Source organism: Aptenodytes forsteri, unplaced genomic scaffold (genome assembly GCF_000699145.1).
Source record: "Aptenodytes forsteri isolate BGI_AS27 unplaced genomic scaffold, ASM69914v1 Scaffold56, whole genome shotgun sequence".
NCBI lineage: Eukaryota > Metazoa > Chordata > Aves > Sphenisciformes > Spheniscidae > Aptenodytes > Aptenodytes forsteri.
The window spans coordinates 4,635,545-4,706,079 of record NW_008796213.1 but is presented as its reverse complement, the minus strand read 5'-3'; the positions used below and the strand labels follow the sequence as shown (position 1 = coordinate 4,706,079).

General features: G+C 44.3%; 3 protein-coding genes across 4 annotated transcripts in view; 2 read left to right on the top strand and 1 right to left on the bottom strand.

The window, feature by feature from the left end:
- The window catches only part of KIAA1549 (KIAA1549 ortholog), a 79,940-nt gene extending 63,565 nt beyond the window's left edge, over positions 1–16,375 (top strand). Inside the window, exons 14-19 of one of the 2 annotated variants that reach the window (XM_009288363.2) lie at positions 472–616; positions 2,268–2,501; positions 3,525–3,577; positions 7,345–7,490; positions 9,351–9,505; positions 14,701–16,375. In XM_009288363.2, the coding sequence (XP_009286638.1) occupies positions 472–616; positions 2,268–2,501; positions 3,525–3,577; positions 7,345–7,490; positions 9,351–9,505; positions 14,701–14,955 (988 nt within the window). In that variant the 3' untranslated portion in view covers positions 14,956–16,375. Of the gene's footprint in view, positions 1–471; positions 617–2,267; positions 2,598–3,524; positions 3,578–7,344; positions 7,491–9,350; positions 9,506–14,700 lie in introns of both variants that reach the window. The other variant, XM_019474418.1, reaches the window with a different exon arrangement.
- Positions 16,376–28,171: 11,796 nt separating this feature from the next.
- Positions 28,172–32,392, bottom strand: TMEM213 (transmembrane protein 213). Its single transcript, XM_009288362.1, has 3 exons — positions 32,311–32,392; positions 29,971–30,039; positions 28,172–28,341 (listed from the first exon to the last, which is right to left on the bottom strand). The coding sequence occupies exons 1-3, from the start codon at positions 32,390–32,392 to the stop codon at positions 28,172–28,174; spliced, it is 321 nt and encodes a 106-aa protein (XP_009286637.1).
- Positions 32,393–41,282: 8,890 nt separating this feature from the next.
- On the top strand, positions 41,283–66,282 carry ATP6V0A4 (ATPase H+ transporting V0 subunit a4). The gene is made up of 20 exons (XM_019474400.1): positions 41,283–41,483; positions 41,985–42,063; positions 42,908–43,002; positions 44,056–44,181; positions 44,576–44,670; positions 45,746–45,872; positions 46,477–46,559; positions 50,900–50,993; positions 52,426–52,638; positions 53,055–53,205; positions 53,785–53,924; positions 54,234–54,391; positions 54,868–54,961; positions 56,764–56,882; positions 57,848–58,064; positions 59,692–59,799; positions 61,652–61,786; positions 62,740–62,857; positions 64,913–65,084; positions 66,189–66,282. Exons 1-20 carry the CDS (start codon positions 41,367–41,369, stop codon positions 66,280–66,282), a joined length of 2,535 nt encoding a protein of 844 aa, XP_019329945.1. The 5' UTR covers positions 41,283–41,366.
- Positions 66,283–70,535: the final 4,253 nt, after the last annotated feature.

Sequence of the window (70,535 nt, the reverse complement as noted above, 5' to 3'; positions counted from 1 at the left end):
TACATGGGTTCCTTAGCTGGTTTGCCTGGTAGGGTTAAACCCAACATGCCAAGCGCAAAGCCTTGTTGGCAGTGTGGTCTGTTCTGCTGCTGCAAATGTGTCAGACATTGGTCTGGGAGGTCTGGAGAGGCACTGGCAAGGGCTGGAGCATGGACAGCTTTGAAAGATGGATGTAGAAGGGAAGTGACACTGGAGAGAGTTCGAGGGAGGAAGGGGACAGTTTGGAGAGCTGTCAATGAGAGTGTTGTTAGGAGAAGCTTGAGGAGAGAGATTCAAGGCTAACTAATGGGACTGGCATGAAAAACTGGGAAAGGGAAGAGAAACAGGGCTGAGGCAAGGATGACTTGGAGAGAATGGGCAGAGGAGCTCAACCTTGAGTGGGGTGAGAAGAAAAATTGTAAACCGAAATGTGATTACCTTTGTCTTGTTTGTTTTTTCTCTCTCTCTGCTTTTTGTTTTCTTCCTGTTAAGTTCTCGTGCAAAACGTTCTCCCAAGCAGCGTCGGCGACATCAGATGAATGGTAGTCCTATCGATGCAGAAAAGGACAGGTTAATCACAACTGACAGTGATGGGACATACAAAAGGCCTCCAGGAGTCAATAACTCTGCATATATTGTATGTATGTCTCTTGAATGACAGGAGTGCTCTGATAATTGTAATGACAGTTGTGACATGGAGAGGTTTTTGGCCTTCTGACTATGGTCTGTAGAGCTAATTTCAGTTACATGTAGTTAACATGTAAATCAACGTGAAACAAGGATTTCATTGGCAGTCTGTCAGTATTAAGCAGTAAAATTCTGCCAAGTATTCCTTGATAATAAAGAGGCCAAGAACCAAAACCTTGTTTTCATTAATGCCACTGTATTATGCACATGAAAATGTGCCTGGCATGTTCCACAGTATGTTGAACATAGTTTCATTCTAGTCCAATTTGCTGGATGTTATATATTGGTATGTTACAGAAAATTTCATCCTTTGCTCTCACAGAGTGGAAGAGTCGGTTCCTTTCATGAGACATTTTCTCATCTTTAAAATGTGGGAATTAATTATTAATGAAAGAGAAACATGTCTTTGTACTGCAGAAACTTGAAACAATTCCAGTACAATGTCTTGAAAATTAATTTTGTTTCCTCTCTAAAAAAGGCAAAGACACAGGAGAATGCTTCTGTTCAATCATATCCATGTCACAAACTGTATTTAGGCATCTTTAACTTCTAAGCAGACTTTACTAAGCCTAATGCTAATATTGGAAACCCCTGGACAGTTTTCATCTTGAAAGATGGTTTAATAATTTTAAGAATTTCACCATTAGCTGCATATGCAGTCAAGTGACTACAATGTCGATTTCTGCGGTTTCCTTCTGCCTTCAAACAAGAATGTGATGATTTTAATGTCATGCTGCAGCAGAATGAATTATCATCTGAAGCTGTTTAATTAAGATGTGTCACACAGCAAGCTCAGCCCCTTTGGCATCTGTAGCGAGACAGTACTCAGAATGCTAAGTTCCCGATGAAGTAGAGGCTTTTGCATCTTGACGACTGATTTTGCAGTGTGCACACAGTGGTAAGAATGAGCTTTGATAATAAGTCTGCTGCTGCAAAGCTCGTTTAATTTCCTGTTACTGATGAACAATAAGCCCATGTGGTAAGATCCCAGGTAGTAATTGCGATGCATGCCTCAGGAATTGCTGCTATGAAGCACTTATATGAATCCCATTCAGGGGATGATGCACCCAAGTTCTGTGCAGCTAACCACTTAGTTGCTTAACAGCTCCCTTTGTGTGTTTTTCTAGGAGGTAATAATTTTTTAATATTACTGCTGATGTGGTCAGTTGTAAGCTAAAGACAATTAATTTCTTGGAACTGCAAAAGGTGCAGAGAAGTCAAAGATGTAGACAGAGCTGATTGTCTTTTTCTAGGTGGAGCAAATGCTCTCTGCATGACTTCAGTACATGCTTGCAAACCGCAAGATTTCTGTTATAGCTGAGTAACTCTTGCACAAAGCTCCACTGCCTTACCTGAGATCAGAGTGTTTCAGATCACACGCACATTTGAACAGCTGGTGTCATGTATGTGCATGCATACGTGCATGCAGAAGTGGGGAAGATAAGGGGCAGGTTTTGCCCAGCACCGGCACTTGTGCCATTTATCTCATTGTGGTTCTGGCAGAGAAAATGTTGCTCAGACTTAAGGCCTACAGGGGCTTGGAAGCTGGCTGGTTAGATCTTCTCTCTGGCTGCCCTTCACCTTCTTTCTGTTTCCTCCAGTCTGATCCAGACTTGCCTCCTGAACCTCAGACATCATCTTCAGCTGATCTGGGGAAGTTCCCCGGCTTGCCTTCCCACCCAGTCTCCCAGTACGTCCCACCGCAGCCATCCATTGAAGAGGCTCGGCAAACCATGCACTCGCTGCTGGATGATGCTTTTGCGCTGGTGGCTCCCAGCAGCCAAGCAGCCAATTCCACGGCCGTCACACCACCCGGGGTCTCTGCAGGACAGCCGGTAAACAACACTCCTGCTCGAGCAGGGAGGGGAACCACATGCACCCAGTGGGGATCACCTTATGGTCCAACTCAGGCAGTAAACAACCCATTTAATGTGAGTGATGCAATTTAAAAGGCTTTTCTGGGCAGGTAGTTAGCACCAGTTGAGCTGTGGTCAGTGTTATTGTGCCCTTGCTGTCAGGACTTATCACAAATGTGGAACAGTTTCTGGAACCAGGAGAATTCAGAAATGACCGTCGCAAGATGGTAAACTTGCTTTTTAAGCCGTTTGGATTCTTTTCCCTTTTCCTATCCCAACCACAAGAGAAGATAGGAGTTCTCCTCCTTTAGGATAACTTTTCTGTTCTTCTCAGTTACCATCTTTCACAGATCAGTCTTGTTATGTCCAAGAGTAAAGCTTTATTTTTTAAAATATATGTGCTAGTTCATATTTTGACAACGAAAAAAGAATGTGTTGGGCTTAGGTCATATTTTTAAGCAGGGCATCCAAATGCTTCCAGGAGGTGAGGGATAGGGAAGCAGTATTTCTGTGTATGATTTTTTGCATTTTATGGAGCACTGAGACACATGGATAATCTTTTAGGTAATCTCGCGTTCCACAACAATTCAGTAGAAGTTTCATAATGCCATTGGACTCTTGAGTCCAAGCCTCGTGGTCTCTCTGCTGCAGTCTGATGCTGGTTGAGGTATAAAGAGATCTCCAAATGCAAAGCTTCATTTGCTGAAAGTTTTAAGCTAAGTAGGCATTGGAGCAGCCCTTGATCTTGTGCAAGTGAGAGAAAGTATTTTTGAAAGGTTTTTAAGTTAAGACTCTGATCAGACAGAAGAGAGTGCTAGCCCACTGTAGCAGTGATTCCCAGATCTTGTACTGCTGGGTTTGTAAAACTAAGCTCCTATGGTTGCAATCAAGTCACACATACAGGCCTAGTGATCTCTGCCATTCGTCACTTAAAAGGCTGACAGTGGACTCCCCAGGGTATGCATTTTGATTTTAATTTGGTTTTTTTCATTCTTCTGACAGAGATACGTGGAATTTGGAATGACTCCGCCAACAGCACCAGGTCTCCTACCAAGGTAGCTTTTCACTGACAGAATTATCATTTATTATTTTCCTTGCAATTCCTCGAGTTCTTACTGGCACTGGTATATTATTATGCAAAGTACTGTAGAAATGAGAAGTTACAGGAGTCCAGATCCAGCCTGTGTAATTTATTTATGTAGCATGAATGACATATGCATGCTGTATGGAATCCAAGCCTCCATTTAAAAGAAATGTGTTTCTAGCTCTTTGGCTATAGAGGTATGCTTCCAAATACTGAGTAGACCACTGAGTTTCAGCTTTTATAGAGTCTGAAACAGTTACTCAGATGCATGTAATTCTCCCAATATTCTCACTTTCTTCTTGTTTCTGTAGCCTCAGGGCAACACTCACTCGCAAAAGCTTGCAGATGACTAAGAGATTCATTCTGTTTTTAACCAAGTTGAGAACAAATTACAGACCATGGTGACCCTTGCAGAGAAAGCCTGCCTTGCAGGCCTATTATTATAAAATCAGGGGGGAAGAACTAATTTTCCATCTTCTCCTGGCCTTGCTGTGGGAGGATCATGTAAAGAGAAGAAAACAGTTGTCCAGGTGACTGCTAATTCCACGTTTGGTATCTGTTTTAACTACACGTGAAGTTGGACTCTTGAGTCGTGGTACCACTGTGGTTAGACTTGTCTCACCCTCTCCAAGCTGCTGCAGCCAAGGTGGTAAAAAGGTGGCTTCGTGCTGCTCTCTCATTACCTTCTTACAGCTCACCATGTGAGATGAAATCCCATTGGTATCAGTGTCATTCATTAGATTTCACCTAAAGTCTTCACTGCCTTGGAAACTTGATGGTAAAACAGATATGAAGAACTTTCCTTTATCCATTGTTCTGCAACCTGATTTTGAAAGGACCAGCTAGAAAAGGAGGAGTCTCTAAGCACATTTTATTACTTAGGTCTTGGCTGAAGGTGACAGTTTCAGTGTGTGTGGAGCATACATGAAATGCACACAGTATGCAATGCAGTGTATTTTTTGTAATTTCGGTTACCTTGAAGATTGAGCTTTGAGACTGCCAACAGAAAGCATAACCAATTGTTTGTTATTGGGGATTTTCTCTTTGTTAGCCTCTTATGCATTCAGGGAAAATGTGATAAATTAATCATGAAAGTGCTGTAACCCATGTTAATACACCTGAGCAAGATAGTGTCTTTGCAACATATTTTTTGTTCAAAAGTGTATCAACCTTTGGCATAGACACTCTGGATTTCTTCAAGTTGCAAATTAATGGCATCATTATTAATAGTTCAAATGCTGGCTCTGCCAGTGCCGGCAGATTAAGTTAACAATCTGCAAGGTCGTTGGCCTTAACAGGAAGAATTCCTTTAAATTTTCATTAAAATAGAAGGTTTCCTAAAGCTTGGTCAATAGAAAACAAGGAAAGAGTTGTCATGGTTGTGGAGTGGGGCTTATGCTCCAATTCAGAAGATAATTATAAACAAATTGATAGAGACAGTGCACCAATTAAAGGAAGGAAAAATAACCTGAGGTCAGTATGATTAGGTGCCATGTATCAATGTCATAGTCCATGGGCTTAAATATCCAATGCATGGAATAATATTTGGGTGACCGTACTGTTCCCTTCTCTGTACAAATGCAGTCAGAATCTTTAATGGGGTGGAACCAACCTGGGTAAAAAAAAAAAATTAAATGTAAAAGACCTAGGTCACATAACAGCTAGGCAAACATAAAGGCACAATGAACAGCTTTTACCAGAAAATGAATATTGCATCATGCAGCAGAGAGAGAGATGCATAGCCATAGTGGGTTAGTGGTGTAAAATTGATTTCTGGGGCGGTATCTCCCCACTTAATTAAATAACTGGAGATTAATAATTTTTTTTGAATGTGCAAAGATGAATTGAAGGGTGGGTCTCAGTCTGGAAATAGGAAGGAAAACTAGAAAGCTTGTATGATACAGATTCAGAGTTGTATCCTGTTTTTATACTCTTCTGTTGATCTCTGACTTTAAAGAGTAGCTATATCTATCTATTATAAAGAAGATTGAGAAGAGAGGGTGATGGGTTATCGAACGTGCACCTTTCAAGTACAAACCTATCAGCAATAAAGGATATACTTCCGGTCCTCTGAAAAATTGTCTCAAAAATAATACATTTGCAGTAATGTTGAGAAAATATTTTCTTTAGACAACATCAAAAAATGGTAGTAATTTATCAGCTACAAGATTCCAGCTCAGCATTGCAGGCATAAAGGGCCAGGTGATCACATGCTTTACTGGTTACAGTAATTAACATAACAGAAGTGACATTGTTAAACATTACCTACCCATTCAGGCATTTATTTTAACTAGCTTGTAAGTCTGGTTGGAAATGGTTTCCTCTGGATCTGCTGAGTGGACAGGTGGGATTGTATGCAAGGGAGCTGGGGAAATTCTGACACTTCCACAATGGGATTGTTGCAGCTTGAACCCCTTATACCGCCTCCATTTAATACTGTATGCCAAGTAGCTAGTACTTTAATTTACAATTACTTGTTTGTGCTTTATTAGGCTCTTATTTGGCTTTATTAGGCTATTTATTATTATGTCAGCTTTCCTTGCTATCTGGCTGTCATACAAAGGTGGTTAGTTTTCCAAATAAAGCACAAATCAAGAATAGTTTGAATTAGATGCAGTCAAGGGATTTTCCTGTAAAACAAAAGGGTGTAAAACTGAGGTCTTGAGCAATAGGATAGGTTGCAGTCCATAGCCTAGAAGGGCTTAGATGCCGTTCTGGTAAAAGGCATATAAAACTCATCCCTATTCCTCCCTTTGTGTAATTTCATGTGCCTGACTTGGGATGTTTGTCTCTCTTTGCTTCCTTTATACTCACCAGTGAGAGGCTCCTGCAGAAAATTATTTAGTGAACCTAATCTTTTGCTTTGAATGCCTCTTGAGGAGTGTGTCTCTCTTCTTTGATCATACCTGGAGTCTAAGAGAGACTAGCCTAGTAACCTAAGCACCTGAAGTTTGGGCATCCACACCTCCACTATATTGACAGGCATCAATAAGCCTTGAAAACTCAGCTGCCATCAGTCTTTTAAAATATAATCTCTCCACGCCAGGGTTAAGATATATTAATGGGAAGCATAGGAAAAGCAGCATTTCCATCTTCTCTACTCCTGTTCTGTGAATGAATTATAGGGTTTCTTTTACAAGTCCTATTACCTTGGCACAATAATAAAGTTAGTTCATACATGCTAATGACAGCTTTGAGTAGTTTGATGAATCTTAAAGAGCAAAGTTTTGAAAATTTCCTGAAAAATGATCAGAACGCTTGATGAAATAATAATTGTTCATGAAATACACATGTAATGCAGTTTGTATGATTTGATTTAGACCAAAACTCTGTGCCCAGAAACTCAAGTAAGTCAGATTTGTTGCTAAGGTAAGCAGCTATATCACTACTGAAGTCTTATTTTTCTTTTTTTTTCTTTTTTTTTTTTTTCATTGAAGATGCTTTTTTTCCCTAAGGGGAAAACAAGATCTATGGGCTTTTTTTCTCTGCTTTGGGAGACTGCAACATGTCGAAAAACACTTGTGTGAAATTTTGTTAGAGTTTCTAACTCCTATTCCTGTGCAGTGCAGGTCATGAAGCAGGAATATATTCCTCAGATGTAATTATTTTCTTTAACATTTAAGGTCAAAATGTACATTAAAAGGCATCATAAAGGGTTGTTGTATGAGGTACACCTGCATTACTGCTTCTAATTAGGTAATTCACTTATTGTGACCTTGAGTCCTTACTTTTCCACAGGCAGAACTTTGGGCCAGGTTTTCTTCAACCTGCAGAGTTAATGCACCCAGACCAGCAGCCGCCTGAGGTTCAGTATTCCTCCAGAGGGATATACTCAGAGGAAATGCCGCCAGTGGCACGGCCGCGACCAGTTGGAAGCACTGCAGGTACACTTCACTTAAGTTGAATATGCGCTAAAATAACTGATCCTTTTCCGTATCTGCTCTTACACTGAGGTCACCATTAAGACGTCATTCTCCTTCAGCTACTACACTTGAAATGTGGTCCTTGTCTTCACTGCCAAAAAAAAGTGATCACAAAGTGAGGTTGACTTTACATCCATAGGACCTTGCAGAAAAAGTCAGTGCTTTGCCGCCTTTTTAGTATCTTACAAGTATTGGTTATCACAGAGCGTAATTTCAAAAAACCCATTCTCCAAGAATGGAAAACTACTTAATTGTTTTAGAGCATACAGTGTATGCTAACTTTCCACTGCTGACTATTTCTTTTGTGCTAAATGAGCTAACTGGTGCATCCCAAATCAGCCTGCTAAATAACAATTTTTTTAATACTTTTCTGCATCTTTATTTCTCATTTCTCTTCCTAGAAATGTATGCATAGAAGCAGGATCTTTTAGCTTCTGATGATATTATCTATTGCTGCTGTCCCATATGAAATCATCTTCCCTGATTTCATTGTGAGATAATTTCTGTAGCACTCATCAATGCTATCATGAATAAGATTCTAACATCACATGGCAATTAAGCAGCAAACACGGATTCTGAGAATAAAATATTCTATTCTTATGCAAATGCTACAGTTTTTTTTCTCCCAGAGAAATGTTTTCTTCCTGGGGAGTTGAAAAAGACTGGAAATATGATCATATACTCATGTCAGAGTCCTAGTTTTGATAGCTGCTGTCCTCTCCCTGTAGATGTTAAATGAATGAGAATGACAGGGATGTAGTGAGTGTTACAGTTTGATGATGATTATTTTATTGTCTGATTCACACTATTCTCTAAATGTTTATGTATATTCTGCTTTAAAGTTTGGAGGCAATTCAGATTATTAGTTCCTGTCCTTCAGCATAATTATGTGTAAATATCAAACTTCTCAAATATGGGTTTTTTGAGGGGAAAATATGAAAGTGACCTAACTGTCCATCACGTAAATCACACTGTTTTTGTCTTTTCCTCCCTTTTTGTACATACACAAACACACACACAGTTTTCTCTTATGTATCTGTGGGTTTATTAAATGTAACTTGTTTCTAATGAATAATAAAATATAATAATAAAATAAATTTTGTTTCCCTGTGGGAGGAAATTCAGGAAAAAGGAAAGCTGGCATGTTGTTACATGTCTCTTGCAATTAATGGTGGTGGCTATCCTTGCATGTGTTTGAAAGCAGCGGGAGGGAAGGGAAAGGAGAAAGGAGGAGGTTAGCTTTCAGGCTGAAAGGAGATACAGTGTGTTCTGACCTTCTCGTTAGTCAACGACAGCATCGTTTAATATTTAACCACAAAGCAAAGCTGAAAGAACCATACTCTTATATAGTCATGTATTTTGTTCTTCTGAGAGATGGAATAGAAAACAGTCTGGAGAGTTAGGGTCTTGCCAGTGTGATGCAAATAAGGTGTACCACAGGAGCAAATGTCTTCTCTTTGCTGCTAAGTAATTTACATGAAAGCATTGCCAGGGCTTTCAGTAAACGCTGTTTGGAAAGGGCTGGCATATTTTTGGAATGAAGTGTAGCCCATGTCTGAGATGCATGTATCTCAATCTCTTCTTTCAGTGCAGTGGCAATGAAAAGCATCACACTCAAATGAACTCCACAAAATGCACGTAACTTTTCCTTCTTTATTCTACACTGACAGCCTTCTTTCTGCTGATTTTTTTATTAATTGCACAGAAACAGAGCTCCACTTTCTTCTTGTCTCCTGCTTCCAACAAAGTTTAATATTGTCATTTGTCTGCCCTACAAACTTTACTGTGTATAAAGATGAAAAAACAATATTTGCTTTTAAGGTTCTCAGATACAGCACCTCACTCAGGTGGGAATTGCTAGCAGGATCGGAGGTCAACAAGTGGAGATCCCCTCAGGCAGAGCAGGGCATGGCCAGCCGGGGGGGCCAGGGTGGCCGCAGTACCGTGGAGAGGATGAATATGCTAGGCGAGATGCAGTGAGTACTGTGTTACACATTTGCATAGTTTCTGAAGTAGTGATATGTTCGGGTATTTTTTTTCCTGCATTACTGTTTGGAACTTTTTCCTCCTGGAATACTTTCAGTTGCTTCTCTGACATTCTTTGCTTTGCTCTTCGAACCCTTGTTAGCTCTTCTAACTTTTGCTTGCTGTTCTTTCACCTTTGCTTCTCTCTAACTGCTTTCTCTCACTTTACCCTAACCTTTTTTTTTTTCCTCACTTGAGGCCTTCACCCATTAATTGCAGTTCACCCAGTTCTGCTTCTGAGCTCCAGCAGAGGTGGATACTGCTTTCCATTTTCTTCTTTGAAATAATGCCTCTGTATTTTGAGATCATTGTAAGTAGAAAACATTGAATTAAATTGTCCCAGACTACCGTCCTACTTTGTATTGGTATAGTTCTTTTGTCTTCCATATCAGTGCGCAACAGGAGGAGTCAGGGCAACAGAATAAGGTACATATTTGCACGTAACAGTAGAGGTGTTTCTAAACAAGTTATTTTTCTAGCCTTAGTCAAGAGGATGTGGTAAATTAATATGTATTCATTTACCAGTGTTGCCTAGGCAGCCATCGTGATTTCATGTTCTTGGCAGTCGTGCTTCTAGAGGTTGACGTTGCTGATTCAACCAGATATGTGAGGTTGAAGATAGTATATGGCCTTTCCGGGAAAGATACAGTTGCCTGCTACCAGTCCATGTTTGATGTACTTGCATCCTGAAGCAGACTGACCTGTGACAGCTTTATTGTAGTACTCTTGAGGGCAACAACTTCATGCTCCTTCTTTTGCTCAAACTATCATTTTTCTGGTTTCTTCCTTGAGGGAGGAAGGAAGGATCTCCTCCTTTGTATACTTAGGGCAGCGTGTGTTCACACTATTTGAAGCTGCTTTGCAGTATTGCATGATCTCAAAATGGCTTTACATAAAGAAAATGCAACAGGATGGGCCTCATCTTTAGATTTTGAACTCCAAATGAACTTGAGCAGCATAAAGCTTTTGAGAACTGGGCACACTAGAGACAAACTCTACTGATACTATTCAAAAACTTTTAACTGTCAAAGCCAAAAGATGTATTTGCTTAACTTAACTTACTATCTGTGCTTGGAACTGTGGTATTTGAGTACAAGAACATCATAATTTCAGTTTACATCTAGAAGAGCACTTGCATGAGAGATCTTAGTGTCTCCCCTGTTCCATTTTCAGAGGCATCTCTAGGTTACCCTTCATTGGCCCTTCTTATCATTTGTCTGTCTTTTCTGAAAATGACTTTTCTTTTCTAGATCTGTGGGCCTTTCCCTTCTGTCCCCCAAGTGCATGTTCAGCCATTACTTTCTTAATATTTTATTATTTGAGTTGCTAACATATTACTGAAAATTCAGTTACGGACCCATTATCTGAGATGCTATGCAAACAGTTGGTTTTGACATCACTTACCTGCACAACTTTCAAAGATTCATGGCCCAATACAATATGATTTGGTTGCAGTTTGCACCTTCAGTCACCATTTCAGATGGGTACATGTCACCTCAATCCAGGTTGACTTTCTTTTAATTAATCAGAGTTTAAACACTTCCTCAGCTTTGACAGAACTTTTTGCTCACTGGTTGCTGCAGTTCATATGTTACTGCAATGTGATTTTTTTTCAGGTTTGTTTTTTTTTTTTTAAATAAAAAAAGCACAAGGAGGAGATCATGGACTAAAACTATCTGAGTATGGTGTCATTTAGTTGTAGGAGAGCTCACCTAGTCCCTGCACTTTCCTTTTCCTATGAGGTATCCTTTCTTTTTTTGCAAAGGATTATTCCCATTAAAAAAGAAAAGCATTATTAGATGAGCCCTAGTCTTGTAGTTTTCTGTAGTTAAATAATTACCTTCAGGGTTTGGATTCCTTCACTAGTCCAGAGCTCTAAATTTGTCTTTCCTCCTTTTGGAAAGGAGGATTTACTTAATGACAGTCATGTTCCTTATGGTGTAGTATTCCACTGATCCTTTGCAAACAGTCTTACTGTTCCCTCATTCTGAGCAAGTTTCTAAAATTAAACTCTGCATTTAGGAAGATTAGATCTAGAGCGTTCTTCTCACCCGCAAACTCGAGAGGGATCTGCATTTGTGTTCCTGCAATGGCCCTTTACCTCACAGTATCCTCACCTACTATTCCTGCAGTCAACACCTGATTTTTCTGCTGGAATAAGACCTCTCACTTGTATCTCCTGACCCAAAGCCAGTGTGCAGGTTACCATCAATTCACCTTGATGGTCCATCTAGAAGGCCTCGGCAACCCGAATAATTATAGCATTTCCGTAGCTGCCACAAAATACAATACTGAGCAAGTGGTGATTTGGGCAGCAGAACAAATGAAGCCTGGTTTCTTACGGGTGTAGTGTCTTGCATACTCTACCTCCCTACCACGACCTGACATCACCTCCTATCCATCTACAATCCCCTATAGCTCTCCACTGTTCTCCCAAGTCTTCAGGCTTCCAGTGTTTCCCCCAAGCCACCCTTATCCTTTTACTCTGTTGTTATACTCCGGCTGCCCACCATAGCGTCACTAAACCATCTCACCATACTTCAAGTTGTCTCTCATGTCCCCTAGCTATCTATCCCCTGTGACATACATGCTGGCTGACAGGTCCAGCTGAGCACAGCCTAACCTGGCCTTTCTGCCACTCAGAAGCAGATTCAGTGACAGTACAAATCAGGTTATGTCTAATTAGCTACCTATTTTTGTGAATTTTAGAATATATATCTGTTCATACATACACATATATGTGTGTGTGTGTGTATTTATACATCCAATTCAGTTGAAATTGGCCACAGAGTTCAATAGTTATTAAATGGAGATTAACAAATTCACAATGTGATCTCATAAATCTTCATTCCTTAAGAAGGAAGATTCAATACAGATATTTTTGTCAGTTATTTTTTACTGTTGTTGATTATACAGAAGTTTCTATATAAAAATATATAATTTATAGATACTGTATAAAACTACATATTGTTGCATATGTAATATTATATAATATGTTGATGTGTATTTCTGTTAGTAAAAAAATTTAAAAGTTAAAAAAAAACAGCAAAAATTCTTCCAACCTTTTTACTCTCCTTATTTTGCTGTGTAGTTTAATATAGGTTAGGTTTCTGAATCAATCTGGTTTTGAAAGTTCTCCGACCTGTTTAATTCTGATGTTATATATGAGATCACAGAAATACACACTTTTGTTTTTCTGAGATATTTAAGAAAACTTTGATAGCCTTAATGTTAAAAAACCAGCCACTGCAGTCATCAGATGTTCTTCCTAACTTCCCTTAAGAAACCATTCTTATGGTGCTAATTCAGTGCAGTATGAGATAGGAGCTGAATCACGTAATGCATTTTAACGTGAATGTAACCTGAACATGACCTTTAAAGGTCCCTTCCAACCCAAACTATTCTATGATTCTATGATAATTTAGGTTGCTGTTAAGACTCATGTGTCAAGAAATGTTTGCTTTTAATATTTTTTTTATATCATCTCTTCTCTATAAACCCACAGAGTACTTGTCAGGTTTGCTAACTCTAGACTGCACGTATGAATCAGTTTCAGGTTTCACTGCCAAATGAATAATTCTGAACAATCAAGAGAACCATTCATTCCTTTCTGATGCTAAAATCGCCTCCCTTTTATAAGAAGTAAGACAGGATGTTACTTGGAAAACCTTCTTTACCTATCATTCTTCTATTAAAGCCTCTCTTCCTCTTAATCTCTCGCCCCAAATTAACTGCGTAAATGATCAGTGCTGTACATGAGCTGTGCAAGAGAGTCAGAATCTATTATTAGTTCTACTTTATACAAAATGGCTTGGATTTTACTCATTTATATTATGAGAGATGTTAAGGAACATACTCTCGTGCATTTTTGTGTTCCCTGCACACTGCTGCCACAGTCACTCTAGGTCCCCCATGCCCTTCCCAGGCTCTGCTTTGTAATCCCTTCATTCCCCTCCCCCTCACCCCAAATCCTCTTCTAGCTGACCTTGCTGTCCTTTCTTCCCTCATCAGATTGCTCTCTCTGCTACTACTTAAGGCTTATCCACAGAGAAAGATAGTGCTCACTAAATTGTGATAACTGTGATCTGAACTTGGTGCAGCTAGCTGCTCCTCATCCCCAGCGCAGACCCTTTGAAAGGGGATTATGCTGCTTTGCTCCCAGTTGTGCGTTCAGCAGGGTGTGTTCAAGTCCTTCATGTCCAGTGTTTTCTTCTGGCTGTCTCAGCCTTCAGCAATATGAGGCAAGAGGAAATGCTTGCTTTAGGGATGTCAGCTGGAATTTAGATTTTTTTGAAATGTACCTCATTTGTGTCCATACTGGGAGTCAGTGCAGTCGCCTAGTGTACTTAAATTCATGCTTTGTTTTAGTGTAAGCAGATTTTTTCCCAGATAGACAAGCCCAGAAACTCAGGCTTTTGTTTTGTTTCTCTCTTGTTTTGGTAGAAAATACATGCTACTGAACAAATGCAGAATTAACCCCTTTCTACCCTGAAACAATGATTGTCCCTAAACTGGGATAGTGGTTCTCAGATATGTAAAACAACTGTTGAGTATAGAAAAATCTAATCTTTCCAATTTGAATAATTTTCTCCTGCTGCTTCTTCTGTTGACTGTGTTTTCCTGGGCACTGGTCAGTCACAGGGTCCTCACAAGTGTACAGTCTGAACAGGCAAGCCAGGCAGGGAAGGGGAAGGTTAAAGTAGTAGTATCTCTATTTATAGATAGTATGGAGAAGTGACAGCCGGGAATAAAGTGAATTGCCTGCTGTCTTTTAGGAAGTTGATGGAAAGGCAAGGAAAGATAAGCCAATTCTGTTGACTTCCAGTTCTGTGGTTTTTCTTCCCACCTTCTTCCACTTCAGTTTCTAAACATACCATAGATTAGAAAGGGGGTCAGACTTTTTAATGGATGCTCAAAGAGATTTTGAAAATCCCTGAACTTGAGGCAGTCCAGCAATTTTGTGTACACTTGTTGTTTTGTGCTCCATAAGAGGAATCACTCATTCATGCAACAGAAGAACAGTGGCAGCAGATAGAAGCATCTCCATGCTGCTTTCCCTCTGTTCTTTGCCTTTTTGCTTTCCTGTCTTTTCTGGGATTACCATGTTTGTTCAGAAAGTGCAATAATGCTTTCTGCCTTTTTCTAGACGCATATGCATGGACACCAAGAATATTCCTCCTCACCAGTATTCCAGATGCCGAGGACTTCAGCCAGGCAGCCTTCGGCACCCCCTGCTCAGCTTCCACACAACAGCCTTCAGGGCCAGGGCCTTTGCTACACCACCAGTTCCACTGAGGACCTCCAGCCCAGCCACTCTTCAGCCTCTCTTATCAAAGCAATTAGAGAAGAACTTCTACGACTTTCTCAGAAACAGACAACAGTGCAGAACTTCCATAGCTGATTTAGCATTCCCTTGCAAATCTGCCAGGTATCTGCTTCCTATGGAAGCAAAGACTTAGAGGAAATCAGCAATGTTCTCTCAAAAGAATGAACTTTCACAGTTCTGTTGACAACACTCCGGAAAAAATGAAAAAGGCAGCAAAATGAGGATAGTAAGGAGAGATGGGGGACAAACAGGGAAAATCATCAGTGTCATCACAAGTAATATTAATTAATCTGCTAATATTACGGTGCTCCTCTTCTCTCCCTACCCTCATTCAGCCTAACAAATAAATAAAACCTTAGGTCAAGAAGTCAACAATCCAGCAACAAAAAAATCACAGGAACAAACTCGAAGTATGATAGACTCCTTTTTCTAAGGAAGTAGGCGAAGGTTTGAATAAACTAAGATGACATTTTGCAAGAGATTACAAGTATTCTGAACTCTCCAGTGCTTATGGGGAACTGGTTTGTGTTGCTGTTCTGCAAGATTACAAACTGTATCAGCTCAAGGGTGTCGAAGGTGTGATCCCACATAAGAATCGCTTTGGTTGTCAGAACAATGGGACTACTTAGAATAAAAGTCTTTATGAGCTACATGTAACAAACTGGAACAATAATTGTTATAGCTCTGTGCTTCCAAATGGAGCTACCCTCTGCACTCTTCCTTGTTTTCCTTCTGGTGCTGAAGCTTCAAGTGTTCCTTCATCTTCAATGTTTGCAAAGTGAAACATTGGCCTTGTATAACTAAGAAAATATCCGTAGACTTATTCAGGCTGGAAAAACAAAGCAAAGCATCCAAACAGAAAGGGCTCGGTATTTATTTTGTTTAAGAATTATTGAAAACTAGGAGAGGAATACTCAGCCACAGTTGAATGTGAGGAAATGTGTATGTATATCTTTAAAAAATATATTTACATTCTATACGCTCTTGCAAGACCAGCGATAAAATATTGCCACTCTGTAGTTTGCTTTGTGGACAGAAACCAATCCAGCCTGACTGGTACAGGGTCACCAGCATTACGTTATAAGTTGATGTCCTAAATCATTGCTTATGTTTGGATCTGAATAATTTTAGTGAAAGTCAGTGACAGTTTAGAGCATTAACATAGGCTTAGATTTGAGGTTTTGAGACAGTTTCTATATTTATACTTGTTTCCACTGTCCCTTTGGACAAAGAGTAAGCATTATCCCCATGGTAAGAATGGTACGTGCCATGGAACTGTTTGTTGCTGTTTTTTCCAGAGTTTTAATTTAATACTAGCTATGAATTTACTAATATTTGGCCATTGCATAACTGTAACTGACATAATACATACGAAAATTTTACTTAAGTCATGATTTGTTGGAGTGTTTTTATTTTCAGATCAGACTGAACTAAAGCTAACAAACTGGCACGGGGATAGAGGGTAAGCTCAGTGTTTGTGAGGCGGCTTGGGAGCCTTGCCCTAGAAAAATGAAAAGCAAAACTATTTGGTGCTACAGTGTGGGTATTTCAAACACTAGTAGATGGTAGTCGCAAAAGGTCTAAGGAACAGTAGTCTGCCAAAGAGATCACTGGGCAGTTGATCAGGGTAGGGCTGCGTTTGCCTCGCTTACTGGGGTAGAAATGGCATTGGTAAAATACAGGTATGTAACACCGGTATGGTATGGTGGTCTTTGGCTACCAAATCTGTTCCTGGTTCCAGTGCACAGTTCAATAACTGTGACAGGACTAACTCAGACTGAAATGAAAACGGGTAGGAGGACACCATGGAAGAACCCTACGTGCGTTGTTCATGAAGTATGTACATAATATTCATTGCCAAAGCCAAAACTAGGAAGCAACTGGCTGCTCACCAAAGTGGGAAGAAAACGTGGTAGGTTTCCCCTCTTTATTAGGAAGCTCAGTTATTTTCCTGTTTACCCATGATCATCAAAAGGCTGTATGAAATTGTTTTGAGGGACTTACTGTAGTGAAGCAGTCTAAATTAATTACCAGTTCCCTGGCCAATACTTAAAGCCTTCATGGGCACTGGTTGAGGTTTGAATGGAGTCAGAAAACCAACATGGTTGTGAACAGCAGTACCAACAGGTTATTATGTTTTGAATTTTTGTGTGATAATCACTTCTAGGATAAAAATAAAAAAATATTTATTTTTTGCCAAGTTTGTAAACGTGAATGTTGCCAATATTTCTGCAAAATGTCAGGTTTTGCAGAACGAAGGGTGTATCAGGCAATGTTCATTTGGTCTTTTTGACAATGCTGAAGACTGTTCCTAAGTGTTCCCATTAAAACCATCTCTTTCATAGCCCACATCCTTCTCCAGCTTAATTCTGCAGTGAGGCCAGAGGCGCGTGCTTATAATATTAGCATGTTACTGTGACTTCATTTCAAGAAAATGTGGGCTTCTAGAAAGTAAGTTCATTGTCTGGCTGCTGGTTCCAGCTATTTAAAAAGGAATATGAAATGAGAGCTTTGAAAGTTAGAAGTACTTAAGCCATTTCTCATTCATTTTTGCTAGTGATGGTGATGCTATTATGCTATTCTATCTTTTTATGTTTGGAAGAATATCCTTTTTCTTTTCAGTCCGAAATCTTATGAAGAACATGTACGGGACAGATATGTAGTGGTAAATAAAAGAAGCTTTCTGATGCAAAAATCCCTCTTTAAAACCTTACAAGTTCACGGAGAGGGACACTAAAATACAAGAAGTCGGAAAGCTGTGTTTGGAAGTTAAGTTCTCAAACTGGCTGGAGGCCTGATCCACTGTTCACAAAAAATGGTGTGGCATAGTCTGTATCTTCATATAGTAAGAAAAGTAACACATAAGGCACCAGTTCCAAGGATGGTCTTAACAAGGAAGACCCACACTTTACTTTCTGCAGCTACAGGAAAAGCTGAGTTCTTCATGTGCTCCAAAAGGACTCTGTGGAATGCATGTGCCAAAATGTGTGTTTCCATTTGGGAATTCAGGGAAAGAAATCTTTAAGCTTCTGCATCCCCATGTGCTTGAGCTCTTTTGCCAAATTTTTTTATTGCTCTATTAAAAGGGGAGGAGGGGGATCCCAAACCTTTTTTTCTGAAACTTAAAGTATCCTGAATTTAAGTATCTGTTAATGAATCTACCAGTTTCTGAAAACACTGATCAGATGAGAAGTTGGTACAGGCACAGAAAGCTGTTACCAACAGCTACATCCATTTCCATGACTAAACCATCTGGTTCATGGAATCCTCAGGCTCTTCTCTTTCTTCACAATTTTCCTTGACATTTGTGTTTAGTCTGTGTTTAGTTTGGCATATAGAAGAACTTGGCGAGATGAGAGCTACGTAATTTAGCTTGGTTGGTTTGCTTTTCCTTTCCACGGCCAAAATGTTGACCTCTAGCCTGCTTCTTGATTATCTTTGGAGCTAAGTGAAATTTTACAATTATTTTTCATACGCTCAATTTGAAAGGCAGGGCACACTTCAGTACTATAAAATATTCTCTACCAGAACGTAACACGTGGTCCTGTCAGTGACTATGGGCATGTGGCTCAAGAAAGAAAACCTTGCTTTTAGGAGGAGTGAGTGGCATAGGTGCTGGACTCATAATGTCAAATATGCGCACTTTGGAGCAGTAAGTGGAATTTCACTGACCCTTTGCAATGTACTGTACTTGCAATGGTTTGGAACAGGCTTCATATATAGTGGTTGGAGAGCAGCAGCATCACACAAGGTCTGTGTATCACCTCTGCGCCCAAAGGAGCGGTTGGCGAGATGTTGACTACCCCAATAATGTGCACCTTTATGCACACGTGTAAATACGTGAATAGGCTGATCACCCAAAAGTGCATGTTCCTACCAAGTGCTGAAGCCAGGGCCTTTAAATTAGGCCACTGACAGCAGGGTTACAGTGTTATCTTGGAAAGAGGCTGTTTACAGTGTTCATAACTTCCCAAGAACCAAACAGCTGACACTGTTGTGTGGTAACTCACGGCTTGAAAGTACATTAGATGGATTACACAAGGAAGCTAGTATGTATTCGAGCCCAAGTGAAGTCACCAGTTGTGTGATGCGGATGGCAGTAGGCAGTTGAACTCATTTTTTAACTCTTACCGTCACTACATTCTCCCCTTTTCCAGCTTCAATAATTTTTCAGCTCAAGGAAGAAACAGGCATTTCCCATTCCATGCCTTATCTAGCAGTTCTTTGTTAACAGGTGTCAGTCCTTGAAAAAAACATACCTTGGCCAAGAGCTTTGAAGTGGCAGCATGAAGAACATTTGTGACTTTGAGGTGGGAACCTGTTGTGGGCCATACTTTTGCAGAAGTAAATAAATAAATGGATTTAAAAAAAAAACACAACACCTGTTTGGTGTTTTCTGAATATGGAGGTAAAGCTGAAAATGGATTAAAAGAGAAAGGATGACGTGATTGTCAGAAGGCAAAGGACAGCAACCAGGTCTCCAGGACCACCTGTGACAGTGCACTAAAAAGAGAGAGAAAATCCTGGGGACTCCCCCTGCTCCCGCTCAAGCTGATTCCGTAACACAAGCCCTCTTCTGTGCAGTCCTTCGCCACTTGCAATGCTGGTCTGTACGAGTGAGGAACATCTCTCATCAGTGAGACTCCCAAAAGCAGTTCACCAAGGCTGTAGAGTTTCTCCAGGACTGTTTAGATGAGCCTAGAGAAAAGTAGCAGCTTTAAAGTGCTTAAATGTGGAAATAAAAATCCAGTACCCTTTTGTGGTGGGCATCTTTTCCCTCTTCCTGTCATATTTTATTTTAAAATCAGGGGGAAACCCTGAGGATGTATTCCAGTGTCACCAGTCTGCTGTCATTCATGTATTCCAGTCCTAAATACTGAGGAAGCAGAAATTAGGAATGAAAGTTTTTGGCAATGCTGATGAAGATTCACTGTAGTTACACAGTATTTTGGTGCGAGTGCACTTGAGTGCTTGTAAAGTCTGGTATCTCTCTCCTAGCGAGTGTCCCTTGAAATGCAGCTTATGTCAGAAGGAGGACTGTAAAAATTTTCTTCTGTATCTCTGACACTAATTCAATGAGAGCAGAACAAGCTCAGCTTGTGACAGCTGGTACCAGTAGGATTGGTAGTTCAGATCCAAATGTTGGTCTGCATATTGCCCCTGGTCGCATCTGCGTGACTTCCACTGAAGACCATTTAGTTGCATGTATGCTTTGGGAGGAGAATTTATCTTACAAATTCCTTAGTACAGTTTGGGATGCACTTGGCAAGATGTGTCTAGCTTTGACGTACAAGTCCCAGGGTGAGCTTACTCACTCCAAGAGTGAGAAACTTGAGAAGCAAAAATCCTGTGGAGTTGCACTGCCTTTTTAAAGAGAGTTTTCCGGAGTAGAGCTGCAGTCCTGTGAATCCCACTGAAGACTGATAGATGAAAAAAAAGTTAACATTAGTACTAGAAAAATACACATTTTTTTTGCACTTCATAGTTTGTAGAGCTGGAATGTTTTGCCTTGATTTCATGTTACTTTTTCTTGATACTCTTTACATTTAAAGTATGTGTTTTCCTTTGTAATGGCCATTCCTGTTTAGTTTTGAGTAGTTCTTACTCCATGAGTGGAAGTTTATGTTCAGGCTGTTACATCTTGCCTTAATCGGAATAAAACGTTGGCACATTTGAACAAATGCTCTGAAGATTCTTTTGAAATGAATGCTAAACCTCTGTGAATCCCTGACGTGGTGGTTTTCAGGTTCACTTACAGTAATCCTCTTATTGCCACATGGTACAGCAGGCGAAGTGAAATGAGAATTAAGAGAGTAGAAGAGACTGAAAGATGAAAATTATTGTTTTGCATTTCCAATTATATTCTAATGTACGCACTTCTTAAGAGCTCTGTTATGTTCCCATGAAAACTTCTTTAAGATTTCTGTCCCGAGGCTTCTCAGAAGTTGGTTTTCTCATCCAGGCTGTTTGCATGTTTTAGTGGTGCACATGATTTAAAAGCAGCAGCTGGATATTGTTTGTGTTTCAGGAAAAACTTCTTCATATTCAAGGAAAATTAATGCAGTGTTATATTTGGCAATGCGCTGTGCTCTTTTGGTCCTCAAATGCAGATCTGAAAGAAACTTGACTAAAGAAATAGGAATTTCAAAAATACTGCAATAATAAAAAATCAGGAAGCTTTTATCCTTGGACTTAAGGAAACAGGAGGAAGAATTGTGGATTAGCCACCATCAGTAGTACTTCAACATAGTTGCCAAATATGAAATTGTTCAATTTCGATGCAATACAGGGGATCTGGGCATCCACAAACTCGTGAACCAATTACTGGAATTTGTTAGTCCATGCAATCCTGGATAAAATGGTTTCAGGTAAGTCGCCTTGCATTTTGCATGGAACAATGAATCCTGTCAAGCATTTCCGTGGATGAGTTTGATCCTTATGATACTTTCTGTCTTTGGGCTTGATGATGGCAGCTTTAAACAAGAACACTTCAAAAAAATCAAGATTAAAGGTGAGGAATCTCTCATTTAGAGGATTTGTAGATGTGCAGTCAAGTATTTACGTGATTGCTACATCCTCCTATACTTCACTGCCATGTGGAAGAAAATTTGCTAGGATGCTGGAAACCGCATTCTTGCTTTTGCAGAGTAGAACTGCAAAGAAGTTAAGTTGTTTGTCGCTTCCAGCAGACAGCATCGCTGACACGATACTGCCCACAATAATCTCACTTCTGCCTGGGAGCAAAGAGCACCGTTTCCTGCAGCTTTGCACGTAAGCAGCACTCAACACGAGTGCCAATGAGCATTATTTAGTCCTCTTTGAGGATGAACTAATGTCTCTTACCTAACGTTATCACACATCTGTACTAGATGTTATTATAGCTCAGCTAAAGCATGGTGATTTCTTCATATATTTGAGCCCAGAGGGTTGCCACATTAGAATTGAATGTTGTTGGACTGCTCTGTTTTAAATATATGGTATGTTGAAACACCACAAAGGGGGAAACAGACTAGCAGAGATTGCTTTGCAGATACCTCCCTTCTCTTCCCCCATTTAGACAAAGCAGACAGAGCTGTAGAGGACCTGAAGAAGTACTGTAACTTTTGCTCCAGAAAGTCACACTGAAAAACGAATTTGGCTGTATGTTTAATCCTGTGATCTGGAAACTACAGGCTAGGAAAGGTGGTTCTGGTTCTCCCAGTGACTCGCCAACCACAGCTCTGTATATTGGTACCACTTGTTTTGTCTTTATGATTAGATAAATCGAAGAGATTGGAAAAGCCACTAATAGAAAGGGTATTAATAGAAAGAACTTAGTGAAGAGAAGTCATCAGAAAAGAGGCAGAGCTTACAGAAATATCATCGGTTGGGGGTCGATTTGATTTCCAGTTCCCCACTGGAAAGGGAAGAGGAGGAAAGGACAAGGCAGGTCTTTTGGGTTGTTGCAACCAACATTGGGCACAGCTGTGGGCAGGGAATGAGGGGACGAAACCGAGTGTATCGCAAATAATAAACTGAAAGCTGAAATGGGTAAATAGTTTGGAAGATTCAGCCACCAAAGAGCGCAGAGGCAGCAGAACTAGGACTTGGGGGTTAGAGAAATGTCTTCTACGTGCTTGTTTTTAAAAATAAAGCTACTCGTATGAAATAGTTGAAGGGTGACACACTGTGTTTAAGTTGGTGCCCAAACTCTCAGTAGTGAACATGTGAAGTTTACGGAAAATAAGATCAATGGGAGAGAGAAGGGTGAGGGGAAACCAGAGTGTTTGTAATCACAAGGGAAAAGTTGAAAAGAAAAAGTCATAGAAAGGTATTATTGCATGAAACTATCTACACTCCTCAAAGGATTAATTTCCAAATGCTGGGGGGAAGAGCTGCTGCAAGAGAGCTCAATTCTGTATCAGAAGAGTGCTTCTGTATTTCACCTGTGAGCTGGGCAGGGGAGGGGAGGGGAAGGGAAGGGAGGATTGCTGTATGCAGCGTGCTTTTACCTTCTTCCCCAAATACCTGCTGCTGGGAGACAGAACTGGACTAGACAGGCCTTTGATCCCACCTTGCTGTTGCAACCGCATGCGAAAGGTCTGTATGGCCTGTGGCACCTTCATCTAAATTAGGTTATAAATTGCCCCAGGCTCTTTGGGTTCCCTCAAGCGGCAAACCAAATTGGGGGGAACACCTTTGGAGAGACAGGGAAATGGAGGGATTTGGGACTGACATAACTTGAGTGGTGTTTAATTCACGCTGTCCCCAAAATATGCGTCTGGTAGGTTTACAAATAGACGATGTGACTTTACCACTCATAGTAGCAGAGGGAGAAAATGTAAACTTTTACAATTAGTTTAGTTCTTTAGCTCTTAGAGCGAAGGGCACCGTGACAAGCAGGGTGTGGGGTTTGGAACAGAGCTTCATTTGCTGGTCACTGAGGCTGGATGCTTTTCCCCTGTGAATGCGGAGAGGCTTTCTTTTGGGAGGGAGAAGTCAATTCTGGGGGAGTTTTATGTCCGCAAGACGTAGGGGCCCATAAACCATTATTTCTGATGGGCGAGCAAAATGTTTTACTGAATGTGTCTCCAGATTTCATACCATCAAATTGTACAGGAAAAGTCTGCGTGTCTCTCAGAGCTGTATTTTTTCCCAAGCTGTTTGCAGACTTGGGGGACAATACTGCATTGTTTACCCCATGTTTATTTCCAGAAGGTTATTACGAAATAGGATGTTGGAAATAAGCTCTTTGAAAAGTGCATGTTTGATTCTGGGACAGAAACCTGAAGTGAGGTTTGAATTCCACAACTGATACCCTAAAATAAGTGGGATCTGGAGCGTAAGGATGAGAGGGGGTGGTTGCTTCCCAAGAATGCCTGTATTTCATTCTTTGGCTGTAATTAATTACAATCATTTTCTGAAATCCTAGTTTTTGTAATGGCATTATCAAAATTCCTACAAAGTCCCAGTACAGAGCACCTTTTCTTATGAATTTAACCTCTGTCTTTTCTCTGTGTTTTATGCAAGTAGGAAGCTCTGGTGCTTGCCAGTTTTCATCCCTCTAGTGATTTTGCAAAGTGTAATCATTGTAAAGTGCAATTGCTTAATATGTAGCTCATTCACTAAAGCCCCAAGGATAGAGGCAGTGAGTAATGTGAGTCATTACCAGAGCAATGGAATCTAGAAAGATGAAGAGTCATGCATCAAGTACCAATTCATTTAGTCTTGAATTAAGAATTTAAAAAATTGCTAGTCAGATGTGATTGATATTATCTCCAAGCAAATTAAGTAGTTACCCTGGAATGCTGTGCTGCTACTAATGTTTTTTGGTATTAGAAGTGCTGATCAGTTACATGTTCCCTACTGCTCTGTTTGTCTATCGAGACACTTGCAGACCAGCGGCTTTCCCAGGTGCTGTCTGCGCCTCTCCTTTCCAGGCACTGCATACTTTAATGCCTGAAATTCAGAAACTTTGTCCAGAAAATATGACGAAGTGTTCTGGCCTGATCAGCAATGTTAGGGTTCACACTCGTGTGTTTCAGTCACGCTTACTTTTATTCAGCCATCCAAGTTTCAACCATTTTTTGCTTTTCTTTGTACTAAATCGTATGAGTTGGAATAGATTTCTTCTCCATCTTGTTCCAGCAAGGAACTTTTTGGTCCAAAGGCATAGAATTTGACTGGACAATGTACTATAAATGACTGGAGCATTAACATTTCCATCAACGATCTGAGAGGGTAGTTTGCAGCTTAGTAGGTGATACGAGCTATCTAACTTATTTTTTACATGCTTTGAGATGAACGAGAGCCCAAACCAGCTCAGTGCTACAGCATGACATTGTATGTAGCAGTCTGAAGGGGCACCAAGGTTTAACACAGGTGAAATGACTTACGCATGCTGATAAATCAGGAGTTATGTTTTGCTTCCAAGGTTTCCTGTGGGAACAAAAATGACAGGCTTCCTGAATTACAATGAAAGAAAACCCAAACAACAAAATAAGGCATGTGCTTGGATGTATGTGTAGCTCCCTTGAAGTCAACAGGACTTGGGCAGCACTGCACTAGTTGGGCATCTACTATTAGAGGTACTATAATGTCAGTGATATTATTAGGAACGTGAGATAATACACAATAAATGACTACACCAGTCTATGACAGTGCTTGTGGACCACATTTATAAACCATTGTACTATAAAGTCACCTTTAATTTGTGCACCAAAACCAGACCATAGCCTTCTACTGTGACTTGATGGGTCTTAAAATAGGGGTTATAACCCACAAGTTGTGCTACTGTGTGTTCCCTATTGTCTTTATATGAATTTCTCAAGTCTTTTGGATGCAACTTTTTTATTCTGTGCTTTCTGTAACTATTGAGAAGCCCCTGAAGCACTCACAGTGCTGTTAGGGATTTTCTCCTCCTTTTGCACGGTGCATTGCTTTGCATTGTACTTGTGATTGCCCACCATGCCTAGAATCAGTACAACACATAGCGTGTACCTCAGAGAGTCTCTTTAAAATAATATTTTATTGTTTTGTACTCTATTGCATAGGAACAGATAAGATGTTTAAGTTGGTAGCCTTTGAGCTTTCGGGATACTGCCACTTTGTTTAGGGATCCCAGAACACACTGGGAGTAGTAGTATGTTCATGAAATTCATTACAGGACTAAGTGACCTAATCCACTTCATGGGAAGTCAAATGACTTGAAAAGAAGAGGCTATAGATCAAACCTGGCAATGTGAGATGTCAAAGCAGGTGATGCAGTAAGGAAACAAAACTGTTATATTAGGCCAGAGGTTTACAGGTCACTGGTCTAGAAAAAGTATACATTTCACAGCAGAAATGATCTGTAAGATCATATTCCATTTGTATACCTGATTTTGTTGAGACTTGGGTGTCACCCTTGAACACAGGTATACAAAATCCTTGGGGCTATTACGTTATATGAAAAACTATGATATTTTTTTCCGTTTTCCCCCGTTCGGTTGAGCTGGGAATCCCCAACAAAAGCTGCGAGAAGCGAAACTTGAGGTTTAAGGCTACTACATTCCTTGAAGGTAGCTGCACACAGCAGACTAATTTGGAGAGTGTGAAAAACAAACAAGCTGTGCTTTTAAAGGCAGGCTTTAGGAAGCCCCCCAGAACTGCCCGGTTATTATGAAGCTAGTTTGTGGGTGTAGTGCTCGGCTATAGGACATCTAGATCTTGCGTCACATGCTTACAACTCTTTAAACTGGAATAGATTTACTTCCGTGACTGGCTGCATCCATGCACTCGTAGCCTTAGCCAAGGAAATGCGAAAGCTGTGAAACATATCCCCTCAAAGAAGAAAACCAGTGCCATATCCAGCAGGCAATTCTGTGTTCCCAACCAGGAGAACAATCTCCCTAAGACTGGAGAACTGTAGGAAGAGGTCTGCAGAAGGTAGACACTAAGGCAATACATGGAGATTTTTTCACAGTACCTATCACATTGCTTTCAGGCCAATGCACATTTTCCACTATTAAAACTAATAAATCGGGAAAAAAACAATGTATGTAGCTAGAAGATTTGTTGTCCATCAGTGATTGCAGTGGTTATTAACTGTCAACTCACTGTTCTTTCAGTCAACACCAACAATAAGATGTAGTCCTTTGTTTCTGTAAGATTGTACATATATGAGTTTTTTGGTTGGTTTTTTTTTGTGGAACGAAGTAGTTGGTTGGTCCAACACAGAGATTTGTCATGTGAAAATTACTTTTGGTTTAATTGTTGTATGTTGAAATGCTGAGATTTTTTTCCTTAATTGAGCAGTATTTTGTGATTGTTTACTACTAGTAGTATGGCGCATGTAAAAAGAAAAAAAAAAAAAACAAAATAGAACAACCAAACAAAACACACACAGTAAAAAAGCCACAAAAGAATTAAGCCCTTCCCTTTCAAAACTTTCTTTCCTGATGCTAGCGTCTCTGCTCAACATTTCACTCCAGAAGACTTTTTGTGTTAAGTGGTACTAGGGAAGGATGTCTCTTCCTCAGTGTCTAACTTGTATGCGTGCCTGTTGATGGTGGATAGTTGATAAGGGGCGACTGCCCATCACTCTGAAATGGCACAGTGTTGTCCTGATCAAAGTGTCTAGTTGTGCCAGAATCAATCTGAAGAGTCTTAAACTGATTTGTATCTTTTCTAACTGGAAAAGCTATGCATTGATAAGCTGAAGGGAGGCTTTAATGATGTTTAATAGATACAAATCTCTAACAAAGCTTTCTTTGATTTAAGAGTAACTTTTTATGTTTCATTTCAGTTGGTCTCTATGCCGGTTTGGAAATCCTATGTGTGTCTAGATGGGTTTAACAATGATTTATTGTTTTAATAATAGATAGAAATCCAACCGGTGCAACTGTCCCAAATGAGACAGTTTGACTGCAGTGAGGCAAACCCTCCTTTGTGAGTATTTCTTGTCAGAATCATGTTTCTAACAATTTGGGTTGGGTGATTCCTTGCCAATATAAGCTTTATCAATACAAAACAGTCAGTGAGAATCTTTCCATCAATAAGAGTGTTTATTATCATCTTGCATAAACAGGATCAGTTCTGTGTATGAATTGGATATGCTGGTTTAAACCTGCTTGCCACGGTTCAGCTTGGCTTGGTTACTCAGGCAGGTACAAGCTGAATAAATAGAACCAACGTTCAATTCCTGCAAAACAGTTCACATATAAAGTGCTCTGGAAAAATGAGTTTTAATTTCAAACCAGCCCAAACAATCCTTAAGTTTCCATAACAGAGTTTTCACTGGTATCAGTTAATAGACTTTAAAATACCACAGGTTAGTGAGTGAAAAGGACTCAGTACAATCCGTGAGTTGCATCCGCTTACTGATGTAACCTAGCCTATAGCTTAGTAACGGATCTGGTAACATTGATCCTCCAGAAAATAGCTTTATTTGCCCACTTTCTGTTTCAAAGTCAAAGGTGGTGTACTGGGTTGTCTTAAGGCAGTGTGCTATAAACTGGTAACTGGTCCCTCAGCATCTCATTGCTGCTGGTGCACTCACAGCAAGCATGAAAGGGCGCAGGGAAAAGGTTTTCTGTGCACTGTGGGACATACATGGTGGCTTGCAGGGACTTGCCTGCTCCACACCTTGACTGGCAGCTCTGACCTGCTGGGGAGGATGAAGCCCCAGCAGGTGCCCTGCTTAGATCTGCCCTTTGTTGGCTGAAGGCACGTTCCCTTTCTTTTTTGTTTCTTAGGAAATGGTTGAAATGCTTTGTCAGTCTCTCTGCACCTCACTGCTCCCGGGTGCTGCGGCTTGCTGGCTTGCCCTGTTTCAGGCCACCAAATATTTGGGTTCATCAGGCCGGAGTTTCATGACCTTGTCCACGCAGAGCAGGATGAGAGTCAGAAACCAGAGGCTCCAGCCGACGGCCGCTGCAATCCATCCATAATCGTCCACGCTTGTCGGGCAGCACATGGCCGCTTGCGTGCAGAAGTTCATGTCTGGTGGCAAAGAAATGAAGTGAGCTGCCGGGAGGCTAAGTACGTAACAGGTTTCTTTTGCTAGAAGGCAGATGAGACAGTGACTTCACTGTCTGTCCTGTGGCCTGTCAGTCTGCCTTGGCATCTTTCCCCTAAGCCTGCCTCTTAACCTGGGGGATGGCAATATTCAGTTTCATCTGTACGTCTTCAAGGCTCAGTCATCCCTGTCCGGCCAAATATCTGAGCTGCTCCTCTTACCACTGTGCCCACCATTACGGAAATCTTTTAAAACATCAACTTAGCATCTCCTCAGTCAGTTTTAGGAATGGAGTATGATAGAAGTAGCTAGTTAAAATTAAAAATAAACTCGGGGTAGAGAAACCTTCATGTGAGAGAGTATGAGGATCTCTAGCAGAGACACCTTCAGCAGGATCTCCAATAGTTTAGGTACCCAATACATCTGCTGGCAATAGAAGCAGTGGCTGCTCTCTGCTGGGCTGTTAACTGTGACTTGCATGTAACAACTGCAAAACATGCCATCATTGGGGGATCCCTGTTTTACGTGTTTAAAAATGAAATAATTTTTCCAATTCCATGTATTTTTTCTTGCACCTTTTGCATCTTTTTCTGTTTAAATCAGTCCAATTTCCTGAAGTCAGTTAAGTAATATGTCATTAGTTGTTTCATCTATGCTGTTATTTAAAGGCATCTGCCATACTTTTTCCATCACAAGGGCACAGTGAAGATACCCAGCTCTGTGTCTGCATCCTGGGTGGTAACGTGGAAATATCAAAGGGAGCCTAGAGGGCCATGGTATCTCGACCCCTTGGGTTGGAATAGAAGCTGAGCGTGAAACCCCAGCATCCAGGAGAGCTGAGGCAGCCAAAACCACCTTGCAGCTACATGCATAGTGTGTTGATGAGCACGAAACCTGTCAGCTGTGAAAAGTGAATGCCTCCTGAGCTTGGTGCAGGGCAGCCAGCCTCTTGCACCATGCCAGGGAAAAGGCAAGTGCAGGTGCTGCTCAGTTGCTCTCATACACGTCTGTCAGGCAGGACCATGTTCCTGTGCATTGACCTACAGTACAGTTGTCCTGCACAGTAGAGAGCAGCTCTTCCCACAACAAAAGAGACATGTTTTGTATGTACCTAGAGAAGGGGGAGGGATGCCTGCTCCCTATACCCATGTCATGCTTTGAAGCAGCATACCTCTGTTGGTACACGTACTATGTTTCGGGAAGTGCAGGACTGTGGAGATGTTTGACATTTGGGATGGAGGATGACTCTGGGAGGACTGGTGGGATCTCAGGTTGCCTGGGACTGGCTGTTTGGGGCAGACCTGGTGGGGCAGGGGAAAGAGGTGCTCCCGGGAGTCTACATTGTGCCTACAGGCAGTCAGTCTGGCAGGGAGCTTTAGGACACACAAATTGAATTAGCTATGAATTAGTCTGTTCAAAGCTATGAGTCCATCTGAATGTACCTAAGATATACTGGGCATGCCAATGGAGGAGTCTTAGAAATGCATCCTAGAGTTTCACCCACAATGGAAGCCTTGACAACAGATAAATCCTTTTCCAGGACAGCCTCTCAGTCACCTGTGTAGTCTCATCACCTGGCTTTATCATGGTAGTAACGATTTATGAAGACTTACTAAGACATGGTGCTTCGTACTCAGTTGTGAGCATGGAGCTTGTTGAAACATTGGAGATGTCTTCAGCTGCTGCCAGAAGGAAAGCACAGGAGAAAAGGCAAGTTGGATTAGAAAAGCAATACTAGGCATCAAGCATGAAAATCTGAAAGCCATTGGCCTTGTAGAGGTCTGTAGGATGGAAACAACTTGGAGAAAATAAATTCCTGCCCCTAAACACTGCTGCATCAAGGTGTGCTTTCACACCCCACCACTGTCAACACAGGCTTAGAGAGACCTGTTGTAGCACCAGCCATAAGGAGCAGTTGGATCACTGTGCCTCTACCTGAGTATGACCCTGGTGTGAGCCATTCACTCAGAGCTCAAATTAGCCACCATCCTTTCCCAAGCTACAGGGGCGGAACGAGCAAGGACTGAAATGAGAGAAAGCATTCAGTGGTGTGGGGAGATCCATGGCCAGCGAGCAGTACATCTACCTCTTTTTGCCCTTAGAAAAATCCCAGTAACTCTGGGGTATGAAGGAGACTGGCTGAGCCCATCAGCACAGGGCCTCAGCAGATCCACCGTAGCCTTGGCGGGAAGCTTTGGCTTTGCTGCAGTTCAGGCACAGCTGTGGCTGAAATTGTTCTGGCTGGGCTCCAGTTCAGGCCAGTACGAGCTCATTAACCAGCTCAGGTTGGAAAATACAACATACAGAAATAAGTAAGGGAGGAAGGGGCCAGGGGCTTCAATGAAGAAGGTTTTGACTCTTTATCCTGCTTCCTACCCAGAATTGGAGCACACTTGCACTCCGGCACAGTGCTGGTCTCCAGCCCTCCAAATCTGTATATGGTGTCACAGGCCAAAGCCTCCTTAGACCTCCTAATACCCTCCTTGCCCCTCAGCTTCAGCGTACACCTCGCAGTACTGCAGGATCAGATGCAAGGACAGCTGCAGGACGTCTGTGTGGGAAAAGCACAGGCTGCTGTGGTCCCTGTGCATTACCACCAGCCTGTCCCCTGCTGCAGAATGAAGGGAGTCAAAGAAATATCTCCTCCTGTGCCACTACGAGCAGTACAGTTTGAGTTCAGCCAGGTGAAGTATCCCATGCTGATATGGTCCCCTGCAGAGATACATGAAAAACACAGCCTGGAGAGACTACAGGAGTAAGGACTCCTGCTGCACGCAGATGGAGGGGCTCCAACGTGCTACCTCATAGCAGAGGCTATGAGAGAGCTATTTCCAGTCAAACCACCACTCTGAGCTGGCAATTTATTTGGAATGTGATAGAAAGAGGAAATCGGTTCCAGCTTGATTTCACTGAAGACTTCAAAATAATGGCTCAGCTTTGCTTTCAGCTCAGGAAAACAAACCAGAACAAGACCTTTGACCAAACCTTTGCTTTGAGTTTGGTATTTTCCAAGTAACAGCAAATAAACCGAGGTTGTCCTGTGGGAGATGTCCCCCTTGGGGTCACCTGCTGTTGGCCAGCTTTGCATTTTGAGCTGACTGACCGTCAGCAAGACCAGAGCTTTCCTTATGGTCGCTGCCATGCTGGGAGCGGGTCCACGGGCAGCCTGCTTCAGGGAAGGGTCTGAGTACTCCCCATTCCTCTTTCTGACTCTGCTAGGACTTGCTGAATGACCTTGGCCAAGCCCATAATTTGTTTTCTGGGTTAATAAGTACCTCACAGGAGCACTGGAAAGAATCATTAAGACCGTGCATGACCTGTGGAAGAAAGTGCTGCAGAATGCCGAGTGTTCGTTCATGTTTATAGACTTTGCAGCCCAAAGGACAGGCTGTCAAAGCTATCCCATCTTTAAACATCTAGCAGGTCTCAGCTGGTGCTGATATACAAACGCAGGCAGTAGCCTGATGGGAAGGGAGCAGCTCACAGGTCTCATTTACATTTTTTTTTTTTTAGGCAACATCTCCAATTAAGGGGGCACCAAAGGCAAATTTCCTGCAAAAAGCACCTAATAAGAGCTAAACCGGACTACAGTGAGCCTCTTGGGTGGTATTTCAAATGGTCCCCTGCCTCAGCAAGCACACGAAGGCCAAGTAACTGTGGTCCCCTACCTCCTTGCTATTCAGTGGAGCAACCTGCAACCCAGTCCCATTCACAGCGGATCTGTAAATAGCTGGCAAAAGCACATCTCTTCAGAAAGATGCTGTGATCAATCAAGTCAAGTAAGTCTCATTAGCATTAATCAATCCCAGCTCTTTACACTTTTTAGATGAGGCAAGGGAGCCCACCTTGTTTTTAAAGAACAAATTACTGTCAGTGGGCAATACATTTAGATATTGAGAGGAGTGGGGGAAAAGGCAGGATATAGAAACTGGAGCATAAGAGAAGAGAAATACCTGCTGAGCAGGAATACCGGAGCACAGTGGCGAAGAAGAGCACAGCAAAGGCTGCCCAGGGCTCGCTGGAGAAGTGCTTCATGCTGGGGGTCCAGCTCCCACCCGAGTGGCCGCACAGATCAGGTCACCGTCGCCGGCAGCTCTGGTTCAGCAAATCCTCAACAAGCTCAGAGAGCTGGTGTGCAGGGCAGAGGGTGGAGCAAAGGAGCTTCCTGCTGCCAGGACACCTTGAACTTTCCTGCCACAACAGGGTGAGGAAAGAGAAGGGCTCCGACCAAAACAGCTCCAGCAGGAGGTGGATACCAGTGCCGAGGCAGGTGGAGGGCCCCTGAAGGCCAAGCCTGAAGGTTTCTCCCCAGGATCTGCTGCAGCCAGAGGGAGGAAAGGCCTCCAAAGCCAGCCCTTCCCCACAGGGTCCCAGGCAGTTTCTGTCTTCTGAGTCTCCTTTTGGTCCTGCGAAGATGGTCTAATAGATTTGGAAAGGAGCAGAGGATCAGGGTAGAGAATTTGTCTTCCTGTTTGGCTTTGATTTTGCATGGTTGTTGGCTTGACTTCCCCCCCAAAACTGCCCAGCAGTGATGATTTTCTGGAAGGGCTGTGTGGAAGCCTAAAAAAAGACAGTCTTTGGTCACGCTAATACAGTAGCCATTGGGTTAACACAGGCTATGGGATGTTTCGACCGAGAAATGGGATGATACCAGTTGCTTTGTGTAGGCTACCAACAGCTATTACACAGTAACAATGGCCTTTCCTTAAGGACCTGTGTTGGGTTATGGGTTGGGATCAGTTCAAGCTTGGGGCCTCTCTGCACAGGAGAAGCTGTTGCCATTCTTGCCCCGTGAGCACAGCCGCGTCACTGCCTCCATCACCCATGTGCAATGTGGTGCTGAAAGAGCATTTTTTTTCTCTTCTTGTAGCTATGCCACCTCCTCCATGACATAGGCAAAGCCAAGAGCTGCTCCCTCCCACCAGCACAGCTCTATCTGCAGACCAGGAGGGTTGCTGGCAAAATAATATCAGCTGGAGGGCAAGATTTTTTCTGCAATCCTGGCTGGAAGAGCCACACTGTTGAAGTGCTTATGTTGTTGTCCTGGTCTGACGAGCACTGCACATTGCTGCTGTTCCCCAGACTGTTGGCTCTGCTTGCTCCTACCTTTGACCCACCACGATGTCCTTGTTAGAGAAAACTTCAGGCATTAAATCGGGCAGGAAGGCACTGGGAGAGGTGGGCTCAGCAGGGAGCAGGTTGGTGGTGCTGTTCAGCGGTGGTCACTCATGGCTTCAGGTGCTCATGTGAGAACGAAGCTGTCTGGGGCCTGTTCGGGATGTGTAGCCATCCCATGGGAGGTCAGGAGGAAGGTCCCTGAGGCAGCAATCCTAGTAGGATGGGTAGTATCTAAAAATTTTCTTGTTTTTTCCCTCCACACTGCTGAAACCCGCAGAGATGGGCGTAATAGACTTCCCACAGGAACTGCGGTGAGCTACATACAACAGGGTGCTGCTGTGCAAAACTATGATGAGGTTTGTTTAGTTTCCCTTTGTTTAAGAAAAAGTTTGAGGTCAAAACCCATGTAGGCTTAGCCCTGCCTGGCATTTCTGTGGGGTGAACCTGCTTGTCCTCCCCACTGGCCACCCCCCACCACTGAAAACACTATGCTCCCCTCCAGCTGTGAGTATTTCCACAATGCAGCAGGACCAAGCAGCCGGAGGTTTCCCCCAGAGAGAGGGCACACCGAGCCGCAGATGAAGGCAGGCCAGCTGAAGCAGGCATGTTTATACCCATCTTGTCTCCCTGTTTTCATGTCAACACATTGCCGGGGCTGGTGGAGTTAGACCTGTGCTGGCCGGTCTGTGACAGCCACCTCCTGCTGCTGCGAGTGTGCGTGGCCCTGTCCTTCGGCTGGCACCCAAGGGGCGGCCGAAGGTAAGTCATGCTCGGCTGGCAGCTCTGCTGGTGTGTGACTCCAGCCGCCATCACTCTTGGCCTTGGTAAACATGAGTCACGGCAGGAGAGATGCTGTAAGAATGCTCTGACTGCTCAGAGTTGCTTGAGATTAGCCCATAGGTTAATCTTCATCTCTGCCTCATTTCAGTGTCTAAGTCCTTTCATGCTAGTTGTCTTTAATTTGTGTTTTTATCTGAGTGCTTTGTTGCATCAAAACTAAAACTCAACTCTACTGGGGAAAGGCCCTCCACTTCCTTCACGCTTCACCTGTTCCTCCTGAATTTCTCACCCATGATTCCTGCTGAAAGTTGACCTGGCAGTTAATTTTGCAAAAATAATGAGTACAAAAGTGTTCAGTGCAGCACAAAATGTTTGAGTGGAAAAGAAAAGACAAAGCTGCTCTGCTATTGTGTGAATGATTCAATTTGTAATGAAATGTCTTTTGAATTTTAACTATTACCTAAATGCTCTTTGTCAGCTTGCAGGTAAATGTGCCCGTTTCTAAAGGATGCTGAAAATGTTTTGTACAATTAACATAATGTATTTCTTTTCCTTTCCAAAACACATTCCCTCCGTGGTTCAGAAAGGGCCTGCTCCAAAGCCTCCTGAAGCAGTGAACCGGCTGCACTTGGCTTCAGTGATTTTTGGATCGGATTGGAAATGAAGGCTTTGCTTGATAAGTTCAGACACAATGGGACTCCTGTAAAACCATCTCCTGACACAGATTTGGATTTGTTTCATTTCTTCTGTGTAACACATTCATATTTCAGTTCTGTGACTGCCCGAAGAGCGGTAAGACTCTCCAAAGCCTTCCCCTAGCTTGGTTTCTATGCATCGCATGAACGCCTATCTCCACTGGGGTGCCCTGGCAGGCGGGGCACCGCTGCAGCACCAGCAGAGATGGGGGCTTCCTTTCCTCGGGCTCCCGTTTCCATGCAGTTCCCAAGGCAGGACTCCGTTTGCTCTAAAATTAGGTACTTCCCCACCCCTCCCCTTGGAGACTCTCCCACGGTGTGTAGCGCTGCTGGTCAGCTTTTCCTGATGATTATGAAGGAGGCAATACCTACCGTTTGGTATATTTTGTGCCACAGAGAGCACTTCACAGTTAAAGTTCTCTGATGACCAAGGTATTACGCTTGACACATCGCCACCAGGTGTGGCTCTGAGAAAGTTGTTACCTTTATCACACGCGTACGCACAGATTTGGATTTGTTTCATTTCTTCTGTGTAACACATTCATATTTCAGTTCTGTGACTGCCCGAAGAGCGGTAAGACTCTCCAAAGCCTTCCCCTAGCTTGGTTTCTATGCATCGCATGAACGCCTATCTCCACTGGGGTGCCCTGGCAGGCGGGGCACCGCTGCAGCACCAGCAGAGATGGGGGCTTCCTTTCCTTGGGCTCCCGTTTCCATGCAGTTCCCAAGGCAGGACTCCGTTTGCTCTAAAATTAGGTACTTCCCCACCCCTCCCCTTGGAGACTCTCCCACGGTGTGTAGCGTGCTGGTCAGGCTTTTCCTGATGATGGTGTGTAGCGCTGCTGGTCAGCTTTTCCTGATGATTATGAAGGAGGCAATACCTACCGTTTGGTATATTTTGTGCCACAGAGAGCACTTCACAGTTAAAGTTCTCTGATGACCAAGGTATTACGCTTGACACATCGCCACCAGGTGTGGCTCTGAGAAAGTTGTTACCTTTATCACACGCGTACGCACTCACTTTGTGTGTGTGTATATATATATATTTTTTCTGTTTACGTAGGCAACATGTTTATATTTTTAATTCCAAATGAAAGCTGATTGCTGCTGCAATCCTGTTCCGTCCCAGCAGTGACCAGCATGATGATAACTGAGCCGTAGCACGGTATTTAACTCAGGGCAAAACACACAACCCATGAGAGCACAGCAGAGCAGGCACATCATCTCTGGACATATCAGCGGTAAGAGGACAAATCCCTTTGTTCCGTACGACACTCGAGGTCAGTTTAACTACACCCCTACTCTTGTCTCAGCATACCTGAGGTGCTATTCTGCTTAGCTGCTGCAACAGGAGGGAGCTTTGGTGAAAGAGAGCTCACACATTAACATCACGTGTAGCCACACAAAACCTTCTGCGCGGTGGAGCTAAGCATGGAGGGATTATGGCTGAGATACTGATCCCAGAGCCTCCTACAGCTGCATGAAACTTCCCCATGCTGCTGAAAGTGATGACAGCCTAGCTGGAGGGGTTGCGTGTTTGGGACACCCCTGAGCTCTGTGTGTTGGCACACTGAAGTTGATAATAAGTTGACAATTCCCAGTTACTATTGACAAGGGCTCTGTGCAGCCTTTGAGGTCATGGACCTAAATGCCAAGGAGGATGCTGGGTGGTCTGTGCTATCGGTGAGACCGCAGGAGTGGATCTATCATCTCCTGTGTTTGCTTTGTAGGTAGCAAAATCTCCAAGTGCAGCTCTAGAAAAAGTGTCTCTTGAGAGGGCAGGTCTGTCTGTTAGCAGCCCACTGTCTGTATTGCAGGGTGAGCTCCCTCCCAGGTGGCCTTTACAAAGCTCCAAAAAGCTTAAGGGCCTTTATAAAGCCCTCAAAATGACTTTAAAAAGCTCAAAACCTTAAGCCTGATGCCAATAATGTGTCCATCGGAGAGGGGGCCGTTTTGTTTGGTATCTTCATTGATGTGAAAAATAGCCGTCTAAGATAAAGCTACCTATGAACAGGGGATTCGATTTTTAAAACTAGACAAATGGAGGAAAAAAATCAAAACCACAAAGGTTTTACTCTTTAAATGAAAGAAGGGGAGAGGGGATCTGCTTTCTGTTGCACAGAGGAAAGCAGCTCTAGCATTTCTAATAACTCCATAACCGTGCCCTTTGTGTTTTCCAGTCTAAGCTGGGTTTGCTATTAGACAAATGTTGAGCCTGTGGCCCTGCTGTGACCCCATGCTGTCCCTCTGGAGATCCCAGCGAGGGAGCCCGAGACCAGCAGGCTGGGTGGCGCGGGGCTGCCTGAGGAGGGCTGCCTTCAGCTCGCCCAGGCAGAGCTGCTGGCGCCGACAATGAGCCCGCTGATGGGGCTCCTCTGAACGACGCCTCATCATCAGCTGTCATCATCTGATTTTTAATAATAAGATTATTATAAAATAATGTTGTTACTTCTACGTGCCAGAGGCATGAAACAGGATATGCTTTCTGCTTCTCTCCTCTGCCTGGGAAGGGGGGGAGGGAAGGGCAAGAGAGATGGCTTTATCCCCACTCTCCGTGTTCACTCGCTCCTTGGCTAACGGGATGGAGTGGCTTGCTTTGGTGACGAAGTGTGTGTTTGGGGCCCCTTCCGCTCCCCCCGCCCCGACAGCTTGTAGGGAAGTAGCTGAGTGTAACTGTGGGGCTGAATAAGAGCAGCATAGGTGCAAAACAGAAGCAAATCCTGGTATCATCAAATGAACACAACGGCTTTGCCGGGGGAAGATATGCTGTGGGTTCAGAAGTGGGGGGAGTAGCCTGAGAAGCTGTTTTAATTTGTTGTGTCACTATACCTCAGCTGAGAACTGAATGATGACTCCTGTTATTTAGCATTACAGCACAGGCTGCAAGGCAATGCCCTTCCTTTCCCACACCAGCTTCTTCTCAGCCCTGTGTGATGGACGTGCTGTTTTTGCACGTGATGAGCGGCCGACAGCAACGACTTCACTTCTGCCTTACCGAGAGAAGTTCCCATTTGCCGACAGAAAGTGCTGAATTTCATCAGCCTTCGCTCTCTTTCCTTGGTAGCGCCGATGGAGAAAGCAGAGCTGGCCGGCGGCGGCGGCTGGTGCAGGAGGAGCACGGTGCAGCCAAAGCGTGTGGGAGGCCAGGGAGCCCCACAGCCAGCTCGGCTGAGCAAAATGAAAGGTTTTGGCCCACCCGCTAGAATTGCCTTATAATTTTTAATACATCCTTTTTGGGTCGCGCAGCTTGAGGCAGCTGGATTTCGGAAAGCGGCGGGAGCCCTCTCGCACCAGCTGAGCTAGCGAAGCAGGACCACTCCTCGTTGCTTTTGAATAGAAAACCTCTGTGTTGGGAAACTCTCTGCTGTTACTCACCTTTTGGCATTGTTCCCTTGGACAAGCTATACCCTTCGGCTTGTCGGATCAGGGCTACTGGGTACCTCTGAAAAAACAGGTCTGAGAAAGCACTTCTTTAAGGGGTACTTTACATTTTACATATAGCCATGCATTTTCATTAGCTCTTCTTTTGAGATAAAACTTCTTATGGATGCTAGATTTAATAGTGACCCAGCCACCCTTATTTCACCAGGATGAAACCCTGCCTCCTCTGACCTCAGTGGGAGCTAAGCCATTAGTTTTAGGAGGGGCCGAATATCTCTCTGGAGCCCTTGCTTTAGCAGCTGAAGTGGGAGAAAGTCTATAAAGCCACTTTTTCCCACAGCATTTGTTATTTTGAGGGGTGAAAATCAAGTTCCCGTGTCTCTATATTGCCCCAGGCTAGCGCAGCACTCCTGACCGAGCCCCTGCCCTCCCAGCCTTCTCTTTGCTGTATAGCTCTGCCCGTCCCCCGGCTGCAGGAATATCATTAATCTCCCATTGTTTCTCTGTCCTTTCCCTGGCTGCCTTCGGTGACGTAAAAACAGCGAGAAACAACGCAGAAGTTTTCCGCCTCCCTGACGACTGATCTTCCATCCAGGGCTTGCAAATGAGGTTTTGTGGGTTTATAGCTCTCCAGGTACAGCAGGTTTCAAAGGCTCTCGCTCGTTTTCGGGTGGCCGGGGCGGTGTGAGCCGGCATGACCCATCTGTTATTAGTCTCAACAAGCTGCATGCTGCCACAACACGGCTTGCGCTTGTCACAGAGCTGACGCGGAGGTTGTGACCGAGCCAGAAAGCGCTGGGTCCAGACCACCCAGGGGTTGTTTCGGGACAGAAAAAGTTTCCCTTCTCTGGTCCAGACCAGTTCTGACCTTAAAAGAAAAGGTTTGCTGTGCCCCCCGTGAGACAGGACAGTTGGCTGGGGCGCTTCGCTCGCTGCCCTCCTTGCCCGGCACGGTGCTTGCAACCATGCCAAAGCACAACCCTGCTGTCGTCGCCTGACGGGACTGCTGGCCAGCCGAGGGGAGAGCTCGCCCCTTCCCGGGGGAGAGGGCCTGCTGGAAAGGAGCGCGGTGGCTGAGAGGTAAACCCGAGTAACACCTTCGCCAAAGCGATTTATGGCACCGGGATTTACCCTGCCCAAAACCTGGTGCGTTTTAATGCAGTGCAGCACCGCTGGAAAATAGCGACCGGGGGATAGTGTGAGTGGTTTCTCAGTTAACTGTTCTTTTGCCAAAGGAAAAAAACTGGGGGAGAGGGGGTATTGATAGAGGCATGGCTGGCAGCAGGTGGCTTTGGGCAAGCCTCCTGTAGCTGCAGGAATGGATGAAGGGCGAACGTTCTGCCTTCCTCGGAATGGGGCTGGGAAGGGTTTCCTGGCTGCAAAGAGGTTTCTCTTTTTGTTTTTCACTTTTCTCTCATTCCAAACCAAGATGAAAGTGAGCCTTTGGGGTTTTTCACTGGCTGATTACCAAGGAAAAGTAGAACCCTGGGCTTGGGTGGTTTGAAGCAGTTTAACTAAGATATTTCCAGATATTTCATTTGAGTTTTGTTCTTTAATTCTAAGGTTTTAACATTTTTTATGGATGTTAACTGCAGGTTTAGAAATACAAGCTCCTTTAAATTGTAGTCTCTTCACACTTTTCAGTCTAAAGAAGTTAAGATGGGACATTTTGATGATCTTTTAAATTTTTTGAAAATCAGAGCTAGGGAATTTTTTTTACTTTCTTGCATGAGTAGTGGGGGTCTCTTGCAGCTTTTGTGTCTTTCTCCTGTGAAAAATATAGTTTGCTGAAAGATGTCTAACCAACTTTAAAGATTATATCTTTACTCAATGCACTGGAGCTGGCATATGATATGTTCTATTTTAACAAGCTACTAGTTGTCATATATTATATTTTCAACATCTTAAATCATTTAGTGAATGGGTACAGAGAGTAAGACAAGGAAAACTCACAGGACAATGGAGCAAATACAGACTTGTGACTACTGTGCTCCTGTTAAACAAGGCTTTAATATCTTGCAAGGTGTTTCCCTCACATTTAAGATAAATCTTTCATATGTTATAAAGAAAATTATTAAAATCCACATTTTTAAAAGTGTTGCAAGACAACGTTCATGGAGAGACAGAGAGGGTTAAGGACAATTGACTTCCCATCCCTGTCAACAGGTAGAAGTGAGGATTTGTTTTGCTATTTATAAAATTTAGGCTTGCTACAAAATTAAATGCATGCAAGAAATGTATCTACTTGCATGTTTTTCTCTGGGTAGTAATAATTACTGTGTTTGTGCATGCAAATCAGTTAATTTTGGCAATTTGTATGTTCAGGTTACTCAAAGTTAATAAGAAGCAGCATATAGACAAAAGGAACTTTTATGAAATGCATGATATTTCATGTATCTCATTTTGAAAACAGTCCTTTATGGGGAGAAAATGCTTTTTAAATCTTAAAGTTTGTTTTAATTTAAATATAATAGTCCTCTTCTCCCCATCCCCATATAACATGTTCCAGATGTGTTTGCAATGTTGTGTTCATACTACCAATGAAAGTGATAAAAACCAGTCAGGCCTCTTTCACCCGCCTAACTGCAAGGTGAAATTAATGATTTTTCTTCTCTGTCTTGTGGAAGACAAAGATAAATTGAGTCCTTCACAGGCTCAGCATTCAAAACCTAAATCAAGGGCCTGAGTGCAGTGGCCTGAAGCATCTTTGGTCCAGCAGAGGACAGGGCAGGGTATTTGCTCATCTGTCCTAGGGGCCCAGTGGCTCCCCCTTTTCCCTGTGTCACACACACACCTTAGCATCCATCACCATGCTGGTAGGATACAACATCATGTGGCTCCAAGGAGGCTTTTAGGAGGTGAAAAACCCTTTTGAAGGACATGATGGGCAGCGTTGGGTTAATTTCCAGCACTTTGACTCAGTGATCCCAATGTTCCCACAGCGTTCAGCACTTTCTGGCACCTCCCTGGGCAAGGAAAACTGCGCCGCTGCCACTGGCCCCCACAGACGCCCAGGTTGGAGGAGGGCAGGCAAAATGGCCTCGATCTTCCGGAGCGAGGAGATGAGCCTGATGCAGCTCTTTCTGCAGGTGGAGGCTGCCTACTGCTGCGTGGCTGAGCTTGGGGAGCTGGGTCTGGTCCAGTTCAGAGACGTGAGTAGTGCCCAGCCGGCATGCTGAGCTGTGGGAGATGCACCCCGGGGTGTGCTTGTCCTTCCCTCAAAGCACTTGGGGAAAGTGCACCTGCAGGGTGGTCAAAAAGCCCATGGAGAGAGCAGGACTTCCCCAAAGCTGATCTGAAAGCCAATCACCATGCTGAGATCCAACCTGTTCCTGAGTCCCCATCTAGTGCTCTGCACACTCTATGCACAACCTTAGGACTATTCCCTCCACCACCAGAAAACAGGGGGTCTCTCCATGAGAGTCCATCTATGATTCCTGCTGTCACAGCAAGGCTGGGTGGGAATGAGCCTGGTAAGGCCATGATGTCCTTGGCCCTAAGGAAACCCACGGTATTGCCCTGCCTCTAGGAGTCTGTAAGATGCAGCGCTGTTGGCCGTCTGCACTGAAGGCGTTCGTTCTGTGCTGATGTTAAAAATGAGTGCGGCAGCGTGCAGCCTCCAGCCCCAGGCTTGTTTTCCCTCCTGTTTTTAGCTGAATGTGAATGTGAACAGCTTCCAGAGAAAGTTTGTGAATGAAGTGAGAAGGTGCGAATCCTTGGGGAGGATCCTGCGTAAGTAAATGCTTGTCAAATGCAATTGGCTTTCCACCAACTGCTGGTGTGGGATTTATTTCTTTGTTAAGTGCTCTCACACAGTGGAGCAGAATTAGTGGCAAAGTGGTGATGTTTTCATCTGAGCCCCTGGAAATGTTTTGCGTGCGTCAGCTAATTACCGCTTCACCCCATATGGGCAATAAATGGTTGCCCCTATTTTGAAAACTGAACTGAAAGGAGGTTAATTAGCTTATATAAAACCACAAGATAAATCTGGGGCTGGGCAGGAGGCTCATCCAGATAACCAGACTCTTACACCAGTGTGCCAGCTGTTGGCATATGCTTTCTGTGGCCCAGTGCTTCAGCCTGGGGACAAATCCTTAAAATCTGAGCAACAGAACTCGTGGTGCCTGCTCTCCTATGGACGTGTGTCCTGTGAGCTCTGCACTCACCCCACCACGACACTGGTGCCCACCATAGCCACTGTGGCAAGGACAGCACTTGCCATTGCTAGAGCGGAGGAGCAAAGCCTGAGCTTGCTGTGTGCCTTATTTACTGCCCCAAGCAAGGGGGTGCTGTGCCAGCTATTTGTGCCAGGGCTGAGGGCTGCCCAGGGCAAGGGACTGGGAGCAGCCACCACAACTTCAGGAGGAACAGCGTCCTCACTGAGAAAGGAGGCTGCTGGGTGTCCAGCTCTTGATGGTTGTGTATATGCACTGGGATGATGGCCCTTGTATATCACTGCCCCTTGTCACACCTCCATGTGATGCCTCAGTCCTGACAGGGGGTTTAGCAGCAGCTGGTGACCAGGATGATGCAGCAGGGATGACTCTATCGAGACTTCTGTGTCCTTTCCTTGCAGGTTTTCTGGAAAATGAGATGGAAGACAATGTTGAGATAGTCAAACTAGAAAAGTACCCAGAGACCCCGCTGCCTCGGGAAATGATTGATATGGAGGTACAGAATTTGGAGCGGGCCAAGGAGAGAGAGAAGGGAATGTGCATCGGGATGTCTGTGTAATGTACTCGATACAGCCCTCCCCTGTAAGGAAGGACCCGGTAGCTGAGGCTGGCACAGCTCTCCCTGCCTGTGGAGGTGCTCCCCGAATCACTGTCTCAGCAGTTAGGTTAAGGCTGGTCTTACTGCATGTTTGTAAAGGATCCCAGTCTTCTTACCACCCCCCGTGAAACATCCTTCTGGTCCCACGTATTAATGGAAAGGTGTCACGACCACAGAATGCCCCCATCATCCTGTAGGAGACAAGAAGAAGGTTTTTGGTGATTAACCAGGAGAGCTGATGTTAGAACTGGCTTCACTGCATAAAAACCCCAGGGCTGTCTGTCCTGGTGGGAGTATGGTTGTGATATAATAATATTGCGGCCTGATACAAATATTTGTGCCTTGCTTTTGGATGTGCAAGGGATGCTTTATTCTAGCCCAGCTGGAAGCTGTTTACTGACAGGGTAACTTTTAAATGCTGCACATGTAGGTGTCTAGGAAGAAAAATCATGCTTTCCAAGGTCTTCAGCTTCACGAGCAAGGTGGTTGCCTGGTGTGTTCCAGGACCCACATTCTCACCTAATTTTTGGCCTATAGCTAATGAACCTAAGCTAATGGCCTTGTTGTAGGCTGCTTTTGTGGTCAGTAGACTGACAGCCAGTCCACCTGGGGTCTGAGATGTCCTGCGGGGAACCACAGAGGTGCCAAGACAGGCTGAGACACCTACACCAGGCACCCACTTACCTGCCTGAGCTTCGGTGAGGTGAGTCAGAACTCTAATGCCAGAAGAGGACAAAGCACCCAGTAGGGAATGTGGCAATGGGAAAATGAGGCATTGGCATTGATTAATATCTTCCTACAAACTCAGTGTTTATTGAAGTGCTTGTTGAATATTTCTGTATTCCCCCTTGAAAAAAAACAACCATCTATTGTTTGAGATTTGGTATCAGCTTGGTAAAGGGCCATTGGTCTGCTTCAGAGTTTTTCTGGATGTGCTTGGACCCTAAACAGACAGTGCTGGAGAAACTTGAAGCCGAGCTGCTGGAAGCCAACCAGAACCAGCAAACGCTGAAGCAGAACTTCCTCGAGCTGACGGAGCTCAAACATCTGCTGAAGAAAACCCAGGACTTCTTTGAAGTGAGTGGCCTCTTTGCTTTTCCAACAGAGTTGTGGAAGGTTCCTAAAAATACTGCCATTTTCATTTGGTGTGTGTTGCTGTTACTGATTTTTAATCAAAACCCAGCGGTCTTTACCACAAGCCAGTAAGATATGTTTGCAAAAGCACCTCTGCCAGTTTGGAGCATGCATTGCTCCATGAGCCAGTGGGTCTCAAGAACTTGGTTCCCAGATCTCTTTGAAAATGGCATTTATGCTTTTCAGTTGCTAAGATATAGTTTACCTTTTTTTTCCCTCCTTTTGGTCTAAATCTCTGTGGAAAGTTACCTTTGGGGAAAAAAATGTCAGGAGAAAAATGTGAAAATAATTTTCAAACTGGCAGTGCTAAATAGTTTTTAAAACTAATGTTTTCCAGGCGGAAACCAATCTGCCAGATGATTTCTTCAGTGAAGACACATCTGGACTGCTGGAGCTGAGAAGCACTCCTGCTGCTGCAGCTGCCAAGCTGGGGTGTGTATTGGTGATGGCCCCCAGTTTGGCCAGGCTTCCCACCTGCACCGCATTGCCGTGACACCGGTACACTTCCTTCAGCTTCTAAGCAGAAGTTGCTCACCAGCCTCTTCAGCATAGCTGTTTGATGAAGATGAGACAGTGACTGTCCTCTGAAGCTGTCACCAAAACTATGGTCAGGTTATGGGTCAGTGGGACAAATGGACTTTCACTTCCAGGCCACCAATTCCAGTGACCCCTTAGTAGGTATTGACTGAAAATTGTTATCTTACGGCATCTCTCACCTGTGGCTTCTGGACTTGGGCGCCTGGCTACCAGCCTGGTCCTCACGGATGGATGTCTAGCCACAGCAAAAAGCCATGGGGTTGCTTGCACTAGGCTTTGTCTGCAACAGAAAATGGCACTGAGGGTGAGCGTTAGGGGAGTGGAAACGCCACCGTGCATATGGCTGATGATAATTCGGTGGACAGCACAGACTCAAACAGCTTTCCCTTGTGTTTACATCAGCTAGGTGTTGTGAAACTCGCTGATGGTGTTTTTCCAGGCTGGTGTTTTTAGCTGCTTATGCTGGTATTTCTGAAGTCCTGTTCAACTCTTTTATGAGCTAAGCATATGCCTGCAGAGGGCTTGCCTTAGTGGGTGTATACCAGCATGTCATGCTGCGCTTCAAAGGTGCAGTCTGGTGCTTTCTGGGAAAGGGAAAACAGGAGGGAGTAAAGATAAACCACAACTTCAGAATTGCTATGTCCTACCTCTGTCATTCAGGCACTCTCCATTCGTGTGACTTTAAGCATCTCTCCTTTTCTCCATTTCTAGCCAGAATTGTCTCTTCTCCTTTTTCTGTTGATCTGGGGAGGACTTACAATGTTTTAAAGAAAGAACAACAGGATAAAGTCAGTAGATTGAGATAAAAGCCAGACTCGAGCAAGGAGGTCTTTCCTAGAAGTGCCTACAGCAGCAGCAGAGCCCTGGCTATCAAAGACTAGAAAACAAGAGATTGTAAAATCATGTGTGTTACAGGTCCTAAAAGACTTAGAATGGACTTGTAATTTATTTATCTTTTAACTCTGCTCAGATTCACAGCAGGGGTAATAAAGAGGGAAAGGATGATACCCTTTGAGCGTTTACTGTGGCGAGCCTGCAGGGGAAACATCTACCTGAGGTACACCGAAATGGACACCCCCCTGGAGGACCCTGTGACGGTAGGTACTGACCTGTTTTTGCTTCACCGCTGGTCCTCGTGCATGCCTGTGACCTGCAGAAACCAAACTGGTGCCCTGGCACCACCACTGCTGCAGCACCGGCTGCCTCACCAGAGCTGGGTGTCTGAAAGCAGCCTGTAGAAAAAAGGTGGAAAAGTCTGAGGATGGGAGAAGTTTTTTTGACATTGCTTTCCCTTTTTGCCATTATCAAGGTGGCTTCTTTGTCCTCCCTGGTCAAGGTGCGTGTGAGTCCTAGCAGGGTGGCTGTGTTACGGGGACCACCGGGGAGGTAGGCTGTGGCTGTCCTCACCTGGGGCTTACCACAGAGGGTTGATTCCTCTTGGTGTCTCTGGGGTGAGCCCTGTGCCCTGGTGGACCTCCTGTCCCTACCTCTCTGCTCTACATTGCTCTTTCCCCCATAACCCGGAGCTGCCGCCTGTGCCTGGTCCCTGAAGAAGCATCTAGGGAAAACAATGCTGCTGGAAAACTGGGGCTGGGGGAAAGGAGCAACCCAGTGAAGAGGCTGCTGAAAAAAACCCACCACCTTTTCTGCACTGGACTCTTTCCTCTGGGTGCTTTAAATTCTGCTTGAATTGCGTTGCAGAGAGAAGAGGTGAAGAAGAACGTGTTCATTATCTTCTATCAAGGAGAGCAGCTTAAACAAAAAATCAAGAAGATTTGTGATGGGTAAGGCAGGCTGGTGGGCAAGCCACAGTGAATCCTGTGGAGCTGTTTACCTGTCAGCCTGGGCTGGCTGAATTTGGAGCCCCAGATTAGATCTCCGTGCCCCAGCTGTCAGCTCTGCCACCGAGCTCCCTTCTGCTCCTCAGGTCTGCTGCTCCTAATCATGAAAGATATCCATCACCTTGGCACTTGGAAACCGAGGTCCTAAATTTTCCAAAGTAACTTAAAGATCTTGGGAGCTTCAGTTGCTAGGATTTTAACTTGGGACATCTTAAAGGGGACTGGTTTTTAAGAAATACTCAGCATTTTCCCTGAAAACCAGGGGCCCTAACTTGGGCACTCAGAACATGGTAATCCCCGAACTGCTCTCAAGCCTTCCGGCATTTCAGTGTAAAAAGATGATGCTGTCGTTTATTGAACCCTTTCCCAAGGCCTTTGGGCAATATCTGTGTAATCAGAGACAGAGCCCAGAAGAGAAAGGAAAGCTTCATACAGCCTGACTTGTTTCCACCCTGTTAATCATCTTGAAAAGATAATTCAGGTTGAATATTTTGTTACTCTTTCATAACACTGATGACCGATGGGCTTTGTTGCAGTGTAAATCAGATTTGACGAGGGGATCTGTCTGCTGTCACCGAATCCATTTCAGGTATAGCCCCTCGGCCAAGCGGGGCCAGCCAAGTCCCTGCAGGCTGCAGAAGGTCGCGGGGAGGGGGTGAGCAATCGCTATTACCTGACATTTGCACTCAGGGCAGGTCTTTCCTTACATCCTGCCTTTAATCAGAATAAAAGCAGGAAAGTCAGTTCATCCAGCGGGGAGAACTGACTTCAGTCCCATGAAGTGATAGACCCCTGGGGACTGTTAGCAATTCCTGCACTAGAAACAGGGCCCTCCAAGATGCCGTCTACAGGCAGTGGTGGGCAATGCTTATCCTGAGAGCAATTCAGCCCTCCCGAGGTGGGCATTTCTCTCTATAGAGCAGCCAAGGGGGCATGGAAAGCTGGGGGAAGACTCCCAGGTCTCAGTCACTCATTTCTGATCCTGAACCTCAGACATGGAGGGAGTTTTGCCATCGCCACTGTGCAGGATCAGGCTGCTGCTGACGGTGGTCTTTGAGCTTTCGGCGAGTCTCGTTCGCTTTCTGGATTACAATTTCCTGCTTATGTCCCATTTCTTTGCCTGCTTTTTAGACACCATTCAGTACCCTTCTTCCCTTCTGCACTCATGGGCAGTTGATAGTGGTGAACGTTTCCCATTGCATTCGCCCCTGTGCCGATGGCCTTGCAAGTTGCCAGGTCATACATTTAGAGCTGGCTGCGGCTGCCCACAGAGTGCTGCAGGCGCTTCATTTTGGAGGATTTTTTTTTTCCCCCTGCAGCATTTTAAATTCCCTGCAATCAAAAGCCCAATACTTTTTTTCTGGGGTGGGAGTAAAAGAACAGGCAATGCGATGCCTGTCAGCATTTTTGTTATTGATTGAACCCAGAATCTTCCAAACCAGAGGCACGACCTTCTGCAGTTGGGTGCAGCTGGGAGCGTGGGGCCAGGCAGCACTGGAAGTGTGAGCAGATCCCTGCAGGGTGGGCCATGACGTGCAAAGTTGTTATGAGCTGGTGGTATGTATGTGGTTGTAGGTTTATAGAAAGGAACTTAGGCTGGTTTCTCTCAGCCTCTTGTAACTGAAGGAAAACATACCTACCTAAGACAAATTCACAGGATGTCATCCTTCGCGCTAGCGCACCATTTTTTGTTTATTGCCAGCTAATCAGGCTACATTTGAAATTGTCTTTTATTTCTTTTCTTCCTCCCTTTCAAATTTTCTGCTTGCTAATATGCACGTATCTATGGATGTTTTGCTGAGTGGCAATTTTTAAATTGTATTAATCCCATGACTCTCCTTTTGTGCTCTGTGGGCCATCAGCCATCCCTGGTACACAGGTCCAGACATTTTGGTCTGGTCCATCTTTAAGGCAGGGTTAACTATACCTAAAGCAGACGGCAGTGTCATTCCAGCCCCAGCAGGACATTTCTGCTTAGCACTAAGTCATCATTCATGACAAGTAAATATCCTGCAAAAATCATGGGACTGGTATAAGCCAGTCTCCTGCAAGGCAGGCTAAGATTTGTTTGCAGAGCAGTGTGCCTCAGGTTACGCTTGTAGTCCCTGCTTGACTCTAATTGGTAACATTAGTCTGCCAATTTCATGAGCATTAAGTCCATGCACAAATTTATTAGTGAAAGGTGTAGAGGGAGCAGGGAGGAGGAAAATGTAAGAATTTTTCTTTTCCTCTTTTTCTTGCGGCTGCCTCGGTGCTAATGTGAATACTAAACTGGGTTTATCAATGTAAGGATTCCCTGCTGAATTCTCCTGGAGCTTTCAGAGATGTCTGTGCCATTAGGGCAAAGCTGATACTCAGTATGCAAAATGGCTGTTAAAAGATCAAAGCAACACTGCTGCAATAACGTTATTGGAAACAGGGGAACTGTACAGCATGGAGGAATAAGCTTTCAAGTTTGATTAAAAATCCTTATTAAAGATGAACTAAGAGCTGTGAAGAATAAGAAGATGGAAATAATTAGGTAGGGTGAATAACCTTTGGAAACGAATACCAGGTGTTGAGTGAGGAGAGATTCAATTCTGGAAAGGGAAGTTTAGCTGAAGAGCACGTGCTGTCATTACACACAGCTCTGGGTTGATCTCTAGGAAACTGCTGCGTGTTTTGTTCAATTTGCAACTGTCCTCACTTGTGTGTGCGCTGGAACTGATTTTGGAGAGCAGGTGGTGATATATTCTGTGCTCAGACAAAGCCAGAAGGTGATGCTTATCTGTACACAGAGCATGCACGTTTTTGTCTCTTAAACAGGGATAGACCCCATGACCCTCTTACATCTTCTTCTAATTCATCTCACGTGCAGAAAGGCAGCCCTTCAGCAACCCTAACTCAGCGTAACTCCACTGCAGGATGGTGGAAGTGTGTTGCCTTAGGTGGGCAGATGATCTCCACTCTGCAAAGAGGAGTGATCTCTTCCTGAAGACCTGTTGGGGCAATGCTGAAGGACGACATTTATAATGCCCTTGAAGTGGCAGGGCTGGCACAAGCACTAGATATCACTGAACAAACCGAGCAGGAAAAAATGGAGGGATCTCTGCTATTTTAGTTACTGCAGCACCTCAGCTCAGTTAAAGCTTGTAGGCACAGAGCCTTGCAGCAGTGCACCTTGTGATCTGCAAGGTCTCAGTGGGAACTCCTTGCCTGCTCTTTGTGCATGAAGTACAGTCTGGGACTTGTTTTGCAGGCAGGACAGGTAGCTGTATACTTTTCAGAGAGAAATGCAACTTATTTATTTCTAATTGACTGTATTGGGTTCATATAGTGGCTCTACAACACTGCAGTGGAGAAGGTCATGTTGCATACTATAGATGAAGCAGTATAAAACACCTACGTGGATATAAGATCTTCACTCACATATTGGAAGCCCACATTAGTCCTTATTATACCACATTAAACAAACCAGCTGAATCTCCCAAATGCAGCCTTGAGGGTAAGCTTATAAAAGCATTTATAGTGGCCTGGCCACATGTAAGCTGACGTAATGGATACCACTCTCAGGTGTTTAAAAAACTTCACCCATCCTTCCCTTGCTCCCCAGCTGTCTAGCCAAACAGATGGACCAGAAGCCAAGAGCCGGCTGCACGGTCATTCTCCTTTTGTTTTATCCTGGAAATACAGTCGTTTGGTTTCGGGTTTTTTTGGGTTTTGGTTTTTTGGGGTTTTTTTACAGGGTTATTTACTTACACAGCCTGCACACACGAAGGGCGTTTGCTTGCTGTGCAGCAGTAGCTCAGCTGCTGCCTTCCCCCAGTGACTGCTCGAGGGTAGTGCAGAGGCAGGGACACGGGATTTTTCCAGCCTCGGTGCAAGAGGGACATCTGTTGGCTACCGAGTTAACGGGGCTGCCTTCGCCAGGGTGGGTTTTTTGTGGCTCTGCAGTTCAAGCAGCTTCCCCAGACGTTAGCAGGGCATCCGTATTGTGGGCATAAGGGAGGTGCCTGTGTATCAGTGCTGACCGCTGTGGAATATCATGTACCTTGTAGCACCTGAGGCAGGGAGTGTTTCTTTCAGCTAGAACAGGCGAAGGGATCCTTTTTCTCATGAAAAGATAAATGTACCTTTTTGGACCTTTCTGGGAGACCACGCACAACTTTGTAGTATGTAAGAAGTGTATACTACCAGGTGAGGAATAAAGTCCGGTTTCCCCACCTTTGAGCTGAGAAGAGTCCAGAGGAAGAAGTAGTCAGTCAAATAAATGGTGTTTCTCACTTCTTTCTTACTGAGGCTAGATTTCGTGCCACAGTCTATCCCTGTCCAGAGTCTGCCACCGAGCGCCGAGAAATGCTTGATGGAGTCAACACAAGGATCGAGGATTTAAACACAGTAAGTGCCAGCAGCTTTACTGGGGTCTGAACCCTGCAAGTGGGACCTGCCCAGACATTTGTCCTATCTGAAACCCTGTGGCCACGGCCAGATCCCAGGCTTGTTTTGGGAGCTGGCAGGGCAGAGCTGGCCAGGGGCTGGGGATGAAGCCACCAGCCCAGGAATGGTCCCCCGCCTGTTGCAGAGGCCAGTGCCTGTGCTCTGTTCTGCCCATTTACACACCTCAGGAGCTGCTGGGGGACAGCCTCCCATGTAAGGGACTCAAAAACTACTTGCTGCTGTTGGCTGTGCAGAGGTCAGAGGTTTAGATCTTATGATATGGGGCTACAGGGTGGTCATCAGCAGGCTACAGGTATTGTAACCAAATTGCACATTGTCCAAAATGGTTTAATCTAGCTCTTACAGCATGGTTTCCCTCAGCAGCTCACAAAGTTGCTCAGTCACAAGTGTAGTACAACTATACTAGGCTCAGAGAGGACTCTAAAGATTTATTTTATATTTAAATTATGTTTTCTTTACCAAGGAAATGTTGGGACACTTGTCATACTAGCAATGGAAAGCCAAGACTGCTGTTATGGAAGTACAAGTCTCCAACCTCTTTACTCCAACATTTAACACGGGGCTTAAAATTACAAGTTCAGTTGCTATGGGTGCTCAGTAGCTTGTATATCCATATACTGTATCAGGACTTCACGCGTTTTGGAGGGACTCCTGTCTGTGACCTTTGTATTGTCACACACAACAGTCAGCAGGTCCCAAGGCAAGAGGGAATGGACACCCTGTTTGCCTGAGGTGGCCCATCTGGCAGTTGACACCCTGCTGTCACCCCTCTGTGGATGCCTGTGACTGCCAAGCCTGCACGCAAAACTGCTTCCAAACTGACTTTCACTCCTGAGCATCATGGGCAGCTAGGCTGCTTCGGTGCTTGTAGACCACACAGGTTATCTTCCTAACACGTTATGTCCGTCGCTCATTTATGCAGCAGCACTGTGGCGGGCACACGATGCATTGAGGTCCCACCAGGGCCATGAGCTGTAGCTCTAGCAGGGCAGGCACGCTCGTGGATGTGATGTGCCCCAAGTTCATGGCACAGAGCTGCCTACAGGAGATGGCAGGGTGGGAGCGCATGGTGAGATGTGACCGGTCTGTAAGCAACTGGGTAAGGAGCCAATCCCACAGCTCAGTAACTCCCAATGGTCTCCTCTACACTTACAGAGGCTCAGGGCCATGCAGGGAGAGTCCTTATTGAACAGCATTGTGCACCTGGTGTCAAGTGCTCCTGTGTCCAGACCTGCACACACTGCCCTCCAGGGCATTCATATGAATCGCTCCCTTTCTGCAACCCTCTTCCACCTGCCTTCCCCAAATAACTGCTGAGTAGACCAGGCCACCTATGCCTTCCTATCATCTCGAGTGCTGCCTGTGCTTACAGGTGATAACCCAAACCGAGTCCCACCGCCAGCGACTGCTGCATGAGGCAGCAGCCAACTTGTGGTCCTGGGGGATCAAGGTGAAGAAAATCAAGGCCATCTACCATATCCTGAATTGCTGTAACATCGATGTCACCCAGCAGTGCGTCATTGCAGAGATCTGGTTCCCAGTGGCTGATGCTGGCCGGATAAAAAGAGCTCTCCATCAGGGAATGGTAAGAGACCAACATTTTGGGTCCCTGAAGCTGTCACCAAAACTGCATTGTTTATGTGTTGAGCATATGTTCAGACTTCTGTCTGTTACTGTAATGCTGGGCTCCCTTTTCTGTTTTAATTAAAGCTGAGGTTGTTGCATGATAGCTTGGCCTCGGGGAGTTTGTCAGCATTAAATCTTAGCAGGTTTGTGATCAACCCACAAGGCTCAGCAGTGCTGGCAGCTTTCCCTGAACAAACCAATAGCACAGAAAATGGAAAAATCTGGATATTAGAAAAAGGGTTGAGATATAACACTCTTGAGCCCAGCTTTCATGTTGCTGCCTGCGCACATTTGGACACAGACCTTGGTGCTGTGGGACCGATTCCTCTCTGCTAGCCACCCTGACTGTGTCTGTCCTTGTCACCGGGTTTGCAGGAGCGCAGTGGCTCTACTATCGCCCCTATCCTGACCGCCATACACACCAGGATGGCACCACCCACCTTCAACAGGACCAACAAGTTCACAGCTGGATTTCAGAACATTGTGGATGCGTATGGTGTGGGCAACTACAGGGAGATGAATCCAGGTGAGAAACACTCAGTGACCTGCACCTGGCTTGCTAGAGCCAAAGTGAAGCCTTTGAGCTCCATCACTATCCTAAAACATGCACTCATTGCTGATTGAGAAATGTGAACCATATTTTCTGCTGGTGAAAACTGGTACTGTTTGGTGCATAGGCATGGATTTTCTCAGGCAAAGAATTTGGCCGCCAGTCTTCAGTGATTAATTGTGGCAGGAATAATGAACTACATAAATACAGGATGGGGAATAAGTGGTAAGGCAACAGCACTGAAGAAAAGACCTAAGCTCACAAGGCAAATATAAGCTGAGCTTATCGTACTGAGGCAAAAAAAAGTCTAAAGGACCTGAGAAAAGAGTGAAACACTCATCTCAAGGAGAACACTGAGAATGAACAGAAACCTAGAGTCTTTCTGGTGGTAAAGCTAGTTCTGCACTAGATCTGATTGCCTGGTGAGTAGGGGAGGGATCCTGGAGGCTTTTGAGGGCAGCAGCTATGAGGAATGGTCCAGTGGGGTAGACTGCTTCTCTGCTGAGGTCTTTTTGTTTAGGAGGAGCTGAGCTTCTTGTCCTTTCCTTCCTGCAGCTCCATACACTATCATTACCTTCCCCTTCTTGTTTGCGGTGATGTTTGGGGATTGTGGCCATGGCGCTGTCATGCTGGGCTTTGCACTCTGGATGGTCATTAATGAGAAGAGCCTTCTTGCCCAGAAAAACACTAACGAGGTGAGTACCAGGGAGCTGGTGCACCCTATCAGCATAGGAAAAGGCTCATCATCTCTGTTTGATAAAGAGGGCACCCAGCCTCCCAAAGGCTGAGTGGAGATCCTTCAAAGATGCTCATGAGGCAGAGATTTGGCAAGTAATTCTGCCTGCTTCTACACAGAGACCTGGGTGGGCCCAAGGGACCTAGAGTTTCCTATGAATAATTGTATATATATAGATTAGTACAATCGTGTCTCCTGTTTGCTGAGGCCCACCATTTGATGGGACTGCAGGTACTTTTGTCACTGGCACTGCCTTTTCCCCCTGCAGATCTGGAACACCTTTTTCAGTGGGCGCTACCTGATCTTGCTCATGGGCATATTCTCCATGTACACTGGCTTCATCTACAATGACTGCTTCTCCAAATCATTCAACATCTTTGGCTCTTCCTGGCATATCATCCCCATGTTTAAAAATAGCACTTGGAAGTAAGTGGCTAAATGTGGGAAACAACTGAAAACACACCAAATGGAGCACATAGGCTTTGAAAGAAAGACACAGTGACTGCCTGTGTGGGGAAGGGAAGAACTCTCTGCTGTGGATGCAGTCATGAATGAACCAGAGGTTTTGTCTGTCACACACAGACGAACTCACTATTGAAATGGAAATGTAGAGTCCCCGGGAACATGCCTGTTTGTTCAGGCACTGATGTGCATAAAAATCTGCAGGTGTCCGGGACTTGATGCATAGAGAATTATCAGTGTGACGGAGACTGTCATTGTGTAGGACCCATTTACACGCCTACACACACACACGTGTGCACACAAGCGCAGGATAACAGTTCACAGAAAGGCTGGAGTCGGTGACAGGTATCGTGGTAGTCCTCAGCACATCTCACATAAATGTACCGTAGGCGTATATGGTGAGATTAAGCTGCAAAGGCCATTTCACTTTTCTTTTGTAGTAAGGATGTGCTTCTGGACAATACGGTGCTGCAGTTGGATCCGGCAGTCCCGGGAGTCTACTCTGGAAATCCATATCCATTTGGAATAGATCCGGTAATTAAATTAAAATGCTCTAGGATAATTTGTATTTCAATCCTGTTTCTACATATCAGGTACATCAGCAGCTCCCTGCTCTCTCTCCTGAAGCCGTGCTCCTCTCTTCTTGCTCTTTGCCTGCTCTTTTCATAGTAGTTGTGAAGCTTTTCTTTAGCAATCGAGGATATATATTGCTGACAGTTTTGCACAGGCAGCAGCAAAATGGTAAGCAGGAAGGAACTTCGATTTCGCTGGAGAGTGGTCTTGCACTGCAGTCTCCACTCTGTCACCAGGCTGCTGGACTCAGTTTCCTTACTTGAGTACTTAACCCATTCCAGAGCTACCTCACAAGTTTGAGGGCAAAGTCCTAATTTCTATGCAGTGTATTTATCGTATGAAGTGTGAAGTAAATGCCAGGATTAGTTAACGGATCCACATTTTTTTCTCTGTGTCCTATTTCCCTTTTCTTGACGTTCTCTGTTTATCACATATTGAAATGCAGTTGTTAACATCAAGCTTTCCTGTTTCAATCTTCATGTCAGCCAATGAACCTCTGTTCTGCTGCATGTGCTCTCATTTCTGTTGGCCACACAAAGAAACACTGGCTTCCCCTGGTTTGCAGAGAGATTGATCTTGTAGGAAGTTTTTCACAAACCAGGCTCTAAAGCTCTGCCCAGGACACAGGCAGTGCAGTTCAAGAAGTCACGACATAGGAAGATGAATTTTCTGTACATTGCCCCATCACATCCCTAATTTAAGTTAACCCAGGCTAGCCCCTCTTCCACCCTGGCTGCTGCTTGCTCGAGAGCCTGGGACCCCTGGCTGGGAGGGAGGAACGGCTGAACAAGTGCTGGCAGGGAAGGGGTGGACTGGAAAGCACCAGCCCCTGCATGGCCCTCTCTATGGAAATTATCCCCGTCATCTGCCCAGAAGGACGGATGGCTCTTGGCATTTTGCAAGTCCTAGAAGGATGGCTGAGGTATATCTTGGAAAAGAAAGAGTCAACCTGAGCTGAGGAGGCTAGGCAGTCTCTTCCATAGCAATAGAAGAGGCAAAGCATGCCAGACAAAGGCACATAAGCGAATGTTTTGTTTTCCAAATAATCCTGTCTTCCCTGCTTTCTCTTCAGGTGCTATACTTAGTGTCTGAAAAGAGGTATCTACTTACCATCTTTGGGGTCAGAAGGCTTTGGGGTCTAGAAAGTTTTACAAGAAAGGAGAAGGAACCTCGGAGCTCTGTAATGTAATAAAGGCAGGAGTGAGAAGAGGGATGTGGTTACTGTCCTACCACAGCTGAAAAGTTACTGCAGAGAGGCAGGCAATAATCTGGTCTCCATGGCCAAAGAGCTGGAATGAGCTGGTTTTTTGTTCAAACAAAAAGTTTGAACATGCTCTGCCCTCAGTACTTCTCTGGTGAAGGCGGAACAAATTTCCATAGCAGCAGGAGGGATTTTCTCATGCCCTTCCACCTCTGCTAAAGGAGGTGACTCAGCCTAAGGGCAAGGAATGAGACTGAAAAGATCTAGGTTCTGCTACCAGCCTTTGCATCGGTTTCTGGAGGATTGCAGCAAAGTCACTACATCGTTTCAAATCCTTGTTATTTCCTCTGTTAAACAAGAATACTTTATACCTTTTAGATTAGAAGCTTGGCAGAGTGAAAAGTATTATAAGGAACATCTAGATATCTGTCACTTGTTTTCTTCTTACTAGAACTGTCAGGAGTAAATTGGTGGCGTCAAAGCAACAACTGCCACAAATCTGTTATTGAGCAAACACCTGAAAACCTTGTTCTTAGGCCTCTCTCTGCTCCTTTTCCCAAAGATCTGGAATGTTGCATCGAACAAGCTGACTTTCCTGAACTCCTACAAAATGAAGATGTCGGTTGTCATAGGGATTGTGCACATGATTTTTGGGGTGATACTCAGTCTCTTCAACCACATGTAAGTTTGTTTCACCAAGCCCGTTGCTGCAGCACACAAGTCCTCATCTTTAAACTAGTGTCCTTCATTCAGAGAAAGCCTCATTATCTCGGACCGATGACTGGAATTTTGCCCTTTCCCCAGTGTGAGTAGAAATGCCCCGTACACTGACTCACGCCACTGTTGGTACAGAGTGCTGAGTCCAAAGGCCAGAGGACAGCTGTCACACTGCAGATATTCTCTTGGATAAACTCTTTTTCGCTCTCTTATATTCATGATTTTGCAGAAATGCTAAAGTACACTAAACTAAAAATATATAGCACCTCCCACTATTGATAACTTCTGTCTTGAAAGACAAACTCTTTTGGTCCAATCCAAAGCACACTGAAATCTTGCACAGTGTGTGTGCATGTCTTTCTCCTGACTTAGTGGGCCTTTGGTCAGGATCTGTGGGTGTGCATGTCTATACCTCTGCCTCTATATTTTGGAACAAAAAATAAGAAATGGTGATAGAGTGGAGGGGGTGACACTACTGTCTTGAGAGACTCTCCAAAGCTGGAAGGTGTGTAGTGACCCTCAAGGATGGAAAGTGTTTGCAGGTGACAGAGAGGAGGACTGCCCCTATAGAATAGATTCTACACCTGGTTCTGACTTTCCTCAGCGTATAATGCCTAACTTTGTAAATTAGCCATTTTTTTAAAAAAATGGCTTTTATTTCAATGTATTAATCTTTTGAGGTGCTGAGATACTGGTGGGCCAAGTACAAAAACCTGGAGAGAATCAGTATGACAAAGCTTTTGTATTTAAATAATGGCTTTCATTTATAAGAACTGCAATTACAGACTTCTTTCTTGCCTAGTGGTACTTGTATGTTTCTTACATTATTTTCCATAGACTAAATGGTGTACAGTACTGCCATACTTGGACGCAACCTTGAATTAATACCCACTGTATTAATTGTAGTTATCTTTCCTGATTCTTTCCAGCTACTTCAAGAAATACATAAACATTATCCTTCAGTTCATTCCAGAAATGATTTTTATTGTCTCTCTTTTTGGCTACCTGGTCTTCATGATTATTTTCAAATGGTGTCATTTTGATGTCCACTCATCCCAGAGTGCACCAAGCATCCTCATCCACTTCATCAATATGTTTCTGTTCAATTACGGTGATGCTTCAAATGCTCCATTATATCTGCATCAGGTATGGATCAAGCAGCTCGAATCCACTGTAGCTGGTTTTGGATTCACAGTGGGTGTTGTGGAGAGTGGGCATAAAGATGGGGAACGAGCTCAGAAGCTCAAACACAAGTGCCAGTCACATAAGAGAAGTTTGTTGTTCTGGTATCCGTGTTGGCCTTGCAGATAGGTAGGACACAGAAGCTATTAATCAGTAATGCACAGCAAACCCCATTCTTAGTGTCATCCTTACAAGAACAATGATGCAATTTAAGATACTTTTGGGGAAAAAAAGAAAGAAGGGTGATTAGAGATGCAAAGGTGGGTATTGCAGATGTGCTGTCCTGAAGTCTTGGCACAATGCTAGAGACAAAGCAAGCCTCTCCTTTCCTTGATAATTTCTTATTTCTTCTTTGGAAAACTTGACAATATTTAATATTAATAAATTTTAATATTTAAAACATAATATTTTAAGCTAAAAAATAGAAGTAGCTAGAGGATTTTCTGGCAGCTTTTTGTCAGAAATATCTCCTTTGGAGAGTTCACTTAAAAAAAAAAAAACAAGCAAAAAAAACTCCCCTAAGACAAAACTTCTTTTAAAGTCATCTCTATTTATTTGCTCAGAACACGGATTATTTTTTTTCTTGCTTGATTGTACATCAGCAGCATCAATGAAGAATCTGCAAGCAAATGCTGCCTCCAGCCACATGTATGCATCTACATCTATACAGTTGCACACTCTGGCAGTTCAACGTGAGCTCAGTTTTAGGGTGAGTCAGAGTTAGTAGAGAGTCCCGATCAGTTCCAAGTAACTGCATTAAGGCTGCAGGGCAGTTTGGGAAAACACAGTTTTCCCAGCCTTCAAAAAGTCATTAAATAACATTTTGTTTTGTAACAACCCAAAGCCTTTCCAAGATGGTAATTTTTTTCCCATATTCCTATCCCCCTACCCCACCAGTAACTGTCTGTGCCATCCACCTGGGTAGTCTAAATGCAAAGACTGTATGAGACCAACCATAAGGTGATCAGAGATCACAGCCAGCTTTAAAAAAATGCAAAAGTTGTAGCTTGGGGTTTTGTTTGTTTGTTTGTTTTTCTTAAAGTGCAAACAGTTATGTTAGGACAGCAATAGGGGTGGCATACTGCAGCAAGAACACCTTATATTGTGGGGGCAATGTGTTATCAAACCTAAGCTATGGGGATTCAGTTCCCTCCTGGAATTGCTAATGTAGAGCAAATCCTGGATTCCCTGTTTTCCAGGGGAAGACTTGAATGACTTGGCTCTTACTGCAGCATTTCTACGCTGACCAAAGCAAGGCAGACTGACTGGCTCACCCAGCAGTTAGGACATTCACTTGGGACACTGGAGAGCCAGGTTCAAGTCAGTAACATTGGGGTTTGGCAAATTAACCCTTTCCAACATGAAAGCCTTTCATCTCCAAGTCTCCAGCCATGTATAGCTGGCAGTGCTTTCTGGAGCCTTAAGCAGTATACATTTATTTTCATGTTCTTACAAGCAGAGGAGACTCAACCAATACAGGGAATATATCTGTTGTGTAAAAAAAATACCATTTTATAGAATCAGGTTTCTAACCATAAAGGCTAAAGGAAGTAAAGTAACTTTTTGCTCTTCTTGTTGTTTTGTCTTTCAGAAAGAAGTGCAGAGTTTCTTGGTCATATTTGCTCTGATTGCTGTTCCCTGGATGCTCCTAATTAAACCTTTCATCCTCCGAGCCAACCACCAGAAAGCGCAGCGCATGGTAAGGGATGTGGATCAGGCAAGGGGGGGTCAGTACAGCAAAGGCAAAGCTGAGGAGACAGACCCCAAAAAGTGTTTGCAGTGATCTAATTCTGCTTTTCTCTGATCTCAGAGTTTCTCTGGTGATTTCAAACTGCGCTTTACTGCACATGCGCCAAGAGCATGCTTATGGACATTTGGCTGAGCCATCTAAATGGGAAGCAGGAGCTTTGCTCACAAGGCCATACCCTATTTGTTGGGAGAGGAGTTAGGCTGACACTGAGCTCTTTCAAGTGTCGTATCCAAAACCAGAGAAGGTTTAGAAAGACTGAAGTGCTGGTAAAGCCAAGACAGGGCAAAGACCTCACTTCCCAGTCCACAGCCACCACTAACAACTGGTTGGCTGCTCTGTAGGAACAGGGCATCTGCGATACTCCTGGCCTTGGAGAGTTCAACCCTGCTTGGAGGAGAGGCTTGATTTAAAAGCTGTTGCCTGCTTTCCAGTGGTGCTTTCTTCCCTAAGTGATTGCCTTCACATTAATGAAGCCCTCCTTCCCATGGGGTCTGTGGTTTGCCCAGCTCTTCAGCACATAACTGCGGCAGCTGCAGTTTCCCCAGTTGTTCATTAATTCTCTCATTTATTATGCTAACAGGACTTTACTTGTCTGTCAGGATTTACTTCTCTATAGTCGGAGTTAGTGCCTGGAGTACCTTTTATAGGGCACAGATGTTTCCATTTGAAGAAAGAGGTGCTGGTTGTGCTGTGTGACCTTTTCCAACCCAGTCACTTCTGACCTATAACTGAAAGCCAGGTCCCTGGGAGACCTTTGCAGCCCTGCCTCTGCGCTGTAATTTCTTATTTTGTCATTCTTCTGGGATTTGGATGAAAGCTTGACGTGGCTGACTCCATCTCCTGCTTTTATGCTAGTAACATCTGACAGCTTTTCCCCACCTCCTATTATGGCCTTGTATTTCTGTTCCTAGTTTTCATATGTTAGCTGTCTGATCACATCTTACATTTACCCAGATTTATATGTTTGCAACAAAGTCTGTTCTCTATGCTGACATTCAGGTAAAGCAAAGATAAAGTGGGTGTGACAATGATTACTGCTGCAATAGGAAACAATATGTTATCATGAGACCTTACCCATGAAACCTGCTGGAAGCTATAAAGAGTGACAGGACAGAACCTGACAGAAGCTGTGAGGTCCGTATTTGGTTATGCTGTATAATAGGACTGTTGTAGGCATATAATGTAGGGCTATTCTTATGCTGTGCTGTCATTTCTGGAGTGAGGCTCAGATCAGGTTGTTCAGGCCTCTAGAAAAGCTCTGTGAAAAATTATTACAGAGAGAAGATGGGTTGTCATGAGGCTTTTGTCAATTTAAAATTAATCAAGAGACCTGAATTGTATTTCTGTCGGTATCCCAGGAACTGTGTGACCTTCATCAAGTCACCTCATCCTTTCAGGCTCCATTTCCCTTTCACTTGATGCTAATTTCTTTGATTTGCACCCATCTACTTGAGATCATCAGGTTTAATGTGCCTCAGTTTTCTCATTTGCCAAAAGTGGTGGATCTTCTCATGGTGGGTATAAAGGGTGCATTATGAGACTAGAAACTACCTCCAAATTAGTTGGAATCACTGGAAAATGCTCTAGGATGGAAAATATTTAAGTATTATTAGCAGGAGTTCTCAGTTTCTGTGGTCCATGATGACTGACTATTGTTGAAATTGTCCTCATGTTCATGATATAGTCCTTCATACGTTACCCATCATGAGGTTATTGATGGAGTTCTGTGCCATGGTCTGCTTCATTTTGCTATCAACCTGTAGCATGACACAAAAGACATATTACATTTTTTTTCTGAAAGATTCAGTCTCAAGCCATCTCAGGAAACCCTGGAGGTGAAAATGAGGTAGATGTCCCAGAAACCAATCACTCTAAGAAAGCTTCCCAGGGAGAACACAGTGGTGGCCATGGAGGACATGAGGATGATGATGAAGAGGTAAGAAAATGTGGGCAGAAAATTATTCAGACACACACAATAGTAGAAGACACAAAGTCAAGCAGAAGGCTTTTGCAGAATTGCCAGCCCTTCTTTTTAATAAGATACCAAGACACACTGTTGCAACAGTTTGTGTTTCCAAACAGAGTAAGCTTTGAATTTTCATAGAATGAATTCCTCTAAATTTTTCCTTTAGTTTTGCCTGCTGAGGGCAGGCATTCTTACAAACCTCAAGCTTTTGTTTCCCCAGGGGAGGGGGTTGTTTCACTTCCACATTGCACCCAGAGAAGGTCAAACCTTCCCCAAGAGTCAGTGAGTTTTCCTTCCTTTAAAGTGCAAAGGAGCATTGAAAAGTTGGCAGCCTGCAGTGTTGGCTAGGGAGAAGAATCTTCCTTCGGCAGATATTGTCAAGGGCTTCTGCAGTACTCAGCAACACAGTTAAAAAAGTGACAAAAGTGTTTGTAGCAGTTGGAAGTACCAACAAAATTGAATGTGGGTGTGGCTGACTGTTCCCAGTCACAGGGAATCTTCACAGTCTTAGAAGATATGTTTATTCAGTGATATCTCCCAAAATGCATATGTCAATAGGCAGATAGTCTGAAAAACCCTATTTTATATAAGAATTTCTGTCTCTACAAGAAATCACAAAGATTGGTAGCAACTGGATTGCCATCTTATTCCAGATTTGAAATTGTAAGACTGGAATATGAACTGGTTCCCGAACATTTGCTTTTCACTGGAATTGTAATTCTCCAGGGAGAATGTATGGGAAGATCATAGAGAACTGACAATTTTCAAAGCAGTCTTTTTATCTGGGAACTATCTCTGTGTTGCTCAGGACACATCAAGGAAAAGGGAGGAGTATGAAAAGCCTTTAGTGGAGTGTTGCTCTGTTAACCAGAAAGCCCTGAACTAAGCACTAATAAAATGCGTTTGGTTTAATGTTGTTTCAGTTCAATTTTGGAGACACATTTGTCCACCAAGCTATCCATACCATTGAATACTGCCTTGGCTGCATCTCCAACACAGCGTCCTACTTGCGGCTCTGGGCGTTGAGCTTAGCCCATGCACGTGAGTGATTGACTACCTGTTAGTTACCTCACCAGCAACTCCATGGTGATCACTGCTTCTGCCAGTGTTTGATTAATGCTGCAAATTTCTCCATGAAATCAAAGTTCTCCTTGTGGACGTTTGTGTCTTGGAATGTCTTCCTTCAGGTCAGATCAATCCAAGCGTTTTGTGGTGGCCATCTCATTTTTTAGTGGTGATCTCCAGCAGCTATATATCAGGCAGCTCCTGACTGCATGGCTTGGGACTCCTTGGTGGCTGGGACCCATTTTCCACACTGCTCTGTAGCCACCCCTCTGGAATAGTCCTCATGGCGTGTGGCATGGTGGGAGGTGCAGTCCAAATGGGTAGTCCAGTCCACAGAGTATGGGAACCATAGCTTCATTTCCCAGGAGGCACTTGCTATAGCCTAAGGGTATGCAGATGAATGTAAAAATTACTTGAAACAGTTTTGTTATTTGGTTCAGCAAACTAGAAAGAAAAGTTTTGGTTCAAGAACTCCTGGAACTTGTTGTTTTCACTGGGATTTTTCCCAGCAACTTTTAGTGGAACCTCACATTCCATGAGAAATGTACCACATTTCAATGTCTTTTGTCTTGATTTAAGATAAAAACAAATGCTCAAATACTAGAAATTGCCTCAGGCTGGAGCTTCAGATTTTCAATTACTCTAATTTTTCTGAAATGTTTTTTATTAATATTGCTGTACCGCCTCTGGCTAGCAGTTACGCCTGCCCTAAAGAATTGGGCACACAAAAAAGGCAAACAAAAGGGGGGGCACGCCATGGATTGACAGGGGTGAGCTGTACTTCTTGGCACAGAAATGAGCTTAGTAGGAGTCGAGTGGAAGCTAATACACATTAGCTTTACATGGAGAACAGGTATCTAAATATAAACTGACTAAAAAGCTTAGCTAACGGCAGTCCTATGTGTTATGTCAGAATTCTGCCTGGAAAACCACCATATTCCTTTGCAGCCTTACAAACTGGCATTGACAGGAGTATTTTTTCCTGAGGGCAGCTGTTGCAAGGGATCCCTTGCATCTGTTATCACCTAAACTAACAGGTCATTGAATCTATAGTCTGAATACGGCTCGAGGACCAATAAGTAGCAAAATGGAAAATAAGGCTGAACCGGTGGCTGGAGCATCTGGATGGAGAAGAGCTGGGCTAAGTCCTTGCTTTGCCTGTATCACAAGAGGAAAATTGCTCAGTCCTGAATCTATCTAATGTGATTGGGGTAGTTAGGTTAGGAGTATGGTTTTGCATTGACAGGACATGTCAGATACACCAGTGCTGTGAATGTTGATATAAACCTGTGCAGGAAAAATAATCTTTAAGAGCATGCAAGCAACCTAACATTAATACAGCCTGCTTTGAGTGGCAACCAGTTGCAGTGCTGTGAATGTTGATATAAACCTGTGCAGGAAAAATAATCTTTAAGAGCATGCAAGCAACCTAACATTAATACAGCCTGCTTTGAGTGGGACCAACCAGTTGTCCTTTTTTTTTTCTTTTTTTTTGCACCACAGCTTCTCCATGACACCCTAAGAGAAGTGGTTTGGAGAACAAATGAGAATTACACATCTCCTGTGGGTCTTAGCTAGCATCAATGACTACAGCTTGTAACCTAATCTACACATGTATTGACTACATCAATCAATCATGTTCACTGGGATTTAGCAGCAGGTAGTCCTAGAAGGCTCCGCATACTGTCTATCTGCCATGTTAAAGAGGTGCAAATTAAACTGATGACTGTACCATGCGAGGGTAACAGCAGTCCTGGTAGTGTGCTCACATGGACTTGCGATACAAAGCCAAGCCAAAACAGCACCATCAGCTTCTGACACAGTGAAGAGGAGCAATGGAAAACAATCTGCATCTGCTTTCCTTCCCCGGTCATCGTGGAGAGGCAGGGTGGCCATACATGATTACTGTCATGTACATTTTATCCTAGGCCAGCTCATCTAACTGGGAAAAATGGGTGAGCTACCAGACTGAATGCTGTGTCTGTCCATACCTGTTGCTCAGTGCTGTTTTCCCTTTATTTCCTTTTGCAGAACTGTCAGAGGTCCTTTGGACCATGGTGATGCACAATGGGTTCAACAACAGCGGCTGGGCAGGCCTCATTGTCATCTTCATCATCTTCGCGGCATTTGCAGTGCTGACGGTAGCCATCCTGCTTGTCATGGAGGGGCTCTCAGCCTTTCTGCATGCCTTGCGTCTACACTGGTAGGTGGTGTGGTCTCTGGGAGCTTTTCCCAAAGCAGTCTTTGGGAGGGATCAGGCTGTGGAAACAGATGGCCACACCAGCCGGTGTTAGACATGCCATGCTAATACATATGCATTAGGACATCGGTCCCCCTTGGCAAGTGAAGCAAGGGAGACTCCTCCAAAGGGAGGTCAGAGCTCCCTACTCCATCTCTGAGCTGCTCCCTGGAGCAACCTGCCTGTCTTCCTGAGCCTGTGGGGGCTGTGGGCATGTGTGGCAAATGGCAACCTGCAGCTCTGCCCTGGTAAACACGCAGAGCTACCGAGGCCACCTTGACCTGCCTGATAAGGCCTGAAGGCACAGCCACACCACTGGTTGTGTATCCCACCCAGGGTTACCATCAAACAAGCCAGCTGGGTACTACCTACTGCAGCAGGAGTTCAGCCAGGGCTGCAAAAGCTGCGGAAAACCTGGGTCAGCACTTGTGCCATTAGGCCAGGTTGAGCTCCAGGCTGTTTTGGCTTTGTGGCAAACCAGTTTCAAGTTAGCTTATGTCCACCTTAACTAGACATCAGTCCAGGCAAGGACAGAAGTGCGGACGCACTATCAGGCTAGTGTGTAAAGCAAGACCAAGGTAACAAATCGCCCCTCACCACCACCATAACTTGGTATCCTGCCTGAGCACCCAAGCTGTGGCCTTTTTCACCATGTAATGTCCCACCACAAACCACAAACGCTGCCAAGGCAAAACCATGGTGCAGTTGCTTGTCATTGTGCAGGGAGGGAGAGATGTCTGTCTCCCACCAGTGTGTGCAACCAGCAGGCAGTTATCCCAGCTCTCAGAGCTGCTAGAAGCAGTTTAGTGGGCAGGCAAGGTCCTGCTAACTGGCCTCACGAGGAGCGTTTCCAGGCTGACTGATGGAAAGTTAAAGCTGATGCGTGCCGGGTCGCTCCCTGGCCTGCTCGTTTCTCATTGCTGGCTCGAGAAGGAGCCCATGTTCCAGGCTTATAGGTCACCATCTCTCATGGCCTCCCTTTTCCTCTGGGTGCCACATTTCAGCCTCTCAGCTGGCCATAGGTCCTGCCTGTAGGCAGCACTGACACCCTGCTCTGTTCCTCCCCAGGGTTGAGTTCCAGAACAAGTTCTACGTGGGAGCCGGGTACACATTTTCTCCATTCTCCTTCAAGCACATCATCGATGGCACCGCAGAAGAGTGAAGCCAGTACATCACTGCTTCACTCCTCAGACCAGGCTCTATATTCTTGTGGTGGCTCAACCATAGTGGTGGCTCATCCCATATACCCCAACCTCAATCATAGGGGTATATGGGATGAAACAGAATGGGATGTGGCCCTTGAAAGAAGAGCAGCTGTAGATGAAAATGTCCTAGCTGCGTTCACATATACTGCTGTATCAGCTGAGAGCTGAACTACCTCGGCTGGGCTGGCTGGACCCTTGGCTGTGTATCTCCACCAATGTCTTTACCAAGTACCTGGTCCTCAGCATTTGATCGGGTCAAATGCTGGCTGATGCAGCTTTGAATTAAATTGGTTATTAATAATCAACAATGGAGCATGTGTTTTGCTCCATTTACTGCCTTGTCTTTGTGGCATACTTCTGTCTGAGGAAAATATGTTTCGGCTGTTGTTTCAAGCTGTGGTTGATTGTATGACAACGATTAAGTCCCTTATAAGATTGCAGCCCTTCATTTAGCACACAATGCAAACCAGCTCAAAGACAGATCATATTGCAGGCTTGCAATTTTCTACATGCTTTACTACAACAACCCTCTTTTTATCCGATTTGCTCCAGGGCTTGACAGCACTGGGTTATAGACGTTTGCACACATCATCACTTAACAAAAGTGTTAGTTTTGAGCTGTGTAAACAAAAGAGTGTGCCAGTTTCCACATTGGCAGCCAATTTATTTCTCTCTATTGACGTGTTTCTCACTGGAGACTTGAGATGACTCCCCCTGTGCTGTATTTTTCAAGATGGGTTGTTAAAGCAGGCTGTGTAGAAATGCTAATATCAAATGAACAGAAAGAAGAGAGGAATCAAAACAGTTGAGATGAATTTGCAGTATTGATATACTGTGATCTTTCCTAAATATTCATGAATTACTAATCTTTCAAACTGAATAGTGTTAATTGTGACAGGCTATTTTTTTTAAGCATGGGGGATGTAAAACCCCCCCACAGATTTGGAGGTGACAGTGTTTCCTCCCATGGTGTGTGACAAAACAAGTCTCATTTTCAAACCTCGCAGCCCTGATATCCAGCTCCATGAAACAAACCCACCTGGGAGTGTTCCCTGCAGGACACACAGTGGAACGAATAGTCACCACAGGCCGTGAGTCTGCAGTAGTCAGGCTTGAGAGCCACCTTCCTGCTACAGTGACGGGGGAGAAAATACAGCCCCAGACAAAGCCATTGTTACACTTTTTCCCTTGTGGTGCCAAGAAGCCATCCTGGCATTGGGCACTGGTTACCAATTGAGCCAGGAGCCTTTTTCCCTTTCAACAACAGCAGCAGCTGGAGCTGAGAAGAGGTGGGCACAGGAGTGTGTCCATGACCCACGCGTGGCCTCGTGCCACCAGTTCTTTGGGCGCGGGCACAGTCAAAAAATGCATGGACATGAATGCAGCTGGTGTCACAGTTGCTCAGCGTATGCACATCACCTTTGTTTCTTCCTTCCAGCCTATTTTGTTTATTCCTATTCAGGTGTCTTGAAGCAAGAAAGGCCAAACTAATTTGGTGCATTACCAAACGCAGAGAAAACAATTTGCTTTATGAAACAGAGGGCAGATTTTCTGCACAAACACGTGTTTTATCTTTATTACACCTTTCCATGTGATTGCAATGTAACTGAGAAAGTGATTACCTGAAACAGAATATCTGTTCCTTTTAGAGCTTCTTGGTGTTTTGCTTTTTGTCTGAGGTTTACATTTTAAGCAAGAAAAACAAGTTATCCTGTGAGTACTGCAGGTGACAAGATGGTCTGTTGTTTACTGTACTGAACAGCGATCCAAACATTTGGCTTAATTCTGTATTCAGAACCCCCTTTCTGTGCGCAACTGAATAACGCAGCAGAGCCTGGGGCTCACTTGTGCATTCGTGATATGGGGACGGCACTTCCCCACTCCACACAAGGACCAAGCCCACTTATAATCAGGGAGCATTCAGATGAAAAATTGCTGAGAGACAGGGCTGTTCTTACACACTTTGAGGAGAGCCCTGGCTTTCATCTGGATTGCTTTTATGACTTACTTAAAAACCCAGAAATGTTCTAGAGAGTATCTTGTTTTTAAAAGGTTTTCCTGCAGAAGATGAGGGGGATTTTGGAGCAGAGCAGTGACTGCCCGTTCCCCAGCACAGCTGCTAAGCTGAACGGGACCGTGTTTTCTAGCTGATGCTGTGAACGTGACCACCAGGTGTGGTCGGATCCAGCAGAGATCACCATTACAGACTAGTAGACGTTGGTACAACACCCTGGTGTCCTTATCTGGACCTTTCTCATTGCTGGAGGAGGTGTGACTTCCAATTACCTGACCGGGAACTCTTCCCAAGTCAGAACCTCAGTGTGCCCCTCCGAGGCGGACTCAGGATCAGTGCCTAGGGAAGAATGGGTGCCTCTGGATCCAAAGCTCATCCCATTTCTAGGACAGTGTCTGTTTCTGAGAGCTGGTGACATGAGTTATCTCATTTGGAGAAAATTAGTACAAAAAAACTCAGTGAATGACCATGTAGGAAGGGAAAGGGATAACAAAGTCAATCAAATGGGTTTCAGTTGCTCACACACATTCTCTCCTGGATTTTTTATTCCTTCTCACGAGAGCCATTGCTGTGTGTGGCCAGGCCCTCCTGCCAGGACGACTTTGGTGATGTGGAGAATGAGGAAAGCCAGGTATCGAGTTCTTGTCCAGTCTCTTAGGTCCTCTAGACTGATGATGATGAACTCGTTTTTGGACTGAACTTTCATAAACCTAAGGAGTCAACAGTTTCTTGGAGCTTGGCCTCAGGCTCCTGTAGCGAACAGCACTTTCCTCAGTGTTTACCTGTGCGATGGCTCTCTGTCATTTCCTTGGCCGGCATGGAGACTTTTCTTCTTGCCCTCACTCTCTTGTTTCTCCTGGAGCTTTCACACATGCAGACGTTTCTGTTCATGCTTCACTACGACCAGTCTTTGCACTTCCATGGCAAATAACTAAAATATCATGAAGTGGTTAAAAAAAGCAACAGGCATAGCAACCCTTTGTTCAATCCCAAACACCTGGGCCTGAAAGCACATCTGTGGCTGAGAATTTCACTGGTATTTTGGTCATTTTTCCCCTTCTGTGCTGGGAAGCTGGAATGCCAAAACATCTGTACCCTCCTGTGATTGCACACGTGTTGTCTGAGTTTTGGCAATGAAAACATAATGGTATGGATCTGGCAGCCCGGAACATGCATCTAGTTCAGCAGATGCCAATAACAGCTGTAGCTGAATATTAGATATTATTAAGAGGAAAATAAGGCTGTGAAATAGCATATGTTGTTTGGTAGCAAATGTCTTCCTGATGCTTGGAAGCATGAGATTCAGCATGGGAGCTACATGCTTTGATAAAACTATTGCAGCATTGCTGCCAGCTCAGGGTACATATTTCAAAAGAGAAGGATTTTGAGAACCCTCATGGAAGAGAGAGACAGAAAACATCCCAGCATCTTCACTGGGAGAAACTAAAGCCAACGCCAACACACTTGAGTAGTAAAGGTCGACGTATACTCTCCTAGTCAAGAGCACATACCTATCGTAGCTCAGATTCACTGGCCAACCCAACCTGTAGCACAGAGATTCATTGCATGGTGAGGTCAGGATCACTGCAGCAGTTTAAGCCACGAATGCTCCCTGCAGTTTGGTACTCAGTCAGGAAATTTAGAAGGATGAAGCAGATGGACAAGCCCCATTTTTTTCGTGGTGATGGCACCTGAGTTGGCTTCACCTGGCTTGAGGGGGGCTGTTGGCTGCAGTGCCTGGGTGCTGCTCCTGGCTTTGCAGGGGTTAGCAAAGGCCCCTTCCATGGACGCTGGTGCTGCAGGACCTGCCCCCAAAACCTGTCAGCTAAAATCTTGCTGGTGTAGTAATAGGGGTATCTCCCCAGTGCCCTCCCTCCATCTCCCTTGGGTCATCCCTGTGGTGGGCAGCCCCTGCGGAGGACCTGTAGGTGCCGTGGGACCAGCACAGGTAAGCACTGGGGCACCCCGCCTGCAGCACCTACTTCTGGGGGGCGGAGGTGGGTGGAGAGGGACCCGCCTGTGCCGGCGAGGAGGAAACCTGACTCCTGGGAGCTGGATCCCAAACCCACAGCACGGCAGAAAAGAGGAAAGATCTGCTCCTCCGTGCCCGAGACATTGCAGAGGTAAGGAAGCTTCACTCAAAAAAAAAAAAGAAACAATATCTAATCAAGCCTTGGCTTAATAGTGGGGGTATCT

Coding starts and splice junctions, on each gene's coding strand:
- TMEM213 (XM_009288362.1), bottom strand. CDS start 32,392: ATGAAGCACTTCTCCAGCGAGCCCTGGGCAGCCTTTGCTGTGCTCTTC. Junction 30,040..32,310: donor CCGGTATTCCTGCTCAGCAG/GTATTTCTCTTC, acceptor TCCTTCTGGCAG/CAGCTGAAGACATCTCCAAT. Junction 28,342..29,970: donor GTACGAAGCACCATGTCTTA/GTAAGTCTTCAT, acceptor CTTTGCCACCAG/ACATGAACTTCTGCACGCAA.
- ATP6V0A4 (XM_019474400.1), top strand. CDS start 41,367: ATGGCCTCGATCTTCCGGAGCGAGGAGATGAGCCTGATGCAGCTCTTT. Junction 46,560..50,899: donor ATCAAGAAGATTTGTGATGG/GTAAGGCAGGCT, acceptor TACTGAGGCTAG/ATTTCGTGCCACAGTCTATC. Junction 59,800..61,651: donor ACCAGAAAGCGCAGCGCATG/GTAAGGGATGTG, acceptor TTTTTCTGAAAG/ATTCAGTCTCAAGCCATCTC.